The following is a 67,036-nucleotide window of genomic DNA, read 5'->3' as shown; positions in this document are numbered from 1 at the left end:
GAACTTGCGGAATCTTGAAGCACACGCATTATTTGAAAAGACAAAACTATAACGTTTTTAAAGAATGTGAGCCCGCAGCAGCTGATGTTCCCTGCCTGGAAATGAAGCTAAGTCAGAGTCCAGCAAAGCTTAGAAAGGGAGAAGCAGATCCCCGATGATATCACATGAATGCCTGTTTCCTGCTATTTCCAGTGAAGTTGCAGCACAGGAGAGCGCTCAGATTCTCCTTCTTGGCTGAAATCTGTTTGAGCCGTGTTGGCAAGTGTCTTGATTGTTACTTCCATCAAAGATGGCGATGTTTTGGGTTATTGTCTCTATTTCTCTTTTTTTTTTTCAGCTTTATTGAGGTCTAACTGACAAACACACTGTGTTTTGATGATCTTGCTTGTGTATTATTGTAGCTCCCGGTGCCCGCACAGTGCCTGGTGCAGTGGAATGAAAGAGGTCTCATCCCACCAATGAGGAACATGAGGCTGAAGGAGAAGGCCATTAACTTCACGCAGAGACGGAGATCTGGGGCTAGAACCCAAGTCTCCTGGCTGTCAGGCCAACTCACTTGACTCAGTCTTCATTGAGGGGTGCCTGGCAGCCTCAGTCCATAGAGCCTGCAATGCTTGATCTGGGGTTGTGAGTTCGAGCCCCATGTTGGGTGTGAGATTACTTAAAAAAAAAAAGCCAGCAAGTCTTCATTGAGCATCTTCTACCTGCCAGGCTCTGGACATGGTGTGTGAGATGGAGGGGAAGTAAGGATGTGGCCCCTTCCCCCACAGTCCGGAGGCCCCCCAGGCCCCCCCAACACACACAGGAACCTGTAAACCCCAGTGAGTCTCTAATGAATAGAGGATTGCAGTCAGGATTTGGGACCAGGAGGCCTCCCAGGTCCAGAAGACTGTGATCTGCCTCTGTCTTGTCGTACCCACACCGGGCTTTCCCGCCACCCACGGTCCCAAATGCCCACCAGCCCAGACAGGGCTGTCCTCACGGGGAACAGTGTCCACACAGGCCCTGCCCGAACCCATTCTCCCCAAACAGGTGCCTAGGCACTCACCATTAGCAATCCATTTGCCTGCTCTGCTGGGTTGGCGTTTACAACACTCCTAGCCAAAACCTTAGTCCACTGTCATTCATTATTCATTCGCCAGCCTTGTTTCTGGCACTGTGTTGTGGCACTTGGGCAGGGATAACAGGGTAAGATGGTACCGCTTTATATATGTATGTTTCATACAAAAAAACTTTTCAAAGAGATATTCCAAATGTGAAAGAAAGTTGACTAACCAACTTACAAAGACTCCATCAAGGCATTTCTCTGCGCCTAGTTCTCCCCAAATGTAAAATCAAGACAGTACCCACCTCAAATGATTGTCCTGAGAGCTGGTTGATCATGGGGACTATTTACAACAGCATTCCTAAGAGCACTGTTATAGGAGCAAAAGAATTGGAAACAACCTAAAAGCCAGCCCCTGAAGGACTAAACTGTGGTGAGCTTTCTGGCGAAATATGGAAGATTGGCCACGAGTGTTGTCCTCCCTTTCTTCCAAAACGGAAGTAAACAACAGGAGAGGAGTCAAAGATGGATACATCAACAAGGACCAAGAGACCAGAGAGACAGCAGTGGACAGGAGATTTCAACAGTGGCTGAAGGGGGGTGGTGGGCAAGCAAGGGCAGGGGGAGTCAGGACGTGACATCTGGAGATCCTGGAGGTCCTGGAGGTCACCGGATCCCCGGGTCAAGGCCTGGCTGAACCCAGGGGGTGGCTGAGAACCCAGATTCAAAGTGTTGAGACCCTTGGCGTTCCCTCAGCTCTTACACCTGAGTCATACACACCATCCCCCACATCCCGATTTTCAGGGAGGCTTTGGACTTGGGGACAGCAGGAGCACTAGACGTGAGGCTTGAGGCTACAAGCAGGAGCCCCCACCCTGCTCCAGATTCTGCTCCCTCCACATGCAGTGAGGGTGGGGATGGAGAATGGAGGATAGGCATCTCTCATAAAAACTGAACAGGCCCAGAGAAAGCCTGCCACCCATCAACATTTCGGAGTCGCTGTGAAAAGGCTTCCACTGTCCTACGGGAAAGCCAAGGGTCAATGAATGCTCCCCGCTACACATACACATCTTCCAATCAGCCTCTTGGTGGCTCCCTATTAAAGCCAAGGACCAGCAGACGTTTGAGGGAGGCCGGCAAAATGAGAAAGAGAATCCTCCCATATGTTAAAAAAAGCAATTAAAGGGGCGCCTGGGGGGCTCAGTTGTTAGGCGTCTGCCTTCAGCTCAGGTTGTGGTCCCAGGGTCCTGGGATCGAGCCCCGCATCGGGCTCCCTGCTCAGCGGGAAGCCTGCTTCTCCCTCTCCCACTCCCCCTGCTTGTGTTCCCTCTCTCGCTGTGTCTCTCTCTCTGTCAAATAAATAAATAAAATCTTAAAAAATAAATAAATAAATAAATAAAAAAATACACTGGAAGGGGGTCACCTGGGTGGCTCGGTCGGTTAAGTGTCCAACTCTTGATTTCGACTCAGGTCATGATCTCAGGGTTGTGAGATCGAGCCCAGATTTGGGCTCCATGCTGGGCGTAGAGCCTGCGTAAGATTCTGAGCCTCTCCCTCCACCCCTGCCCACACTCTCTCTCTTTCCCCCCCTCTCTCTCTCAAAAACAATAAAAATAAAAACAAACTGTAAGAGACAGAGATAGATACAGGGTGGGGGGGGGCACAAGAAAAAAATAGCCTATAATTGGAAAGCTAAAAAAAAAAAAGGAAGGGGCTTAATGCATATAGTCTGCGAGCATTTGTGTTTTTAAAAAGAAAAAAGAAGCATCTATGTCTTTTTATCTCCACACCAACCATTCTGGAGGATTTACAATCAGCTCAGAATGAGGGTTGGCTATGTTATCATTCTTTTGTACCTTTGAATTCTGATTTTTGATTGTGTTACCTATTACCGAGTTTAAAATCTAATACCGAATAATAAAAATATAATTATTATTGTCAGAGAGATGAGAGAAGAAATTGCATTTTGGGGAATGAAAAAAACAAATATCACAAAAACCTTTTTTTCCCCCCAAAAAAGGAGAGTACGAAAAACCTTCCAGGGCATAAAACAAAAAGACAGATGAGTTGGGGGGTGGCCAAGGGAACCTCAGCTTTATATCTAATGTTCTAATATTTTGCAAGGAGAATACAGTCACCTTAGTGTGTAATTAAAAAACGGAGCTCACGTGGAAATCCATGTGAAGCTCCTAGCTCGCGGAGGTAGGCTCCTGGGAGTTTCCTTTCCCTCCAGGAGCCCAGGGCTGGGCAGGCAGCCCCCAAGCCTTCCAGGACTGGAGGGCTCAGCCAGAGATCACAGAGGTCACAGGCCTTCATAGCTGATAGGGATAGAGGTGAGGCGAGCCCCTGGGTCCCTGTTCCAGGCAGCATTCCCGAGAGCGTGCCCCTTCTGCTCCTAATTAGAAGGCCTTGTCCTTACAAACACTGAGGGACACACAAGGTTTCTGAAATTAATTACTATGTGGTCAGGTTTGACTCATGCATGGAACGAGTTCATGAGCCAGTGTGGGAATGATCCGGCCCCATTCCACCCCAACGTCTAAATCCGCTGTCGTTTGAAGAGGAAAACATAAGAGAAAACGTTTATTCAAGTTTTTCTCCTGGGCCACCTACATCAGAGTCACCAGAGGTGCTTGTTAGAAATGAACTCGGGCCCCCTCCCACATCTTTTGAATGAGCCTTAGCAGCGGGGCCCAGAGATTTGGCCGCCGAACCCCGAAGCAGGCAAATGCAGAAGCCACCGTCTCAGTCTGCAAAGATATTACTCTATTTTTCTTTAGTTCAACTTCTATTTTGCGTCTTCATCCTACTGCTTGCAGAAAACATTCCCTTATCCATTTCCAGGTGAACTCCATCATCCCACGCCATCCCCTTCTCCTGCCTCCACCATTGATCTAAATTTGGGGAGTCCCTTAGCACCGTGGCATAGGGGGGCTGGCAGGGAGAGCCCTCTCTCTGAGATAAATCCTCCTGGGTCCCACCTCCATGGATCAGACATGCCCTCGTTTCTACCCTCCTGCTGCTGCCCCCAGGACCCAATAGCCATGTACCAGCTTTCCAAGCCACGCTCCGTGGCCAATTCCCCAAATGTGTTCTGGGTTCTGTCCCTTCCAAGTCCTCTGGACTTGGCCATTGGGGAAAATGAAGATCACTCCGAAAACAATGTCTAACATCTTGTCTGGTCCTCCACTAGCTGGTAGGTAGTGGGGTAGGTGGGGGTGGGGGCTCTGCCTGTTTGTAACTCCTTCCCCATCTTAGACCCAGACACTGCAGCTTTTGAACTTAAAAGCCTGGAATTTGGCCTCTTTGTTCTCTGGCTAGACAATAGAGTAGTCTCAGGGCCCAAAAGCAAAAGCTAGCACCGCACAGTGCCATCTGGGCCCCCAGACGAGAGCTCCCTTTTCACATAGGCTGAGCCACCCAGACATTCGGTGCCTGTGCACAAGAACCAGGGACGTGGCTGCCCCTCTGAGGGGGGAGGGAGCTGAGAGTATCTTATCTTAGATCTGCTGAGTCCCCACACCCAACACATGCTCCCTGTTCACTCACCTCCCCCAGACAGCTGGGAAATGACACCTCTGGTGGCAGAGCCAGTCCCCAGGCTTCTGCTGGGAGGGGTTGGGGCGCTGCATGGGGGAGGCTCTCACACCCTGGGAAGCCTGGGTGGGGGAGGGAAGAAGCTGGCTCCTATTTGTCTCAGACACCAAGGCCACCAGCCTCCCTCTGTTCCCCTTCCAGGGATGCGATGAGCACTCCTGGCCCAGGATCATGATCGCTCCCCCAAGACACCTCCTCCTTCACTTTTGAGGCTTGCCTTGACCCACCCCACAAGATAGGCAGCTCATCTGGTCCCATCTTGTCTCTGAAGTGCCAGGCCTGCTGGGGATGAGCGGACTGAGTGCGTGCAGCTGATGTTCAGAGGATCTAAGAGAGACCAGTCGGGGATGGAGGGGGGCATGGGTAATCTCCTTCTACCATGTTCCAGATCAAGCCATTTAACACGTATGCAGTGCCTACAAATGTAATATATGTGCGGCCCGGAGATAGGACAGGAACTGGCCAAGGTCACACCTATGAGGTTAATCCACATGTAAAGTAGTACCTTGCACCTGGGTCCTGCAGGGGCAGCCCCTGCCTACTGTCTTTCCCCTAAAGAAAAACAGAACAAACAAGCAGAAAGCCCCCAAAGCCCCTTTCCGTCGCAGCCTGGGATCAGAGGCTGAGCCCTCCTTCTGTTGCCTGGGAGCTGACCCAGCTCTGGTGGCCCCTCGGCCACCACGTGAAGCAGCCCCACGGGACAGCCTCGGGCCCTCCTCCGTCGGCCTTAACCTTGCCCTGTCTCAGTCAAGCACCCCCGGTCTGAGCCCCAGTCGTGAGGAGCGGCAGCTTACACACTTTAGTGATTTGCTTGGGGTGAGGGGTCTGCCTCTTCTCCCTTCCTTCACACCCCGCTCCTCAGCGGCCGGGGCCCCAGGGCTCCCCTGAGCCGCCCACCCGCCGGGCGGGTCGAGGGCACCAGCTCCCGCCGCTCTGCCCACTTCTTCAGCAGGGTCCCAGCTACCCGCATTGCCCCGGCGACCTGCACTTGCCCCTTCCCGCGCCCCCCCGCCCCCGGCCACTGCAAACGCTGCAGCTGGTCGCCGGCCTTGGGGCCCGCGCGCAGCCCGAGGCCTTGGGGGGGGGATGTGGGGTGCGGACTGGTTTACGGGTTTCGCGGGTGCGGGAGGACGTGGCCTGGGGCTCAGGGGCGCCGTCAGGGCCAGGGGCAGAGGCGTGGGGCGACTGTGAGGGCTGCGGCCCGACCGGGCGGGTCGGCGGAGGGTGCGGGGAGCCGCAGCGCCGGGTCTCGGGGCTCACCGAGCTGCGCCAGGCGCGGGGCCCCCGAGCTCCAGCACCCGGCCCGCCGCGCCCCGCCCCCACCGCCCCGCTCGCGACGCGCCGCCCGCCGCGCCCCGCCCCCGCCCGCAGTGCCCGGATGTGGGTGACGTGCGGCCGCCATCTTCCCGTCCCGGGCAGCCAGCGCCAGTCGGAGCCAGCGCGAGCCGCCGCCGCCGCCGTCCCTGTCGCCGCCGCCGCCGCTGCCGAGCCGCCCGCCCGCCTCCCCCGCCATGTGAGTCGGCCGCCCGCGCTCGCACTGGGCCCGCCTGCACCGGCCGCCGCCCTTGGGAGCCGGTCTGGGGAGCGCCCGGGGTTCGGCCGGCGCCCGTGACTGCGCGCGGGCGGCTGGAGAGCGCCGCGTCCCCGGGCTGGCCGCGCGGGCGGTGGCCGCGGGAGGGAGCGGGCCCCGCGTCCTCCCGCCCCTGGCCTCGCCGCCGCCTGTCATTTCGGGTCGACCCCGGACCTTGTCTTTGAGGTCGCCCTTATTTGACGGGCGGGGAAACTGAGGCCTGGAGGGGGGAGGGGGTCCGACTCAAGGTCACGCAGCTAAGCGGCGGCGGGGCCGGACGGAGTCCAGGGCTCCCATTGGGTGGCCTTCCTCCGGGGAAGGAGAAAGGGAGGGACGGATGGATGGACAGGAGGATGGGCGGAGCCCTGGCTGCGGGGCCGGTGGCTCCAGGCCTCGGGTCTTAATCCGACCCTGCCCCTCAGGTCGGCTACCGCTGCCACCGCCCCCCCTGCCGCCCCGGCTGGGGAGGGGGGCCCCCCTGCGCCCCCTCCAAACCTCACCAGTAACAGGAGACTGCAGCAGACCCAGGCCCAGGTGGATGAGGTGAGTGGGGGGGGGGGTGGCCGAGGCAGTGGGAAGGACCCTGGGGGTTGGCAAACCGGCGGGGGGGCCCATCGTGGGTTGGAGGTGATGAGCTTATGAGTTTGCGGACAAAGACGTACCCTGCCCCTTCCCTGTTCAGCTTGCATTTGGAACGGCCCTGGGGTGTTAGTCAGCCTTGATGGCCTGGGGTGGTTCAGTCCGGGCAGGTGTGGTCGGGTGATGGACAGGCTGCTTGAGGCTCAGTACATAGAGGGTGCTGCTCTGACGTCCGAGATGTCTGACTGTCAGCATGCCCCTGATGTGTGCTCCTTGCATGTCCTCAGGTGTGTTAGGCATGTTCTCTGTGTGTCCTTGGCATGTTAGCCTGGCAACATCGGGGTGCATGTTCCCTCTGTGGGTGCATGGTTGAGGAGTGCCCTCATTGAGGCGGCCTTGGCACACCCCCTGCCTCGTGGGCCCCTCCCCCAGGTGGTGGACATCATGAGGGTGAACGTGGACAAGGTCCTGGAGCGGGACCAGAAGCTGTCAGAGCTGGACGACCGTGCAGATGCACTCCAGGCAGGGGCCTCCCAGTTTGAAACAAGTGCAGCCAAGCTCAAGCGCAAATACTGGTGGAAAAACCTCAAGGTAAGGGTGGAGGCATGCAAGAGGGCTGGTGTGAGAACTAACTGATGGGTGAACGGGAGTGTCCTGGTCTGTGTCACTGACCCCCCCTCCCGCTCTCGCCCCCAGATGATGATCATCTTGGGAGTGATTTGCGCCATCATCCTCATCATCATCATCGGTGAGTAGGGCAGGAGTGGCTAGGGCCCTTTCTCTGGAGAGGTTTCCCCTTCTAGGTTTTGAAGGTCATTAACCTAGTTTTTACTATTCAGCAAAAAGCATATATAGCTGCCAATGCAGCTCTGATTCATCTAGAGCCCCAAACCTTGCTCTTCTTCAGCCTGCACTTTGCCTGGTTGTAGGCAACTTTTGTTAAGATTTTTGGAAACAGGAAAGCTGGTAGATCCCCACTGCTCCCTTGAGGATCCTTTTTGGGCCTAAACCTAGTCTGGGAACCCTGGAATTGGGAAGTGGGAGAGCAGGCAAGGCCCAGGGGCTTGAGACGTGGCTCGGAAGCCCAACACCCTACTATTTGAGAACTTGTGGGCCCAGAGAGCCCAGAGGATTAGGAGTCTGTGGCCCCAAGGCCACACCGTGGAGTTGTAGCGACTTCAGAACCTCCCAGTCCAGCCCGTTGCTTTACAGGTGGAGAACCCAAGGCTGAGAGGGCTGGGGCGTGGGGAGGACGGGAGCAGGGCCAGGCCTGACACACTGCTTTCTCTCTCTTCTTTCTCCCCTCTCTCTCTTCGTCCTTCTCTTTCCCTCTCTACAGTTTACTTCAGCTCTTAAACCCCTGAGGAGCCCGCCCTGCCCAGAGAAGGGCCTCTCCCCACCTCCCCCCCCATCCCCAGCCGCTCCTCCACCTCTCAGCCATATCTTCCAGCCCCCCTCCCCTGGATCCGTGTGTGTGTGTCCCCCCGTGTGTGTGCCCCCCTGTAAATAGCCAGCTGTTATTTATACATATATAATATTATATATATTTGGTCTGTTTGTAGTTTTATTACTAGAAGATTTTTCCGGTTGTCCTTAACACCCCTTCCTGAGGTTCCCATCTCTTCTCTCTTTTCCTCCTTCCCCTTCCCTCTCTTCCTGATCAGCCCTGAATCCCTTCATTTGCATCTGCTATGCAATAGTCCCTCTTCCTCTCTTCCTTCCCTTGGATTTAGCTGATCCTTCCTCCCACCCTGGCCTTCCCTGTACCTCCACTCCCTATTAAAAAAAAAAACACAAAAAAACCCACAAAAAGCAACTGTCCAGGCCTCCCACGGTGCATCTTCTTTGCATCTTTGGGAGGCCCTGAGACTGGCCCCACTTGGTCCTAAGAATCCCAAGGTCTTCTGGGAGCTTCCAGCATGTTAATTAGCATCCATTTACATACGGACATCCCTTTTGGTTTCCTCCTTTTTTGTTCCATTGCTCTTCATTCTTTAAACCCATGTTTCTTTTTTACTGAGGAGTTAGTCCCTATGGTCCTTGTATCAGTCTTTCATTTGCATGACATTACTTGCAGGTGGTGGGAGCCTGGGCTTTTGGGAAGCCAGGCTCTTCTGGCCCCCAGAATCACCCCCTCCTAGCCCCTCTAGTCTGGTTTGCCTTCCTACCCCCATTTTCCAAACCTCTTGTCCCCTCCTCCCCCTCCCCCCAGCTGGTGTGTAAGTGTCTTGGAGTTCAGTGTGTCATGATGGACCAATAGTTTTGCCACTTGGAGTCTCTCCCCACATTCCTGCTCCCCAGTTTTCATGTGGGGCACTCAACCGACATTCCCATGGGGTCTCCCTCCCTCCCATCCGCCTGATCTGCCTCCTCCTCCTCCCACCAGGAGAGTTTGGGGGTTGGCCACAATCTGACTCTTTTGGGGGAGATGGCTGCCAGTGTGTGGGGGGTCATCACTGCCTTGGGGAGGAGTGGGGCAGGGCAGAGAATCCCCCCAATTCCTGCCTGAAATCTGGCCCCACCCTTGCTGGGGTTTGGACCGAAAACTCCCCTCCCCGGTTTGTGGGGGTGTTGCTCCCATCACTGCCCAGCTCCTCTGACTGCCCCCCTGAATTCAGGGTGGGGGTACTAGTCACTGCCAATGTGTGTATGGGACTTGCTGGAAGATGGGGATTCTCACCCCTCTCCAGGGCAGTTGAGCCCAGAGTTGTCTCCTCCTTAGGTGAAGTGATAGAGGGTCTAATGTCTTTTTAAATGGCACAATTTTAGGAGTCTGAGGGTGCAGTCCCTAACCTGCTGGAGGGGACCCCCCAAACTCTTTCTTCCCCCCACACTCAAGGTTTCTGTGTGGAGGGGGAGCAGGGAGATCTAAGCTGTGGTGTGAAAGGGTAGGGAGAGATGCTGGGGGTGGGGGTGCTGTGTTCTAGACCCCCCCATATTATCCCAGTGTCCCCTGCCCCCCCTTCCCTCCCCCCATGCCCCCAATTCTGTGACGCATCCAGATTGTGAAAATGTACAATAAATGTGTAATGAGTAACCAGCTGGTGTGTGTTCTAAGACCTTTTCTTAACCAGTGGGAAGGGTATAGGATCTGCAGGTGAAACGGGAAAGTTGAGAAGGTACATTTGGAATGGACTGAGCTTTGCTGGAGGGCCTGACCTTGGGCAGAGCAAAGTGTGATTCCCAAAGTGGCCACGGGTGGGCGCCCGGCGCTGATAAGAGGAAGTGTTCTTGATCCCTGTGTCAGCCTGGTGAGCCTCGAGGCTTGGGCCTGGAGGCATGCTCCTGCTCTGTTGGATCCCTCTCCAACCCTTGATTTAATTCCCAGATGCTCCGCAGTCGCTCCCGTGGTCATTTACTCCTAGGCCTGAAGTAGATGGCCGACTTGTGCGAAACGTCTCTTCCCCCCTGGGTTCCTCTCGCAGTGGCAGCATCCCGAAGGGGTTAATAAATACAGAGCAGATGGGCTCAGGGAGACCCGGCCATAGACTGGCCTGCTAGGGCTGCACCCTGTTGTAGGGCTGGTGACTCGACCCCACGCTGAGGTCCCTTGGCCTCCCGGCCGGTGACGTCCCCAACATGGCACCTCTAGCACCCCCGACCCCAGGTGCTGCAGCAGTGAGTGGAGTGCTGGATGAGCCCTGGAAGCCCGACTTCCCGGGCCGCAGCAGGAGGTGAATCCTACGTAGTGTTTCCCGAACTGCCAAGGGTGCTTTTACAAAAGGGTACGCCGTCCTCATAATAATGTCCCCCATTTACCGAGGGCTCACTACGTGCCTCGCGCTTCATCTACTGAGGTTCCCGAACGCCCTCGGACCCGCCCTCTCTATCATCGTGTCGGGGGCCTGGGTTTAAATCTAGGGCCCCATTACTGACTGGAGTGTTAATCCAGACAAGATTATGTAACCTCTCCGGAGCCCAGTCTCTGCGGGGCGGAGTAGTAGTGAGACGGCCTCCCGGCTTGGGAGAAGCGCCTGGCTTGGTCCACAGAGAACCACCCGGAGGCAGCCGTCATCACCGTGATCATCATCGTCCTCGCGCGGCGCTGGGATCCGAAGACCGCTCCACCGTTAATGCCGGCCCCTTCCAGCTTCGCGGGGCTTTAGGGGCCCGGGGCCGGAGACTCAGTGCGGGGGGCGCTCTGGTCACGCCCAGGACAGCTTGCCCGGGTCTCGGCACAAAACTCCCCCAACCAACGCCACCGCCGCTCACATCTGCGCCTGCGTGCAGGTCACCCTCGCTGCGCCTGCGCAGACTCCGTAGTCTCTGGTAAGAGTGTCGTCAAGGAAAATCCCCAGCTTCCAGGTAAACAAGTTGCCGCGTGAGACCGCCGGCACGTGTCTTCTACAGCTCCGAGACCTCCCAGCCTATGAGAAACTCTGAAGGGCTGGACTGGCATTCGCGTCCCGGATTCGGGCCGGTCGGAGGCTCGTGCCACAGCCAATAAGAACCTCCGAAGTGGGTGGGGGCGTGACTTTCGGCCAGACTCCCAATCAACGTGCCGGGGCGGCCCCTCTCGCACGTGGAGCTGTCACTGCGGGTGGGCAGACTGACCAATGAGAAGATGACGGCGGCCGCCGGCGCCAATGGCGGCGGCGCGGGGGCCGGGCGGCCGCACGCGGCGAGGGGCATGGGTCGGGGTCCCCGGGCCAATAAGCTTGAGGGGCGTGGCCGCGCGACGGGTGGGCGGGCCTGGAGGAGCTCGTCCGGGCGCCGCCGTCCCGCTGGGGAAGAAGCTGTGGCCTGTGCGTGCGCGCCGAAGGTGAGTGTTCGCGGGTGGGCGGAGACCGGCGGAGACCCGTGTGCGCTTCTCCGGAGTGGTGTGTCCTGTCCCAGGCGGTGTTAATGGAGTGGGGCGGGGGGATCGTGCGAATGCAAGATCGCCGCGGTGGGAGCTTTGAGGGTCGTGGGAAATGGGACCCAGAGGGACGAGGGCGGGAGTCTCCGACATCTGACAGATTCCTCGCTGCCCTAGGTGCCTGGACCCCCACCCCCCTGATTGGCCCAAGGGTCCTGGGAGGGTGGGGCTTGGAAGTCGTCAGCTCCCCGAGGGAGCTGAGACCCCTGCTCCCGGGGCGGTGTGGGGACGCGGTCCCTGAGAGTGGGTGGGGGACATTCCAGTGCTTGGCTACTGTTTGGGTAGGCTCCTTAAGCACTTAAAAGATTCAGGTGTTCTGAGGCTGGAGGGAGGCCCTGATCGGGCAGGTGGGAGGGTACGAAAGGGTTGACATGGTGATTCGAGAAAGGGTGGTGAGATGATGTGTGTGACCCTGAGCCTGTCGCATCATGGCTCTGGATGTCTCTCTCGGGTGTAAAGGGGAGGGGTTGAGCCTCGGAGCCATCCCTGGGAGTAAAGGTGGAGTAGCCCCTGTCCGAGAGGGACCGAAGGGTTGTGCGGACTGTCTGTGCACGTGTCTTCCTGAGCCCCTGGATGCCAGGAGGCACCAACCTCTCGGTAGAGCTCTGCTCTCTGTACAGACACCCAGGCTTGTGGCAAAGTGACCGGGGGTACGGTGAAGAGTGAGCAGGTGGGGCCCCTAGGAAGCCCCTGGGGCTGGTGGCTGCTGGGGTGATCTCAAGGACTTTGTGAACGTGTGAAGACTGGGGCTGAGATGATTGGGGCGAGCGTGTGGGGAGTGCAGACTGGACGTCAGAGACCAGGCCCAGGGAGAGGAGGGGCTGGATGGATCTGTGTTCCGGGCACCAAACTTAGAATCGGCTGGATATTTGAGAGGCGCCCATCCTCCAGTGCTGGGAATCACCGCACAGGTGCCCGCCCGAACGGTAAGACGCCGGAATGACAAGCCATGATCAGCGCTCAGATTTGAACCCTGGGCTCCACTTGTTAAGAGCCAAGAACACATTGTGAGGCAACTTTAGTGACTTCTGAGCCTTAGTTGGTTCTGTGGAATTGGGGTAATACCCATCTCCCAGGGTTGTTCTGGGGATTAAATAAGATAATATATATATGTGGTGCTTAGCGCAATGCCTGGGTTATGGTTTAATGTTTTTTGTTTTGTTTTGCTTTTAGCTAAAAAAAAAAAATGGCTATAGGATCTCAAAACAACAGTGACAAGGAGTGCTGTGGTTGGGAACTGTTCTCACATTCTCAAGTGTTTCTGCAAGTTTCGGTGACTCCCTCCTCATTTCCCTCTTCCTGGGCCTTCTGGTCGTCAGGCACCAGCCCAAAACCTCATTCCACCCTTTCATTCCTCTCCCAGGATCCAGGCCCCGGGCTGTGCCACTTGCTCTGTCCCAGTTCGATTTTCTCATCCTACACCCATTCTTCTCCCTGCCCCTCCTCCATCTCTCTGCTGCCATAGTAACAGGAGATTCCAGCTCCGAGGGGGCCTCTGGGAAGGAGCAAAGGTGCGTGTTCTCTCGCAGAACCTGGGCCTCCAGCGTCCCCGCCCCAGCTCTTTGGGATTGGGCCAGCAGATGTGTACAGTTTGGGAGAAGGGGTAAGCCAGTGCCAGGAGCTGCAGGAACAAGCCGAGGGGAGGGCGGATGCGAATCTGGAGAAGAGAGCCAGGCGCGGTGGCGGGGGACCCCTTCCTCCTAATCCTCTCTCCAGGAATCCCTGGCTTTAGGACAGGACGGCTGTCTTTGGTTGGGGGAGGCGCCCAGTCTGGGTGCATGTCCTGGGCCACCAGCCAAGAGTACATGATGTTCCCAAGTGCGCTGGCCGCCGCCCTCTCCGGCTGGCCGCCTCCCAAACCGCTGCCTCTCCAGCCTCCCTGTCCCACATTCCCCGGCTGCCTTGCTCCGCCCTCTTCCTCCGCTTTGACGTCACCGCTCCCTCCCGCCCCCTCGCCTCCATTGACGGCAGCAGGGCCTGGTTACTGTGGGGACTGCGAGGCAGGACAGCCGGGGCCTTGAGAGCAGGTGGGCGCTGCAGGAGCGCTCGACCCCTTTGTCTATGCAAAGCACAGACCTAGAGGTGGGGGGTGAGAGAGCACGGACTGCCTGTGTCCGCGGAGATCACACCTAGACCCCAGAGGAGAACCCGGGAGGAAGAAAAACCCTGTTTCCAGAGGAGAGGGGTCTGAAAATGAGACAAGGGAAGGGGCCACAGTCTATGACTCGGGGGGCCATTTCCAAGGAGACGAGACTGAGAATCCAGGCTCCTGAATCCTTTGTTTCCTGTGTTTTCTTGCTTTGGCTTTTTTCTGGGTTATTTTATGACATCCCTGTGCCCCAGCTTTTCCACAGAGCCCTCCCCCCGGGCCCCTCCACGGGGAACACCATTGTTAAGGAAAGCTTAGGCCACGTGACAGTGAGGGAGTGCACCCACAGCTGATTATGTCAGCATCAGCTTGGGGGCCTCTTCACTCACCACCCACGTTATCGGGGAGCCCTGAGAGGAACTGCTCACAGCCCTCTTAGATGGAGGGGTCTGTGTCACTGCAGTTTCCCCCCAGCTCAGCCCGGCACTGTATTTCCCCCAATTAGGACTCAGGGTTCTGCTCCCCTCCCCTTTACAAAAAGCATAATTTCCAGCACCTTCTCCATGGCTGAGGCCCCTTCCCCTCCCTTATCTATCCTTGTTAACAACAAAATCACCGTATTTACTGATCACCCACGGTGTGTCAGGTTCTGTCCTGGGGACTGAGAAATGCAGTGAGGTGACAGATGAGGTCCTCGGCTTTCTCTTGTCCTAGGGCTGGGGATCTGAAGCCCTTGCCACCCCACCTGTCTCTCCAGGGTCCCACTTGGTCTCTTCCCTCAGCCACCCCCTAGGTTCCCCCTGTAGTCCTGGCTTCCTGGCCCCCACTTTTGGGGCGGCCCTAAGTGTGGGTGGCCGCATCCTCAGGAGCGAAGCAGCACTAGTCACCACGTAGGCTGCCCGGAGACATTTTCTCTGATTGGGTACAGAAGCACGTAGCATTGTTTCCCTCTACAGCCCTTATCGGCCCTGGCTGCCCCTTCTGTTGTCTGCATCCTCCCCTGCACTCCACCCCCTGTCACGCGGGGACCCTCAATTGCCATCCTCCTGGCTGTCCACAGGATTTGAAGTGTCAGAGGAAGGGACTGGATAAAATGGCTTTATTGTGATGACAAGGCTGGGGCGAGGAATCCAGGAGAGGCCAGGCTGGGTTTCTTTGTGTGTCCCCGTCCTCCCAAGGGACCAGCCGTCTCATCCAGCCTGGCCCACCCCCCAAGGGTCAGCATTCCTTTCCCCCACCTCTGGCAAGGCCAAGGCGTTCTGTTCTGTAGGGCTGACGGTCCAGGAAGTAGACCTCTCTTAAGCACCTACCGTGGCCCCGGCATTTTGCCCGAAGAAGGGCAGCTTATCTGCCCTCTCCGCCCTCCCATTATTCACTGTGCAAGGCATCCTGCGCCCGTTGGCTGCGTGGTGGTGTCTGGGGCCCTTCAGCCCAGCGCCAGCACCCAGGTCCACGTGCGCCCGTGTGTGTGACACAGCCCTGACCTCAGTAGGGGCCAGTAGCCAATCAGGGGCCGGCCCGGGATCCCCAGCCAATCGGGGGCGGGGCCTGCGGCTCCGCCGGCAGGAGGCCAATGAGGGGCAGTGCCTGGCGTTATGCAACCCGCCTCCTGGCCCCGCGAAGCTTCCACTCGGCTGAGGGCTGCAACGGCGGCGGGCCGGCGGCCGGAGGGCGCTCGCGCGGCCAGGTAGGCATCTCCAGGGCCACCCGGGGACCGGTCTCCCGCCCCAAGTCGGACCGCCGCCACTTCCAGCCTGAGGCGCCGCTCTGGGCCCTGGCGCTCTGACGGCACACCGATAATCCGCCTTCCTTGCCGCTGTCCACCCCCCCTCTGCCGTCGGGAACGTAGGTGTTGCTCGCAACCCTGCACCGGCTGTCCGTACTCCTGATCCGCTTACCTTACCTCCAGCCTTGACCTCTCCTCCCAGCTCCCCCGGCCCAACGCCCGACCCTCGGCAGGCAGGCCCCCGCCGCCTTTCTTGTCACTCGGGGGTCCCTGGTTTTGCCCCGGCACCAGGACCCCTTCGGGCTTTCCGCGCTCCCCGCGCTCCCCCCTCCAGTGCCTGGCCCCGCGCCGGCCGTGATGTAAGCCTGGTTCAGGCTGGAACATCCCGTTCCCGGCGCTAGTTCCTGCTGTTGGCCACAGCCTTCCTTTTTCTACTGGCGCTCAGAAAATGCTCCGGGGGCTGGGGGGGGGGGGGGTGGTTGGACGAGGAGTAGGGGAAGAACTATCCGCTGGCGGTTGTGTGTCCCTTGCTCACAGCTGAGTGTGTCCGCTTCGGATGGGGGTGGGGTGGGATCTAGAAAAGTAGAGGACTGAGGAAAGAGGATTCCCGAGTCCCTGACAATGGCAGGTGCCGGCTTGGCACCTGGGGGTCGGGAGAGGGTGCAGGGGCCGGAGAAGGACAGGCTGTGTCGTCTTGACCAGAATGACTGGGATCCAGGCGAGCGCCAGGCTGGGGAGCTTTTGCGCGGAGGGCGGTGGCGGTTGTGTTTTGCCCCGGGGAGCGAGGCCAGCCCCTGGAAACCCGATGGGCCGCCCTTCTTCATACGGCCACCGGGCCCTCCAGGGCCGGACGGTGTTTTAGAGGTGGGCGACCCGCGGCCGCGCCCGCCGGTGTGGGAGTGGGTCGATCCTCGGCTCCGTCGGGAAATGGGGGAGGGGTCGCCCTTCCCGGCCTCCTGTGGTCCCTCCAGCAACCGCTGAGCTCAGCTGCTGACGTCGGTTTCCCTGGCGACCGCGGCGGCGGCGGAAGCGCGTGGTGGGGCCGCGCATGTCCGTGCGCATGTGCAGCGGGGGTGGCACCGCCCCCGGATAAAATTAGCCTGAAGGCCTAAATATAGGCGGCGCCGGGCATACCCCCTGCTCCGCGGCCTTGGAGTCCCGGGCGGATTGGGGGCCTGGTGGGAATTTGGGGATGGGAAGCGCCCGGGCTCTGGTTCTCGTCTGCTCAGTCTCTGTTTTCCCAGGCCACGTTGGCAGGGGACGTGGAGGAAGGGCCAAGAGAGGCCCCTTCCCACCTGCAGCCCCTCTCCCGGGATAGGAAACAGAACTTGCCCAGGCTCGCTGTGGGAAGCCTGGGTCCTAGGGGCGTGGGGTCAGACAGGGGAGCTCTGAGTGAAGCCGGCCGGTGCTGTAAAGTTAACAGCTCACCCTTCTCCAAGGCCTCCTTCTTTGGTCTCTCCGTCCAGGTACTGCCCGTGATCGAACTTCTCAATCCTCAAAGGCTTGGATCTCCCACCTCACTCCCCCAAACCAGGCCGCCCGGCCCCTGTGTGCCCCCGTGGTGGCCTCTCCGCCTTCCGTGTTTTTCTCCTGCCCTCCCCATGGCTCAGACATGAGTGGCCCTCTAGAAGGGGCTGATGGGGGAGGGGACCCCGGGCCGGGGGAAACCTTTTGCCCGGGAGGAGCCCCATCCCCTGGGCCTCCGCAGCGCCGGTCTTGCCCCGGCCCCAGCCTGGCTGATGACACAGACGCCAACAGCAATGGCTCCAGCGGCAATGAATCTAATGGGCCCGAGTCCCGCGGCGCATCTCAGAGGAGCTCACACAGCTCTTCCTCCGGCAATGGCAAGGACTCAGCCCTGCTGGAGACCACCGAGAGCAGCAAGAGGTGCGTATGGATGTGTGGTGCGGGGTCCGGGAGTAGTCTTGGGAGCAGGCTTGGGAGCAGGACAGGCCCATGCTGCTGGCCGCTTTCTCATCTTGGGCCCGTTGCTTCTCCCCTAGCACGAACTCTCAGAGTCCGTCCCCACCCAGCAGTTCCATTGCCTACAGCCTCCTGAGTGCCAGCTCCGAACAGGACAACCCGTCTACCAGTGGCTGCAGGTTCGTGGGGTTGAGGGCCAGAGGACAAGGCTGGGGGGCCTGGGCCACGATCTGGGGCTCATGGCTCTACCCCCTCCCTCCCTGTGGGCCCTGCAGCAGCGAACAGTCAGCCCGGGCGAGGACCCAGAAGGAGCTCATGACGGCTCTGCGGGAGCTCAAGCTTCGGCTGCCGCCCGAGCGCCGGGGCAAGGGCCGCTCTGGGACCCTGGCCACGCTCCAGTACGCTCTGGCCTGTGTCAAGCAGGTGCAGGGTGAGTGGTGCTTCCGGGGACGGCCCGGCCGGTCCTGGGCTGCGGCGGTGGGGCAGGCTCCTCCCCAGACGCCTCACCGCCTTCACCCTGCAGCCAACCAGGAGTACTACCAGCAGTGGAGCCTGGAGGAGGGCGAGCCTTGTGCCATGGACATGTCCACCTACACCCTGGAGGAGCTGGAGCACATCACGTCCGAGTATACGCTGCGCAACCAGGTCAGCCGCAGCCCGGCCTCCTGGTCCCGAGGCAGCCCCGCCCCCCGCGCGCACGGCGCCCGATTCGACTTTTGTCCCCGCTTTCCCGCCTAGGATACCTTCTCCGTGGCTGTCTCCTTCCTGACAGGCCGCATCGTCTACATTTCGGAGCAGGCGGGTGTCCTCCTCCGCTGCAAACGGGATGTGTTCCGGGGGGCCCGCTTCTCAGAACTGCTGGCTCCCCAGGATGTGGGCGTCTTCTATGGTTCCACTGCCCCGTCTCGCCTGCCCACCTGGGGCGCTGGGACCTCAGCAGGTGAGGTCCCCAAGCAGTCCCCGGAAGCTGCTGCTGTGAGGGACCAGGGGACCCCAGCTTTTCCTCGCCGGGTTCTTTTTAGCCCAGGGTGGGGTGGGGGGGCTGTTCTTAGTGCCTTTCTGGTCTGTTCTAGGTTCAGGCCTCAAGGACTTCACCCAGGAGAAGTCTGTCTTCTGCCGTATCAGGTAGGTGGGGGAAGTGGGAGCAGACCCCCTCCTACCTTCCACTCTCCTGCCTCTTTGCTGTGTGGGTTGTGACCTTGAGGTGCAGGGTGGGTGGCTCTCTACCCAGTCACTAATGCCTCTTCCTCTCCCTTGCTAGAGGAGGTCCTGACCGGGATTCAGGGCCTCGGTACCAGCCATTCCGCCTCACGCCATACGTGACCAAGATCCGGGTCTCAGATGGGGCCCCGGCACAGCCATGCTGCCTGCTCATCGCAGAGCGCATCCACTCGGGTTACGAAGGTTTGTAGGCATCGGGCCTGGCCTGGCAGGGGGTAGGAGGAAGGGTGATTTCTCTAGGCTAGGGGAGAGGCAGGACGAGAGTCTGGGAGGCATATCTCAGCCCTTAAGAATTTTGGAACAGAGAAGGTATGGTAAGGATGAAGGTTTGAGGGGCGCCTGGGTGGCTCAGTCGTTAGGCGTCTGCCTTTGGCTCAGGTCGTGGTCCCAGGGTCCTGGGATCGAGCCCCACATTGGGCTCTCTGCTCGGCGGAAAGCCTGCTTCTCCCTCTCCCACTCCCCCTGCTCATGTACCCTCTCTCGCTGTCTCTCTTTGTCAAATAAATAAATAAAATCTTTAAAGACAAAACAAAACAAAACAAAAAGGATGAAGGTTTGAGCCCATTTTTAGAGGGAGTATTGAATAAGCACCCTGAACTAGGAGTGGGGAAAGGAGACTGCTTTGATTCTCAGTTTCATGCTTGGTGTGGGGTAGGAGAATGGTCCAGACCATCTCTGTAGGCTAGACGGCCCTGGGCAGAGCCGTGGGGAGGATTGCCAGCCCACTTGGGCCCGAGATGGTGTGTGTCGGGGGCAGGCAGAGAAGCTGGACCATTCTGGATAAAACCCAATGGCCAAAAAAAACCCCCCCAAAAACAAAAAACCAATGGCCACACTTGCTGTGCTCAGCTCCCCGGATCCCCCCCGACAAGAGGATCTTCACCACTCGGCACACACCCAGCTGCCTCTTCCAGGATGTGGACGAAAGGTGAGCTCAGGACCTGGAGGGAAAACGGGGGTGGCTGGGGCCGAGGCCTTGGCTACTCTGATGCCACCTCCCTTTTCAGGGCCGCCCCGCTGCTGGGCTACCTCCCCCAGGACCTCCTGGGGGCCCCAGTGCTCCTGTTCCTGCATCCTGAGGACCGACCCCTCATGCTGGCCATCCACAAGAAGAGTGAGTCCTCTTTCTCCTGCTCTCCCTTCCTGGCTGTCCACGGGGCTTCTCCATGGCTGTGCTTGTGGTCGTGTCTCTCGGGGCCTTGGTCTCTTGGGTCCTCGGGGCGTGGCCCTCTGCTTTCCCCGGCTCTCCCTCCTGCTGACCCCCCCTCGTTTCCCGCTCCCTCAGTCCTGCAGCTGGCGGGCCAGCCCTTTGACCACTCCCCTATCCGCTTCTGTGCCCGGAATGGCGAGTATGTCACCATGGACACCAGCTGGGCCGGCTTCGTGCATCCTTGGAGCCGCAAGGTGGCCTTTGTCTTGGGCCGCCACAAAGTCCGCACGTAAGTGGGCCCTGCCCCAGAGCTGGCCGTGTGGGCTGGGTCTGTGCGGCAGGGGGCGGGTCTCAGCTTCCCCTTCCCCACCCCGCAGGGCACCCCTGAACGAGGACGTGTTCACCCCGCCGGCCCCCAGCCCAGCTCTGTCTCTGGACTCGGACATCCAGGAGCTCTCGGAGCAGATCCACCGGCTGCTGTTACAGGTGACTGTGGAGGGGTGGGGCTTGGCGAGGAGGCAGGGCTGGGAGCAGGGCTGAGACATCTAACCCCTTCTCCTCCTGCCTCAGCCCGTGCACAGCCCCAGTCCCACAGGGCTCTGTGGAGTGGGCGCCGTCGCTTCCCCGGGCCCTCTCCTCAGCCCTGGCTCCTCCAGTGACAGCAACGGGGGTGATGCCGAGGGGCCTGGGCCTCCTGCGCCGGTGAGTGTCCGTCTTCCGCTTCGCCCCCTAGGCCGGCATTCCCCTGGTGCTGTCAGAATCAGCTTGGGCAGGTGCCTTTTCCTTCTCCTCCCGCTCTCACTGTGCCCTGCACGCCTGCCCGCTGGGCACCTGTCGTTGCTCTGCGCCCTGGGCCTCTGACACTGGTCACACGCCCCCAGTGCTGGCCTGTTCTGTCCCACAGGTGACGTTCCAGCAGATCTGTAAGGACGTGCATCTGGTGAAGCATCAGGGGCAGCAGGTTTTCATTGAGTCCCGCGCCCGGCCTCCACCCCGGCCCCGCCTCCCTGGTCAGTGGGTGAGGGTGCGGGTGAGGAATGAGACCTGGGGGCCCCATGACTTTCGCCCCAACCCAGAGGAGCTCGTCTCTCCCTTTTCTCTCCTTGGCCCAGCTACAGGCACATTCAAGGCCAAGACCCTTTCCTGCCAGTCCCCAGACCCAGAACTGGAAGTGGTCCCTGCTCCCGCCCAGGCCCCACTCACCTTGACCCCGGATGAGGCTGAGAGGAAAGAAGCCTCCAGTTGTTCCTACCAGCAGATCAACTGCCTGGACAGCATCCTCAGGTAAGGCCACCCGGGAACCGTCTCCCACTTGGGCCCCGGCCCCACCCCACCCCAGGCCCTGCCCTCATGTCCTCTGGTCCCCCGCCAGGTACCTGGAGAGCTGCAACATCCCCAGCACGACCAAGCGGAAGTGTGCCTCTTCCTCCTGCACCACATCCTCGGCCTCGGACGAGGACAAGCAGAGGACGGGTCCGGTCCCTTTGGGGGCCAAGAAAGGTAAAGACCCGGCGGGTCCCGTCCTGGCCCACTGGCCCCGTCTCCACACTTCTGCCTTTGGGGCCCCCACCTTACTCTGCCCTGTTCCCCTCCAGGCCTTCTGATTTGCAGACTCCTGGCAGGCCCCCCACCCCCACCCCAGGGACCTCCCGGTGGTAACTGGCGCCGTCTCTCCGCACAGATCCATCGGTGGTGCTGCGCGGGGAGGGGGCCGGCCCTCAGAAGGAGCCAGTGGTGGCAGGCACCCTGAGCCCGCTCGCCTTGGCCAATAAGGCAGAGAGCGTGGTGTCCGTCACCAGCCAATGTAGCTTCAGCTCTACCATCGTCCATGTGGGAGACAAGAAGCCCCCGGAGTCGGGTACGGGCGCGCAGTGAGGGGGTTCCACTCGGTGCCGCAGCCACGGCTCCCTCCCCCTGCCTTTTCCTTCCCGGTCTGGCCCCTGGGGGAGAGAAAGAGGCCCCCATCCTAGCTCGGGGCTGTTGCCTCTTGCTGTCCATCCCTCCAGCCTCTGGCGCCTTGTTTTTCCTGTTCTTCCTGTCAGCGCACACACAGAGCCTTGGGGGGGGAGGGGTTCAAGCCCCAGGTGCGGACCACAGAGTGTCGGAAAACCCCCCCAAAGGGGCTTTGGGCATTGTCCTGGAGAGTGTGTGAGGGGAGGGCGACGACTGAGCTTGCCTTCCCAGGACAGTCCTAGGGGGTCATCCTGGGGTACTGTCGCTGGAGAGGACTCAGTATCCTCTCTCACCCGGGGGATGGAAGAGGGCCCAGAACCAGGTCTCAGAGGGGAGGAGGCCTGGAGATGCACCCGGGGCCCAGGCTGGGCTGCTGGAGGGGCAGGGTGTGGTGTGGCTGTGGGAACCCCTGAGGGGATCCCAGTGACCCCCCCAACCCCCCTGTCTCCCCTTTCTCAGACATCATCATGATGGAGGACCTGCCTGGCCTGGCTCCAGGCCCAGCCGCCAGCCCAGCCCCCAGCCCCACGGTAGCCCCCGACCCCGCCCCAGACGCCTACCGCCCGGTGGGCCTGACCAAGGCCGTGCTGTCCCTGCACACACAGAAGGAGGAGCAGGCCTTCCTCAGCCGCTTCCGAGACCTCAGCCGACTGCGGGCGCTCGACGGCTCCTCCCCGGCCCCCTTGGCCCCTGGCGAGCGAGGTAGCCACCCGGGACACCCCTGAACTTTGTCCTCTGCCCAGTCCAGGACCAGACTGTCCGGGGAGGGGGTTGGGGGCAGGGGGTGCTCGAGGGAGAGGTTCCTGCTGCAGGGAGCCAGGCTGGGGCGGCCTCCACCACCAGGGCCGTGCGTAGGGACGGGCCCCTGGCTAGACTCTCCCCAGTAGGCCAGGGTTCCGGGCTGCAGCCAGAGGAGGGCAGCCTGGGGGGCTGGCACTGAGACAGGCAGGCGGAGGTGCTCGGTTCCAGGTAAGCTGTTTGAAGCCCAGCTTGGGGGCTGGGGCTCAAGTACGGCCACTTCCGACCGAGATGTCGCCGGTTAAGAGACCCGTATAGACTCCTGGCCGAACAGGGGCCAGGCGAGCCGGGACAACTCCCGCTGGGGTCGGGGCTTCAAGGGCAGGATGTCTGCCCTCCAGGTGCCTGAGAGAGGCTCCCTGCAGGACGCAGGACTCAGGACTGGGCTCTCCCACCCACCTCGTCGCTCGAGCTAGGCCGAGCGCGGCCTCGACCTGCAGGAGGAGCACCCAGGCTGTGGGAGTCTGGTGGAGGGACCGGAGCCGCCTGCCCGCTCGTCCTCGGACCCACCCTGCTTCCTCCCATCGGCCACCGTGCCCCCGCCTTCTGTGCGCCCCCAGCTCCGCCCCACTTGTAACTTTACCTGTCCTGGCTCCTTGTGCAATAAACCCCCCTGGCCCTGCCTCCTGTGATTCTTCCCTGAAGGTTCTCTCTCCTCCCAAGAGGCCCCCCTTGATCTGGGCAGCCCGGAGGCCCAGTTCTCTCCAGGGTCTTCTCCTGCCCTGTCCTGGGTCAGAGTGGCAGGGCAGCGTGGGGGGTGGGGCAGGGACGCTCACCCCCAGGTTGAGGCCCTCGCTAACCCTCGTCTCTCCCCACAGGCTGCCACCACGGCCCCGCACCCCCCGGTCGCCGACACCACTGCCGATCCAAAGCCAAGCGCTCCCGCCACCACCAGACCCCCCGGGCCGAAGCCCCCTGCTATGGCTCCCACCCATCGCCTGTGTCACCCTCGGCCCCCTGGCCCCCCCCACCAGCCACTACTCCCTTCCCAGCTGTGGTCCAGTCCTACCCTCTCCCAATGTTCTCCCCGCGAGGAGGCCCGCAGCCTCTCCCCTCTGCCCCCACAGCTGGGCCCCCTGCAGCTTTCCCTGCCCCGCTGGTGACCCCCATGGTAGCCTTGGTGCTCCCTAACTATCTGTTCCCCGCCCCACCCAGCTATTCCTATGGGGTAGCCCAGACCCCCGCCGAAGGGCCTCCTACCCCCGCCTCCCACTCCCCTTCTCCGTCCCTGACCCCCCCGCCCCCCCGCCCTCCCCGCGGGCCGGACTCTCCGCTCTTCAACTCGCGATGCAGCTCCCCGCTCCAGCTGAATCTGCTGCAGCTTGAGGAGCCCCCCCCGTGTTGAAGGGGGTGCTGTTGCAGGGGGCGCTGGGAGCAGTGCTGGGCCCCCGCCTCCCAGTGAGGAGGCCGCTGAGCCAGAGGCCAGATTGGTGAGCACGGACCCCCTGCATCCTCTTAGCAGCCCCCACGCAGCCCCCCTTCCCCTTGCTGCTCTTCCTGCTCACGCTCCTCCCCGCCCCGTGCCCTCCGGAAGATGGTGTCGTGGGGTGGGGGGCCCCAGGTGAGTTTCTGAATGAGGCAGAAACCCGCCGCCTCATCCGTGGAGTGGGGACAATCCTGTCTGTCTGACAGGTGGGGAGGACACATCCCCAGAACTTCGGGGAGCGCATCGGCCTCCTGGGACAGGCCTGGCGTCCCGCCCCTCCTCTTCTCCCCTCTCTTGTCCCGGCCCCCACTGTCGTGGAGTGGGGACAGAGTCCACTGGGGTTGGGTGGGTCCCCCCAGCCAGTGGAAGCAGTTGACGCGAAGCCTGGCTGTTGATCCCTTCATCCCGCCCTGTTCCCCTTGCCCCCCGCAGGTGGAGGTGACGGAGTCCTCCAACCAGGACGCGCTGTCGGGCTCCAGTGACCTGCTGGAGTTGCTCCTCCAGGAGGACTCTCGGTCCGGCACGGGCTCCGCCGCCTCGGGCTCGCTGGGCTCCGGGTCCGGTTCAGGCTCCCATGAGGGAGGCAGCACTTCAGCCAGCATCACACGTGAGTGCCCCCCACCCCCGGGCCCCCCAGGGTACGACCCTGACAGGGCACGTTGGGAGGCCAGCCCCCCCACCCCCCGCCCTTAGATGAGCAGCCTGGGCCCAGTGGGCTGCAGACATGGCCTTGAGGGAGGGCGTGGGAGGCCCTGGGGGGGCAGCAGCCTGACTCTGGGGCCCCCTGGTCCCTGCCTCGCAGGCAGCAGTCAGAGCAGCCACACGAGCAAGTACTTCGGCAGCATCGACTCTTCGGAGGCCGAAGCCGGGGCTGCCCAGGCCGGGGCTGAGCCCGGGGACCAGGTCATTAAGTATGTGCTCCAGGACCCCATCTGGCTGCTCATGGCCAATGCCGACCAGCGCGTCATGATGACCTACCAAGTGCCGTCCAGGTGAGCAGGTTCGGAGGCCCCCGCTGCCCCCCCGTCGGAGGGAGGTGTGCTGGTCCACCCGCACTTCCCACTGAGCTTGGGGTTTTCTTTTCGGGGTGGGGGGGCTGGCTCTGCCCTGGCACAGCCAGGCCGGGCACAAGCTTTCCTGGTCTCGGAAGCCCCGAACGCCCAGAGCCCTGGTTGAGAGGAGGAGTGGGAGGCCGTGGGTGGGGAGGACAGTAGCTGCTGGGCTCTGGCCCCGGCTCCCAGCCTCTGCCGTCGGAACCCCTTCCCCGGGCAGGGACATGGCCTCTGTGCTGAAGCAGGACCGGGAGCGGCTCCGGGCCATGCAGAAGCAGCAGCCTCGGTTCTCAGAGGACCAGCGCAGGGAACTGGGTGCCGTGCATTCCTGGGTCCGGAAGGGTCAGCTGCCTCGGGCCCTCGATGTGATGGTGAGAGACGTCTGGGCCCGGAGGGAGAAGAGAGGATCGGGGCGGGGGCGGGGGGGAGCTGATCCCCTCCTTGTCCTTGGGTGGCTCATTCTGAAGGATGGTGGTTGCACGGTTTGCTGGTGGGTTGGATAGCATTTAACCCCACGAGTCTTTGTAGACACCTTCTGGGCCGATCCTCTGTGACGGACATTGGGACCGTGTCCCAGTGGGGTCTAGATACAGGGTACGGTACACTTTCCAATCTCGTTGGCCCGCGTGCATCTGTGTGGACGAGTATTTCTTTGGGAGGATATTTTGGGAAGTAATCCTGGGGGGTGGGGGGAGACACAGGGGAGCTGGGGTGGCAGGTTAGCAGGGAGAACCTCGCCTGACTCGTCCCCTTTCTCCCTCCAAGGCCTGTGTGGATTGCGGTAGTAGCACCCAAGACCCCGGCCACCCGGATGACCCCCTCTTCTCGGAACTGGATGGACTGGGACTGGAGCCTATGGAGGAGGGCGGAGGCGAGGGTGGGGGCGGGGGTGCTGAAGGTGAGGGCGGAGAAGAGGCCCAGGCTCAAGCTGGGGCCAGGGTCTCCAGCTCTCAGGACCTGGCCATGGAGGAGGAGGAACAAGGTGGGAGCTCACCCAGTCCAGCCTTACCCGCAACAGAAAATGGCACCAGCTAGACCACATTTGGGGGCCCCCTCCGGCAGTGCATGAGAAGCTTCCTTCTCCCGTGTTCCACCTCTCAGAACTCAGATGTGGCTGGACCAACCAATAGGAAACTGCCCCAGCTTCTCCCACTTAGGGGGCGGGGCCCCCATCAGCAGCCCAGGATCCAGGGGCTGCCTCCTGCTTCTGAGGGTAGAGACGGGGCGGGGGGATTCGTCAGCCCAGCCCAGAGAAGCCGCGTCTCCCACCTCTGGTGAGGAGCTCTTCCTTCCCTTGGAGAAGGTTGCTGACAAGCTGCTCAAGTGGTCTCTCCAAGTCCCGGCTGAGCCCGAGTCCCGGTCCCTGAGGGTTGGGGCTGCACTTATTTATTGGGGGAGACAGCCCCTTCTCCCACCTCCTCCCTAGAGGGGAGGGGGAGGGCCAGCGGTCCAAACCCCTAGCTGCTCCGGGGTGGGGGAGGTTGGTGGACCATGGAGTCCCTGGTGCTGCCCCTCAGGTGGGACCCAGGTGTTCTCAGCTGTACCCTCTACCGATGGCATTTGTGTTTTTGATATTGTGTCTGTTGTTATTTTTTAATACAAAGAGAAGAGAAAAAAAAAACACCCAGGACTTTGTGGACTGAAATGTGTTGGTTGGGGGTAGGGAGCTCGTTGTGGGGAGGTGCGGCCCCGCTTCCAGGGAGGCTGTAGTGAGCGTGAGGACCACTCCCCTGGCGCCCCCCAGCCGTCTGCTCCGCACACCCTTTCCGGCGGAAGGGCCTTGCCGGGCCCGTAAAATCTCCACCTACCGCGGACGGGGGGGCCCTGTCACCTGGCGTCAGCGGGGTGTGTCGTGGGAAGCAGGGCGGGGGGCGGCCGGAGAGCCGGCCCAGCCTGCGGGGGCCCCGAAGCCGGTGAGGGTGTTCAGCTGCTCCGTCACTGTGTCCCCACGCAGGAGAGGGCCCAGTCCAGGGGGGCTGCGGGACGTGAGGTCAAGCACCCATTCATGGTCGAGCTGGGCCCCCGAGGTGTGGGAGACGGGAGGGGCGGAGCGTTAACCCTCCGGCTCGGGACCTGGGAAGGGAGGGGAAAGCCTTGGAACCGAGGTGGCGGAGGACCCGCGGCGACCGCTGTCTTGCGGTTCTCGCTTACTGACTCCCCCGAGTGGCTGATATACCTCCAGACGCAACGCTCCTTCTGCCGGCGCCGTGGCTTAGCTGGTTAAAGCGCCTGTCTAGTAAACAGGAGATCCTGGGTTCGAATCCCAGCGGTGCCTGGGCCCCTAAAAGGTGGTATATTATTGCTGCAAGGGCAACGCGCTTCCAACCTTCCCCAAGGCTCTTCGTGTGGCACCTTCCGGAAGATTCTTATTCTTCCCCAGCCAATCCCACCTGGAGCTTCCGCTCCCGCGCACTTTTAGTGGAAATTCGGAGGCTCACTCGCGCTTCGCTTTCACGAACCGGGGTGACGCGGGCATCCCTTGCGCTCGAGGACGTGGGACCCTGGGCTGGGGCTCGGGCTCATTTTGTCGTGGGCGGGGAGGGAGAGCGGGAGGGCTGCGGCTTCCGTAGGGCCGCGACCCGCACCCCCCCCACCGGCCGAGGCGCACGCGCACACACGTCCCGAGGCGGAGGGGCGGGGCCGGCGGGAGGCGGGCCCGTTGATAGGCAGCTATAGTTGCGCAGGCCCCAAGCCGCACGCGGCTGTGATGGCCGAGTGGTTAAGGCGTTGGACTCGAAATCCAATGGGGTCTCCCCGCGCAGGTTCGAATCCTGCTCACAGCGTGTGTACTTTTGGGAACGCGCGTTACTGCCCTTGGAGAGAGAGAAAGCCATTTGTTTTCCTAGCGCTTCCTTCCCTTGGAGAAGATACCGCATTTCTTCTGGGGGCCTCCGCCACCCGCGACCAGCCCGCGAGCGCTCCCTTGCGGGCCTTACGCTCAGACCTGCGCCTCCTCCCATGGGTGTGTCCTGTAAAAGTCACTTAACTACTAATTTGAATTGTTCACGTCCCCAAACCCGGGTGGCTTCTCAGGGCTCTTCGACAGTCGTCTTACATCCCCCTTATCCCTCCCCCCTGCAAGTCTCCCATACGACTGTTTCATCCCTTTTGTCACCCCGAACCACGAGTCCCTTCTTCCTCCCTCGGCCTTCCTGGTTCACTGAGAAAATAAGGCTTTCTGGAGAGATTTCCCTATCGATATCCGCAATCGCACCTGCCTACCTACCTGACTGCCTACCTGTCTGTGGTTACATGCTCTTCCTTTCTCTCAGTGGTGTAGACGAACCTTCCACCTAACCAAGGCCAACCCCTGCACTTACTAGATCTCCCATTCCCCTGGCCCACAAGGGCTCAAGGACCCTGCTCTCCTTCCTGCACCATCAGTTTTCCTCTCTAGCTGGATCACTCCCACCAGCCTGCACACATACTGAAACGTATTCCAATTTGGAACAAGCAGGACAACAAAAACGACCCTGACACCACACACCCCCCCCTTCAGCTCCCACTCCGTCTCTCTGTTCCCCTCTTCTGCAAAACATGTTATCATATACCTACTCTCCCCCAATTCCATTTTCCCGTCTCCTTTGAACCCTCTCTAATCAAGTGCCCACCCTCCCCCCACCCCATTCTTCAAGGTGCTCTTGTTAACAGGTTACCAAAGGACAGTGCATTGCTAAATCCATTGATCACTACTTATGGATGCTTACCCTCCCCTTAGAAACGCTCTCTTCACTTGCCCTCTGGGACACCCTAACTCTTCTGATATTCCTTCTACATCATTAGCAGCTCATGCACAGACTCCTTTGCTGGTTGATCACCTTCTGGATCTCTGAATGTCAAAGTGTTTCCACCTCTCAGTTTTCCAACCTCTTCTCTCTCTATCTATACTCACTCCTTAGTGATCTCTTTAAATATCAACTAATAATACATAAATACATCCAAAATGTTCATCTCCAGCTCCACAACTCTTTCCTGAATTATAGATGCATATATACTATTATCTACTTATCATTTCTGCTTGGATATCTAATATCGTTTCCATTTGTGATATCTAATCACAAACAAAATGGCCAAACCAACTCCTGGCTTCCCCCCGAAATGAGCTTCACCTGTAGATCTTCTATCTCAGGAAAGGACAATTCCATTTCTTCAGTTGGTCAGACTAAAAACCTTAGGATCATCCCTGATTCTCTCTCTCACACACACGCAGTCAGGAATTTTTTATTTAAAACATGTTAAAAACCTGGCTACTTATCACCATGTCACCACTACACCCTGGTCCAAGCCACCCACATCTCTCACTGAGATTATTACAACAGCCCCTAGATTATTTCCTTGCTTCCTTTCTTTTCCTTGTTCCTTTGCAGTCTACTCTGAACACATTAGGCATAGTGATCCTTTCAAAACATAAATCAGAATCTGTCATTCCTCTCTTCAAAATCTTCCATGGGATAGCAATATGAATTCATGGTTTTTAACTAGTGACATATAAACATACATACATAAACATAAACAAGCATACATATATACATATATATTTCCTAGCTCTTTCCACTGAGAAAGCCTAGAAGGAATGATACACAAATAGCAATAAGCACACAAGTGACCAGATCTTGGTTACTAAATACCATTCTCCTCTAAAATGAACCACGGCCGGGGCGCCTGGGTGGCTCAGTCGGTTAAGCGTCTGCCTTTGGCTCAGGTCATGATCCCAGGGTCCTGGGATCGAGCCCTGCTTCTCCCTCTCCCACTCTCCCTGCATGTGTTCCCTCTCTCGCTGTGTCTCTGTCAAGTAAATAAATAAAATCTTAAAAAAAAAAAAAAAATGAACCAGGGCTCCTAGGAAAAAAGGCTGATTCCAGGGCTTCAGTTAGGGAATTATAAGATGCTCTTGGAACACTTTGTTGCACAGCAAAGTACTGTTCAAAGAATTTGGGGTACCTATAAAAAAAAAGACATAACAGCTAGGGGTTACAGCTAAAGGAACTCCCGTTGGCTAAATCTGGGACAGAATCGAGCATTAAAATAAGGAGTGATTGTGATGGATTATAATTCCTTAAATCAGTTAAGACTCCAAAGTTCGTATCAGTATAAATAAATAAAATGGGAAGGAAGGGGATGGCTCTTTTTACAGTAAACTGCCAACTAATAAATATAGAGTTAGAAATCATCAATGAATACTCAAGTAGAGGGTGAACCTTAATGGGGCCGTAAGTAGCGAAGAGTCTCAAAGTATCTTCCCACAAATTACATTAATTACTCCTCGGGAGGGGGCCAATAATAACGTTCCGGTGGACAGCCCTGGCCAACACCATCTAACCACGTGACCGAAGACAGTATTATTATTGAGGCAAACTGACCTGTGTCTTCCTACGTGACAACACGGAAGGCCGAGAAGGACCTGGTGTCACTTCCGTGGTGATGTCCCTGCCAAAAAGACATAATCTGAATAACTTGATTCTAACCGTGAAGAAACATCCGACAAGCCAAACAGAAGGACCCTCTACAGAATAACAGTCCTGAACTCTTCAAAACCGAGAAGGTCAACAGCGAAGATTCTTGCAGATTAAATGAGACTGAAAGGACCTAGGAGTGAGACAAAACCACGTGATCCTGGACTGGCTCTTGAATCAGGACAAAAGAGCTATAAGGACATCCCTGAAACACTTTAGGAAATTTGAATATGGACTGGAGAATTAAATAATGGTATTATATTAATTTTGATATTGATAACTGTACTATAGTGTTAAAAGTGCTAGAAACAGAACAAAACAAAAAAAGCTAGTTGTGGGGGTGGGGGGTGGAAGAGCCCTCCAATGGGCTCTCATCTCCTTCAGAAATGGGTGAATCCTGACAAAGTCCATGAAACCTTCTAGAAGGTCCTGGGTGATCAGGCCCTGCCCCCCCTTTATCTCTCTGATCTCAACTCTGGCCGTGCCAACCTCGTCCGGTGCCGCCATCCCCTCCTTGACAAGCCAGGCATGTTGTCCCTCAAGACTTTTCCTGCCTGGTGTCTGCCTGGAGAGCTCTTCCCCGAGGCACTCCTGTGTAGCTCTCACCTCTTAAATTTCACCTTCTCAGTGAGTCCTTCTCTGATCATACCCTCGGAAATTACAATTCCCACTCTCCGCTCCTTTGCTGGCTTTTCTCCAAAGCACATAACCACCACCTGACAAATACGTTTTGCATAATGTTCCTGTGACTGTTTCCCCTACAAGACCGCCTGGCCAGTGAGGGTGGGGATTATCCTGTTTTGTTTTGGGTTTTTTGGGGTCTTCTATCCTGATTCATCCTTTGCCCCCCCCCCAGGGGGCGGCCTGGTCCTCCTACTTCCCAACTCCCAAGCCCCCAAGACCCAACCCTCCAGGAACTCCCCCTACCCAGGACCCAGGGGGTCCCAGGAAGCCAGCCTCCCCTTTGAAGAACAAAGAGGGAGGAGCTGAGCCTTGGAACCCAGGCCTGGGGAGACGTCCCAGCGGGGGAGGGGAAGCTCGGGACACTCCACCAGCTGTGCTGTCTCAGTTCCTGGCCGTGCCTCCCGCCTCCTTAGGGGCCCAGCGCGTGTGGGACACGAGCTCCCCTCCCCCAAGCCCAGATGCGGTCGCTGTTGAGATGGCGGTGGCCAGGAAGAGGCCCAGACACCCATACACACACCATATGCACGGGACCCGCACCCAGGCCCACACTGACAGGGGCCTGCAGGCCGCACAGAGACCCCCCACCCCAAACCCTCAGAAACACTGGGCATCCGCCTGGAGGGTGGTCTCTCAGCCTCATATCTGCACAGGAAACCCTGCTGGAGAAAATCGTGCAGCCAGGACAACTGGCCTCAGGTTTTGGGGGCTTGATGTGTCTATAATTTGGGAGGGGGGCTTTTAAAGAAAATCATACAAAGGTGGGCTTTGTAGAGAGATCACAACTCACAAATTGGAAACGCTGACTGATGCCACCCATGTCACCAAGTCCAGAAAAATACAACTTCTTTGCATGAATGAGCAGCCTGCACATCTCTGATACTTCCTACAGACTAGCTACCGGTTCTGTTTCCAAGCTGGCTTCTCCTCCACCATCCACGTCCTTATAGTGACAAGAGCCACTGGACCCATTCGTGTGGCCTGTGCCCGCCCTGGCTTTGCTCCTTCATGGCACAAGGCCTGGTGACGGACACAGGTGATAGCAGCTTCCTGGAACTCATTCCCACACCAGGGTAGCCAGGCTAACCCGTTATACGTGGAAGTCATTGGGAACCACCTCAACATATCCCACGAAACCGTACATTGTATGTCTCTCCAGCTCCCCTTTCCCGGAACTGGATCCCAAAGTGGCAGCAGCCACTCCAACCCCAGAGGGAAAGAGTGACAGGCTGGCAAAGTGGGAAGAGACAGCGGTCTTCACCGTTTACAGTTGAAATATCTTACTTTTGCCAATCTTATAGAAGCACATGGCCATGTGAACACATTTGCTAGCCGCCACCCCCCAGGAGTCTGTGCAAGCGAGGGGGTCCTGAAGCATAAACTGAATTAGCTTTGTGGTGAATTGCCCTCTGCACTTGAAACTTTTGATCCCACGTCTCAAATGGACTCTCAACCTGCCTAGAAATCCTACTCCTCTAGCCCACGGGGCTTTTCCTACTCTCCAAAATGAACATTTCACACCTTCTTTCTCCTCAAACGACCTGAGCTCTCTCCCTTCCAGCAGTGAGCTGGACTCTTTCTTCTTTGAGGAAATGAGAGCAACCAGGAGAACCTGGCTCATTCTCCCTGCACCCCAACTGACCCGCACCCTCTGTCTCCCCCCATCTGCCTGTGGGTGAGGAGCCTTCCCTACTACCTGAGGCTGATTTCTCTGCCTGGCACAGGAGTCTACTGCCCAGCTCCCACCCTCCTCCCTGCCTCCCTCCCTGGGCTGCTCCCTTCAGCCTCCAGGATGGTCCGTGCCCCTATGTGCCACACACTGTTCTGCTCACCGTTCATGGCAGAACTTGCTGGAGATGTCTACAGCTGCTGTCTGCATGCCTTCCCTCCCATTCTTCCATCAACCCACCCTAACGGGACTGCGCTCAGGCGCCCCTCTGCCCAGGTCATCGGTGATGTCCAAGATGCTAAGCTGATGGTCGCTTCGCTCTCTTGTCCTTACTTGACCTCCCAGGAGCTTAGCTAGAACCAGTGGCTCCCTCCTTCATAGACTCGCTGTTATCCTGATTTCCCAAATTCTTTGTCCCAGGGACACTGGCCCTCTTTTTCAAGCTCCCACTCCTTTGGCTTTTCTGCTACCTTCCGGATCACTCTAGATTCCTTTGCCAATTCCTGCTCCTCGGCCCAGCCTCTAAGTCTTGGGGGAGCCCCAGGGCTCCTTGCTCAGCCCCTCTCTTCTCTCTCCACACTCTCTCCCTGGGTGCTCTAGTCTCATAGCATTAAAGCCATCTATCTCCCAGGGACGCCCCCACACTTACCCTCCACCTCTGACCCCCAACTTCATACATCCCATAGACGCTTGGATGTCTAAGGGGATCTCAACTAATCTGACTAGAGCGTAATGTTTGGTCTGTCTCTCCAAACTTTTCCCAAAGCTCCACTCCCCTGGCGTTTGCCATCTCAGTAAAAGGCACCATCATCCAGCCAGTTACTTAAGCCCAACACCAAGAAGTAACCCATTCACTTCTGTCTCCGCTGCCTCCACCTGATACAGGCCACCATCAATGTCTTGCCTAGAAGGCTGCTCCAGCAACCCAAATGATGTCCCACACAGCAGCCAAAGTGGTCATTTAAAAGAGAAGTCAGTGACCATGACTTTCCCGGTTAAAACCCTCCACTTGCTTCCCCTCCAAAGTCCTTGCCGAGCTTGCAAAGCCCTGTGTGATGGGGCCATGCCCGCCTCTCCCTCTTATCTCTGCTGCACCCCAAATCCTCGGTCCCAGGGACATTGGCCCTCTTTCTCTAGCTCCCACCAGCAAAGTCCATTCCTGCCTCAGAGCCTTTGCACTTGCCGCGCCTGTCACCTGCTTTCAGCGGGCTCTGCTGGGCTGAAATATCACCTCTTCCTAGAGGATGTCTCTGACCACCCAGAGTAAAGAAAGCAGGACTTCACTCTCAAGCCGTTGTCCCGGCCGGTTGCCCGCCCCCCACCCCCACCAGCCTAATAACCGTGTTATATTATTTTCTGCTTTCTTAGTTATTTTCTGTACTCCCCTCCCCCCATAATGTAGCTTCAGCAGAGCCCAGACCCAGTGCACCCTGAGTGCCTACCCATACTTGGCACCCAAGAGTATCGACTGAGTGAGTAACACTCGCAGACAGACAGATGCCCAGATTGTCGCACAGTTCCCTGCTGGGAGCCACGGCCGCGGCTGCGAGTAGCGAAGAGAGCATTCCGCGTCCTGACACAATCCAGAGACAGGAAACCCCCAGATGAAACAGACTGAAACAGACCCGAGGCAGAAAGCGGAGGCCGAGCAGGCCCAGGGCGAGCTCCGGAGAGCGACCCAGACTCAGCGAACCACAGACCCGGGCCCGCAGGAGGCCGGGCAGCGGCGGAGCCCAGCGGGCAGCGGCGCGGCGTGGCGGGAGGGGTGGGGGTGGGGGTCGCCCCCGCCCCCAGGCCCCCCCCTCCCCGGCTCACAAGTGGCCGCGGCAGCTGGCGAGGGCGCCCGGCCGCCCGCCGGCCCGACGCGTGCGGGATCAAAGCGGCCGGGAAGGGACGGGCGGGGAGGTGGCGGGGGGCTCGGAGGTGTGAGCGAGCTTCCCAGGGGCTGGCAGGAGCGTGGGAGCGCAGAGTGCCGGGAGGCGACAGAGACCCGGAGAGACCGCGAGAGATCAGAGACCCAGGCGCGCCGGAGACAAGCCGCGCGGGCCGGAGAGGCCCGGAGCTAGAGACGCACGGACGCAGCTGCAGACCCAACGAGACCGCGCGGACGCTGCTAAGACACCTGGAGAGATAGAGCCCCCGAGGGGGCCGCGGGGGGCACAGGAAGACGGCGGCACCAAAAGGCCGGGACCCACGGACTTAGAAAAAGCAGGCGTGCTTCAGAGAGAACAGAAACTAGGAGAGAGCGAGCGAGGAAGAGAAAGGGCCAGAAGAGCCCGGGACTTGCGGCGCGTAGGGCGGAAAGGCCCCGCCCCTCCCCCGCGGAGGGTGGGAGGACCCCCGGGGCAGGGATCCGAGCAGCGTGTCCTTTCTCAGGGTCACGCCTGCGGAGGTGCGGGGCCGGGGGGGCGGAGGGAGGGGTGTGGAAGGCAGCAGGACCCCCGGGCTGGGAGGACGGGAGTGGGAGGACCTTGAGAATCCGGATCTGGATCCAGAGCCTGCAACTCTGCCATAGGGTAAAAAAGTTGAGTATTAATATTTGCTAAGAATGTCAAACAGAGATGCTTCTTAGACATTTCATCAGACTTCTCCCCTATTTGGGGACAAGAAAAAATAAAAATGAAAAAAAGACTGGGCAGTGCATTGGCCGGGAATCGAACCCGGGCCTCCCGCGTGGCAGGCGAGAATTCTACCACTGAACCACCAATGCAGGCGACATTTGCTCCTTAGTGGCCCTGCCTGAGCTGTAAGAGGTGGAGGCGGCCGTGGTCAGGCAGAAGGTGTAGGCCAGGGGCTCGGCGAAGGAGCGGCCCCGAGTAGCTGACGTGGGTGGAGCGCCAGACCATCCTTCCTCCCGCTCGGATCCGGCCACCCGGCCATAAAGTCGCCCCATATGGCCAGGGGCGGCCCCACACCCGGGTGCGAACAGCCCGAGGCCCCGAGCCTCGCGTGCAGGTGAGAAAAACTCAGCCCGAGCGCAGGTTCCCAAGGAGGGGGGCGAGGGGGGCTGCTGGGGCCACACATCTGCGCTCCCATTTGGCCCAGGTAGGGGGAGGTGGGATGTGCTGGCGGCCCTGATCCCAAATGGGAGCGCCCTCCCCAAGGTCTGTGTGTCTCCGGGCTCGGGCTTTGGCAAGGCAGACTCCGTGAAACAAAACAAAACAAAACCCCAAGGTGTGGAGAGGCCCTGGGAGGGCTCGGAGAGCCTCGTCGGCCTCTGACTGCGCAGCTTATCTTCCGACTCGGTCTGCAACCTTGTCTTTCCGTGTCCTTGTCCCCGGCGGTCTGGCTGTCCCGTGAAATCTCTGATTTTGTCTTCTCAGACACTTTATCTGGAAGCCTCCGAGTGTTCACGCACCATTCTGCAGAGGGTCATGTTCTTGGTTTGAGGTGGGTGTTGATCCCTTTTTGTATCTCTTTCTTGTCCCTTTACGAAAACTGCCTGTTCCCTGCTCCCCGATGGGCTGGAGGGGTCCCCAGGAGCAAGCAGCGGGAGCACGACTTATGTCAGGTGTCCTGGAAACCATACGCCGGAACCTCCTATAATTAGTTTTGAATCAAATACTTCTAAGTGGGAAGGTTTCTCCACCCCCTGCCCATGCTTCAAAGCCTTGCTTCCTCTTCCTTGAGGGTCCCGCTCCTCCCCAGGCCAGCCATCGGTCAGTATGACCCTCTCCCCAGCACCTGCTTCACTCTGCTCTATAATAGCTACTTGATAACACACGTCTTTCCCCCTCGCTCCTGTAAGGGTAAGCTGGGCCTGTAGTGCTTATGTGTGTATGAACGACCCAAGCCCAGACCAGTGTGCGTAGTGCTCGGGGAATGGATTAAGATTCACTAAGATCTCACAGAGCGGCTCCTTCACCCCAGGTGAATTAGACAGATTCACCCAGCACACTCAGGTCACTCCCTTACCCAATTTGGAGGTGGATTTTGGGGAAAGGCGTATAAGATCCAGTCTGGAGGCTGAGGGATGCTATCTTTTATTTCAGAGTCGGTGGGGGAACGGAGAGCTCCCAAGAAAGCTGCGAATGGTGGTTGGCGGGGAGGACTCTGAACTTCATTCCTGAGTCCTGTCCCAAATCACCTCAACTCCCTCTCCCCCTAATAACCTCCTCCCTTCAGCTGGGTTCCACCTCATTATACAGCCTTAGGGGACTTAAACCAGCCAGTGCTGCATTGGCCCCTCATTTCCCACACTCCCAGGCCAGTTCCACTCCTTCCCCTCCCCCTTGCGCTCCTCCCCTTTCCGGGAGCCTCGTGCCCCGGGCCGCGCCGGGCGGGATCCGGGTGCCGAAGGGGGCGGGTCCGGGTCCTACACCCCCCCCCCCCAACCCAGGAGCCTGCGGGATATAAGGCGCCAGGCGGGCAGGGGCTCGGTCCACACCAGGGTCCGGAGGAGCGATGGTCACTCGGGATCGAGCCGACAATAGGGACGGCCCCAAGGTGAGAGGCGGGAGGGGAGGGAGCGGAGGTCCTTGGTCCGGTCAGGGGACCGGGTCCCTGAGACCCTGGGGGAAGGGAAGAGCCTGGAGGCGCAGGGTTGGAAGGGGGAGAGGTGCGTGGGGGACCCAAGGAGCCAGGAGGTGGAAAGGAAGCTGCAAAGTATGAAGAAGGGGACAGGGTCAGGGCAGGAGCTGCGTGGGCGGCAGAAGTAGAGGTCTTGGGTTTGGGTAATGGGATGTGGCACCTTGCGGCTTGGAGGGCGTGGGAGGGGGCACGAATTTGAGTGAAATAAGCAAGGGGAGCACAGAGCTAAGGGAGGCGGGTGGAAACTAAGAGCGGAGAGGCTAGGCACTTGCTCCCCGCGCTCGGTGAGCCAGAGCTGGCCCAGGGCAGCCTCATAGAGAAGGCCCGGAATGCATTGGTTCCAGAGGCCCGAGACCGGGTGGAAGCTTTTAGAACCAGTAGAGTAATGTGACTGCATAGACGGGTTAGAGGGAGAAGAGGAGGCGCGGTGGCGCTGGGTATCTCCCTTTCTGCACTCAGGGCCGCCGACTCAGAGCCCGGCACCTTGCGGGCCACGTGTCTGGGCGCAAAGAGGGCCCCCAAAGTTCTCCACTGAGACAGAGAGACTGCACGAGACGGAGACGTAGAAAGAAAAGAGGAGGAGGAGAAGGAGAGACACAGAGAGGGGAGGAGGGAGGACAAGACTGAGAGAGGAGAATGCAGAAGACCCGGGAGAGAGAGGAGGCGAGCTACAGACATTGACCCTAGGGGCGTTGGGAGCGGGAGCGGAGAGGGACCCAGTGGGCCCGGCCCTAGGCCCTCGTTGGGGGTGTCCGGGAAGGGGTGGGGCGGGACTATCCCAGCGGCTGGATCAGAACGCCCGCGCGGCCGCGCTGAGTCTCGGTCCGGTCGGCCCGCTCTCCCTTTCCTGCTGGTCGCAGATGCTGAAGCCGCTGGTGGAGAAGCGGCGCCGGGACCGCATCAACCGCAGCCTGGAAGAGCTGAGGCTGCTGCTGCTGGAGCGGACCCGGGACCAGGTCAGTCCTTCCACCGCCCCCGGAGCGTCCCCAGCATCCCGTCCTCGCGACCCGGGGCCTCCTACTGGGGTGGGGACACACGCTGCACTGGCGAGCCGGGCGCCAAGGCCTCCTGACCCGAGTCCCGCCCTTGGAAACCCATCCCAGAGCCCCCTCTCGCTCTCAGAACGCGATCTTCATGGCCACCCCTCGGGTCTGTAAGTTTCACACCCGGCTCCGTAAATTTCACTCCCAGGGTCGGTTAGTGTTCAACCTCTAGGTGTGTAAACGCTCGCTCCTCCTCCCCCATACCCCCTCAAAACAGCCTGCAGGGTGGTTCATTTCAGTCCCTGGGTTTGCCGTTTCAAACCCCCTCCTCACCCTGTGGGTTGGTTTCATCCCCTCGGGTTGGACGGTGTAGTCTCAAGGTTTCCCAGGACCGTCCTTGGTCATCGCCACTCCGCATTCGGTCGCGCGCTCCGCGGGCAGCGCGCACACGCGATCGGGGGCACCCCCAGCTCCCGCATCCGCCCTCCCTTCTTCCCCCTGCCACTTCCCCCTCTCTCCCCACCCCTCTCTGTCTTTGCGCCCTCCCCCTCCCGTCTGTAGAACCTCCGCAACCCGAAGCTGGAGAAAGCAGAGATACTGGAGTTCGCCGTGGGCTACTTGAGGGAGCGAAGCCGGGTGGAGCCCCCGGGTACAGCGCGGGGGTGGGGCAGCGGAGGGCGGGAGGTGGGATTCACGGAGGCCCGGGGCCGGGGTAGATGGGGCGGACCCTGCGATGGACGGTGGGCTTGGGGAGTGGTAGGCTCTGCTCCGAGGCGAGGTTAATAACACCCGCGCGTGTCTGTCTCTGTGTCTCCCTCATTTTCTCCCTCTGTCCGTCCATCTGGCTTCTTGTCTCTGTCTGTGCGTCTGTCGGGCCTCGGTATCTCTGCGCCCCGCCCCTTCCCTCACCCCTGCTGGGCCCCTGCCCTGCCCGCCGGTGCTCCCGCCGGCCGCACCCGCCGCCGCGGCTCCAGGGGTTCCCCGGTCCCCAGCCCAGGACGCCGAGGCGCTCGCCAGCTGCTACTTGTCCGGCTTCCGCGAGTGCCTGCTTCGCCTGGCGGCCTTCGCGCACGACGCCAGCCCGGCCGCCCGCGCCCAGCTCTTCTCCGCGCTGCACGGCTACCTGCGCCCCAAGCCGCCCCGGCCGGAACCGGTAGATGCGAGGCCCCAAGCGCCGCGCCCACCGCTGGACCCCGCCGCCCCGGCGCCCGGCCCCGCGCTGCACCAGCGCCCCCCAGTGCACCAGGGCCCCCGTAGCCCGCGCTGCGCCTGGTCCCCGTCCCCCTGCTCGCCCCGCGCCGGGGATTCCGGCGCGCAGGCGCCCCTCACCGGACTGCTGCCGCCGCCGCCGCCGCCGCTGCCGCCGCCGCCGCCGCATAGACAAGACGGGGCGCCCAAGGCCCCGCCGCCCCCGCCGCCCGCTTTCTGGAGACCTTGGCCCTGAGCTTTGGGGGGTGGGGCGGGGGCGGGGGCTGGGGGTGAGGTAGAGACTCCAGCCCGAGGGCAGCAGAGGGACCCGGGCGTCGGGGCTAGCAGGTGTTGGGGAGGGCGGCGGGGCGCGCGGGCGCAGCGCGCGGGTGAGATGTGGTCTATATTAGAGTATCTATATAAATATATATTTCCCTGGTTCCTGTCCCTTTTCCCTGCCCCCCCCTCCCCCACCTTGCGTCTAGGATTGTACCCTCTCTGCCCCCGGCCCAGCCCCAGTCCCTTCCCGAGTCCTTAGTGCATGGAATAAAGTGGTTATTAAATCCCCGTGTGTCCCCGAGCCAGGGGCCTGCCTTTATGTCGGCGTCCACGCCCACTTTCCTTCTGTCTCCCTTTCCTTCTGTCTCCCGCCCCTCCCAGTCCTGCTCTCCATGGCCCAAGCCCCGGGGCAGACAGGTAAGTAAAGAAGAGAGCAGAGCGGAGACTGAGGTTGAAGCTGAAACCAGGTGGAAAACACTGAAATAGGGTAGGGGGAGAAGGGATGGGAACCTTTAAGGAAAAGCCGGATAAAGAGGAAGGGAAAAAAAAAAAAATTGAAATAAAATCGACTCTGGTGGGATTCGAACCCACAACCTTTGAATCGCTCTTTCGTCACTAGAAGTCCAATGCGCTATCCATTGCGCCACAGAGCCACCTGGCGGGCGGCGGCGTCTGATGGCTTACGGGTACTAGCATGCGCAAGGGGCGGGGAGGGAGAGGGGTGTGAGGGAATTGGGCGGGGCGGGCCAGGAGCGCGTGGTTGGGACCTCGCAGGCCTGCCGGGGAGAGGTAGCGGGCCAAAGGCACGAGAGCCAGGTGGGAGTGCGGGCGCGCACGGGTGGAAGAGACCGGGAGAGAGAGCAACCGAGCAGGAGCGAGCGAGTACAGAGCTCCGGCTGCCCGCTTGGGGGATGCTTCCAGCCCAGGCGCACCCCACTCCCAGATGTGGCCCCACCCACGAAAATAAACTTGTTTGCGTTGCAAATATCGGTGTGTCTCTATTTCCTCCGCCCTGTCTGTTTCGCCGTCCGCTGCCCCTAGGTCTGGGGTTTCCAAAGAAGGCCCGCTGACTTAGCAGAGTCATCGCGAGCCTGTCTCGCCCCTCTAGTCTCTTAGGAGGACTACGGGGAGGCTTCGTTTCCACGCAGGTAGCGTGGCCGAGCGGTCTAAGGCGCTGGATTTAGGCTCCAGTCTCTTCGGAGGCGTGGGTTCGAATCCCACCGCTGCCAAAATGGAGTTTTTCTGGTGGTTTGTGCACCCTAGAACTCATAAACCCCCCCCCCCTCTGGGACGTATGCGTGTTGTTTTTACAAGGACTGCTTGCAGCGATGGCACCATCCCCTCCCTGCTATTCGGGACAGCCTGGGTGGTGGCAGCCAGAACCTGGCGGGAACCGCCAGAGAGACTTTCGATTCTTCTGAACTGATGTCCGCAGTAAGGTGTCCTGAAATTGCGTTCTCTCTCAAAACTAGCGCAACTTGCTCTATCTTTTAAGTGCTGACCGTGTGTTTTGATGGTGTGCCGGCGGCTCCGATGACCCGGTCTGGGAAGCCCAAAGGACAGCGTCTTCGTTTGCTTTCCTTCTCAGACCCTCTCGGGGGACGAGAAACGCTCATGCACGAAGCTGAGAAATAACGGTACGAGTTGAGGCAAAACTTAAGGTTCCACCGAGATTTGAACTCGGATCGCTGGATTCAGAGTCCAGAGTGCTAACCATTACACCATGGAACCCACTCCTGGGAGCCTTTTTCTGGGAGTGTACATAATACTGAAGTTCTTGCCCCTCCCATTCTACCATTCGCAGAAAAGAAAACAAAAACATCTACCTGAAGCGGTGGGCGCCTCTACGGAGCTCCTGAGATACGAACTGCGATGCGCTGTGACGTGTAAAATACACACCATACTTAGAAGACACGGCACTTACTGAAAAGAAGATTGTTAAAATTTCATTAATAATTTAAAAATATTGGGTACGGGTTGAGATAAGATTTCATGGGGTTAAATAAAATATGTTATTAAAATTAATATCACCTGGTTCTGTTTACTCTTTAATGTGCCTACCAGAACACTGAAATTCGCAGGAAACATCTCTACTTTCCCTCCACTCTCACTCGTTCTACTTTCTGAAAACTAAAAACCCTATCAGTTCTTTTTTAAAGTCATGTAACAGCACTTTTGTTATTCTTTTTTTTTTCTTGCTTTTGTTTAAAGGAATACAGATATTACGCATACTCAAGAAGAGATACATACTCCTAAAAAAAAAAAAAGAAAAAACGCAGACGCCCGAACAGGGACTTGAACCCTGGACCCTCAGATTAAAAGTCTGATGCTCTACCGACTGAGCTATCCGGGCTCTTGCAACGATGTTGCGCTACTGCCTATAAGAGCTGTTCGCCCGCGGAAGTCCAGGCTCCCGGAAGCCGAGAGTGAGTGCGCGCGCGAGCGCAGCGCCCCGGGCGCGCACCAGGAGCGAGCAGGGGCGGCCTCGCGGCTGCCGCTGCGCTCTGCCAGCCTCGCTCGAGCACCGTCCCGGCCGGGGTCGGGTCGCTGGGACCGGAGCGCCGCCGAGGCTGGGCCGCTGCGGTGCCGGGACTGGCCGCGCGGGGCCGCTGCCGGCTGCGGGCCTCCCCGGCGGAGCGGTTTGTCCGCGGCCCGGGTGACCCAGATCCCCGGCACCCCCGCACTTGGCCCCGGCCTTGCAGGCCGCGGGCGGGCCCGGAGCGGAACGAAGGCCACGCGGGGCCTTCAGGCGTGAGCCCCGGGTCCACGTTGGTCCGCTGGCCGGCCCCATCCCGAGGGAGGGACCGAGATCGGACGTGCCGCGGAGCGGGGAGCCAGGGGACCGGGCGCGGGGACGGTGGTGCGCAGTGGGGAGCGGCAGGAGAGTTGTGCCTGACTCCTCTGCAGGGGCGACTCGCCTGCGTGTGGCCGCGGTCACGTGTGATTTATGTCGAGGATGGCTCACTTGCGAAGACTGATTCACATGGATGACTCACAAGTAGGGAATGCGGGTGCCCCGTGCCCAGGCCTGGCTGAGAGGGGGAAGGGGTCTCGGGGCAAGTTGGGGAGTGGGCGGACCAGGGCCCCAGGGGCTCAGCGGCCCCTAACCGGGAGCAGGGCAGTGTCCCAGTCACACAGGTGTCACCTGCTCCTCGTCTCCCTCTCAGCGCCTGGTCCCTCCCTTCCCAGTGGGACGCGGGCTCCTGATAGCCATCTGGGTGAGCCCTGTCCTGCCAGCCAGAGAGACCGGCTGTGCCAGAGGCAAGCAAACAACTATTAGGGTGGGGAGAGGCAGCCCGCAGTGAGCCGGGACAGAGCCCGGGAGCTTCTCGGGAGAGAGGCGGGCGAGCCCCCGAGCATCCCAGAGAGAGCGGGGCCTTCCCTGGGAGGCCTACCTGCCCGGGCCGAGCCCCCACTCAGGAGCTCCGCAGGCCGACAGCTCAGCCCCGCCCGCGCCCGGCCCCCCTGCGCCCAGGCGGGCTGCTGCTGTGGCCCTCTTTCCTTCCCGCCATGGCCGTGTACCGCGTGTGTGTGACCACGGGTCCCTACCTGAGGGCCGGCACGCTGGACAACATCTCTGTCACTCTGGTGGGCACTTGTGGTGAGAGCCCCAAGCAGCTGCTGGATCGCTTGGGCAGGGACTTCGCCCCTGGATCTGTAAGTACGGAGGAGAGGGAGGAGGGACCCCTGAGGGCCTGGGGACCCTGAAGGAGGGGAGGGTCATTCCCCCAGGTCATTCCTCCGACCCTGCAGAACTCAGGGAGCCGGCCCTGACCTCCTCACCATCCCATTCTGGTCTCTGTCTTTCCTGGGGAGAGGATACTTTCTACCCAGGCAGGGCTGTGAAGAAGGAGCCGCGGGGCTGGGGGTCAGGAGAATTCCACCGGCTTCCTAGCTCCTCTCATAATTGAAGGTGGGCTTTGGGCAAGTCACTTGCCCTCTGTGAGTCGGGTTTTTCCTCTTCTCTGGAGGGGATCCTCTTGCCTCCGCCAGGCCCTGCGATTGTTTGCTGGTGGCCTACACAAGGGTGTGGGAGCCAAGGAGGCTGGTGAGATCCAGAATCCACTCTGCTCACTCACCGTGCCTCTGGGAGCTGTGGCGGCTCCTGCTTGGATGGAGGGGTGCCTTTTCCTAATTCATACAAAGGCCCCGCGTGGGTTAGCAGCTCCCAGCTTTATATGCCAGAACAGGTGTAGGCATAGAGGTTCCTCGCCAGGTGTAAGGATGCCCCCGCCTTCCTCGCCTCTCACCTGCTTGCTTTTCGGTCCCCTCAGGTGCAGAAGTACAAGGTGCACTGCTCAGCGGAGCTGGGCGAGGTCTTGCTGCTGCGTCTACACAAGGAGCGCTACGCTTTCTTCCCCAAGGACTCTTGGTACTGCAGCTGCATCTGCGTCACGGCCCCCGATGGCACCCGTTCCCACTTCCCCTGCTATCAGTGGATTGAGGGCTACTGCACCCTAGAGCTGCGGCCAGGAGCAGGTGGGCCAGAGGCTGGGGCCTGGCCCGGGTTGCAGAAGGCATCTGTTGGGGTTGGGGTGGGGTCTCACGGGGCCCAGGCCGCAGGGAACGGGGGTGGGGTTAGGGTAACTGGAACTCAGAGCTTTCGGCCCACTCCCTCTGCACTCCCCCAGAGTGAATTTCTCCTGCGCCCAGAGCGGACTTGAGCTGTAAGCCGAATAACTGGGTGTCGGCAGGTGCAGCAGCTGAGAATTTAGCTGGAAAGGCCCAGCTGACAACTACTAGTGGCTTTTCTGGTGTGGACGAAGTCCCTGTGACGTGCTGTTAGGATTCCCTCTTGCATCTGGGGGGCCTTTCAAGGATGCCGAGCTCGAGCTCCTTCAGCCTCTGGACCCCCACCCACGTCTCCTGAGCCGTCTGATCCCAAGAGGCATGACAAGGGCTGGTCCGAGTGACATGAGTCTTAGGGGTGAGAGGTGATATCTCAGCCCCCTAGTGAGTTCTTCAGAGACCCCCCCATCATCCTAGCATTTCCATCTGTCCACCACTTCCCAAAATATACTCATTCATCAGTCATTTGTCAAGTGCACGTTATGAACACAGTGTGGGCACCACACCGGGTGCCAGGAATACACAAAATTACTACAATGTAATTTCTGCCCCCAAAGAGTCCTGGGAAGGAGACAAAAGTACAATTAGGACGATCGTTACAATTTGGGGGTGAGGTTGTCTTGAGTCCCTTCTGCTGATGAATGCACGAAGAACATGGGGTATCCTTGTCAACTGAGGGATTAGGTTCAAGGGTTAGGGCATTCAGGCAAGCTTCACCTTTTGAAAAGAGATGTATATGATGAGTACTTTTCATTCCCCACAGCAAAAACTATTTGTCAGGACTCCCTTCCCCTTCTTCTGGACCACAGGAAACGGGAACTCCAGGGCCGACAGGAATGTTACCGGTGAGGATGGCTTAATTTGACTTCTTCCCCCACCTTTATGCCGACCTCAGCCTCAATCAGACTGTCACGAAATCTGACCTCAGATCCAACCTTGGGGGCTCGGCTCCAATCAGGACCCTTATGTAACCCTAACTTCCATCTGAGGTTGACCCCAAGTCTAGATCCAGAACGCGAGTACCGACAATTGTCCCAAGAGCATCAGTGTATCCACACTCAACCCCTCCCCCAGCTGCCCTTGATGGTTTTTTTTACCCTAAGTTTGACTAGCCACCCCTGACCTCTCTCCCTCCGGAAGCTGGAAAGTTTACGCCCCCGGCTTTCCCGGCATGATAGCCGTCAGCAGCTTTGAGGAGATGGAGACAGACAAGAAGTTTGCCTTGACCAAGATGGTGCCTCGGGCAGACCCAGGGGACAGGTGAGGGGGGTGACCCCGAGGGTCTGGCAGGGAGGTGGCTTCAGGTTGGGTGGGAGGCCGGAGGCAGGGGAGGATCCAGGGAAGGATCCAGGGAAGGAATGAAGGGGAGTGGGCTTTAAGTCTGTCTGACTGGTGTCCGTCTTTCTGCCTCCCCCGCCGCCCTCCACAGCAGTGGGAATCGGTACCTGCCTGGCTTCCCCATGAAGATTGACTTCCCGTCCCTGATGCACCTGGAACCCAACATTCGCTACTCAGCCACCAAGACGGCGTCCCTGCTCTTCAACGCCATCCCTGCGTAAGGCCACTGCCCTCCCCGCACTCCTGTCACTCTCCCATCTGCCCCCACCCTGCCAGGCATATCCACACCTCTGTTCCCGGTCTCCCCCTCTCTGTCCCCTGTCTCCGCCCTCTGTCCCTGGTCTTCCCCTCTCTGTCCCCGGTCTCCCCCCTCTGTCCCTGTCTCCCCCTGTCTGTCCCCGGTCTCCCCCTCTCTGGCCCCAGTCTCCCCCTTCTCTCTCCATTCTCTGTCTGCCCATCATCTCCTCTTGCTCCTTTGCCATCCCTTTTCTTTCCAGTTCTCAAATCTATGCAATGAACCGAGCACCTTCTCGGTGTAGAGTTTGGTGCTGTCTTGAGTAAGACAAGGAGGCCTGGCCCTAAAGCTTTAAGGAAGTGAAGTCAGACCACCTCATGTTCAGATTCCAGAACCAACACCTTCCAATTGTGTGACCTTGATCTTCACATAGTCTCTAAACAGCTTCCTCATTTGTAAAATGACAGTAAAACCCATGCCTACATCATAGGTCTGGGGGAGAGGAAGCGAGATGACACCCAGTGCAAAACAATCTCTCAGTGGATGTGACCACGTGTTAGGATGTCGTCTTCCACCATGAGGAGCTCAGTGTCCCTAGGGAGAGGTGTGGCATAGTTAATTAGGAACCGAGGGGCCATTAGCAGCTCGAGTCCACAGCTGAGGCTCTGAGTGTGACTGATGGAGGGGGTACTGTCGACGCTCATGACCAGAGTCAGCCAGGGTGAGCAGGGGCCAGCAGGTGGCTCCCGGGAAGGCAGGTGGGACTGAAGCAGGCTTTGGGCCATGGAGAGGAGAGGTGAGCAGAGAGGGGGTGGGTCCTGGGCAAAGCCAGGTTCGTTTGGGGAGGACGGAGAGGCTCGGCTGGCCATCTGTGCAGGGGCTGCATTAGAAGGCACAGAGGAGTCCGGGCCAAGGGGCTGGATCCTCATCCTCGGGGCTTCTGTGCCCAACTGAATCTTTGGGAGAAGGGCTAGTGGGAGAGGGGCAGAGGTGGGGTGAGCGGGGAGCTGGGGAGTGTCCTGGCTGGAGCGCAAGGTGGTCGCAGGTGGCTTGGGCCTCAGGGCAAGGACCCGTGAGAGGCCCTGGCAGGGCTGAGGGACCAGGGTCGCCTGAGCTGGTCCCCAGATGGGCATGTGGGTCTAAACAAAGGAAGGCCCGGAAGACCCTAGGACAGGGCTCGATCCCAGGACCCCCAGATCATGACCTGAGCCGAAGGCAGAGGCTTCATCAACTGAGCCTCCCAGGCGCCCCTCCTTGCTCTCTGCTTTAACACAGAGCTCCCGCCCGGTGTTTCGCCTCTTTGGGGCCTTATGGGGCAGGTATCCGGCAAATGCTGTGGACCGAGGGGCGGGCAGCTCAGGCGACACTCAGGAAATTGTCCCCGGGCTTGTGAGGTCATGGTGCCCACACCCTTTGGGGCACCCGAGCATGCTTGCACAGCCTCCCTCACCCACCACTTGCCACAAACCCACCTGGTAGGCGTTGCGGTCCCTTCCATTTAACTTGGTGCAGCCAGTGAGTGGTTATTATGAACCGGTATGTCCGGGCATCCAGGGCCAGTCCTGGCCCTAAGGGGCCCATAGTGTTGTGTGTAATAAAGGGAGTAAGGAGGACACTGGATTTACCGTGTAACGCAGGGAGGGAGGAGCTTTTTGTGGGAGATACACAGCAGGTGTGTGTTTGCGGGGTGTCAGGCCGTGCCCCCTGGTGGACGGTGTGTCTTAGGTAGGTTTGATAGTAGGTGGAGATGTCGGATGCAGCTCTCCACGAGACGCACAGCTTCAGAAACTTCAAACAGTACAGACACCCACAAAGTGAAAAGTGCACGGTGGCCCCAGGCTGCCGCCCCCCCCCCTTTTACCAGTCTGGTGTACAAAGTACACCTCCGGTTACGTGTGGCGAGAAGGCTGTGGTTGGTCAGGACGGGCTGGTGGCAGACGTCCCAGCCAGACAGGGGCCGGCGAAGGTCCGTGATTAGATGGAAGCTTGGAGAAAGGCCAAGGCACCAGTGGAGATTGGCCGTGTGCACCAGTGGGCGCGCCCATATGGAGTCACCCTTACAGAGCTGGTCACTAGACTTTTCTAACGGGCACACTGTCAGGCACCTCTGCTCTGGACGTTGGCCTGGTCAGCTCCCTCCAGGCCTCTAGGCTGGGGGCACAGTGCCGCGGGGCAGCCCCAGGCCCCAGCCTCGCTTCCCCTCCCCCTCAGGTCCTTGGGCATGAAGCTCCGCGGGCTGCTGGACCGCAAGGGCTCCTGGAAGAAGCTGGACGACATCCGGAATATCTTCTGGTGCCACAAGACGGTGATTTCAGGTGCGCAGAGCCTGGCGGATGTCTGTCCCCCACCCAACTCCGTGCCCCGAACCCTCCGCCCCATCCTGGGAAGAGGCCCCTTTTCAGCCCTCTCAGGGAGACCGTGGGACCCCCGAGAGAGGGGCTTCTGGTTTCATGGGTGGCCACCGCACAGATTCCCCTTAGGAGCTCACGCCACCTCCCCTTTCTCTGGGAGGGGACAGGGATAGGGGAGTGAGGACAGAGAGATACCCTGCTTGCCTGGGAGACGGTCAGGGCTGGATCTCGGGAAGCAGTTTCCGGACCAAGCCGCCCCCTCTCTTGCCCCCTAGAGTACGTGATGGAGCACTGGTGCGAGGACCCCTTCTTCGGGTACCAGTACCTGAACGGCGTCAATCCCGTCATGCTCCACTGCCTCTCCAGCTTGCCTAGCAAGCTGCCCATCACCAATGACATGGTGGCCCCTTTGCTGGGACCCGACACCTGCCTGCAGATGGAACTAGAGGTTGGCGAGGTGCCATTATGGACAAGGGATGGGCGTGGAGGGCAGGGATGGGACGGCTGGGGCTGCAGCCAGCCTTGCACCTTTGAATTGGAGCAGATGGGGTTGAGGGCCGGCTGGGGCTGGGCATGGCTGGAAGCCTGAGGTGAGGCTTGGTGGATGGTAGGAGGGAGCAGGACAGCATGGAAGAGAAGGCCCTGCCCGTGTTCTGGGGCCTCCAAGATCCCCAGTGCTGAGGCCCAAAGAAAGCGATTTTAGGACAGGTGGAAGGCAGTGCCGCCGCATGCAAGGGGGACAGTCACGGAGACTAGGAGGTCCGAGGGCGTGGGAGAAGATGGTGATCAGTCTCTCTGGGGCAGCCAAGCCCTCAGGCATCCTCCAGAAGGCTGGAGATGGGGCGGTCAGTTCTCAGTGTGTGGTCATTTTCCTGTTGTTGAATATACTGACAGGGTCACTGAGTTGAGAGAGCAGGAAGGACCAGGTATGGGGGGGCCGGGGAGAGGACGCCAGCTTATCCAGGTGGGAGGTGGCGCACCAGGGACTCAGCTGGGCCTCATTCCGGACATTCTGGGGAGGGTGGGGTACCTCACTCTGGCCAGAAGGGCAGGCACCAAGCATTACTGAGGCCCCGGCTGCGGTGGGAGTGGGCGGGGAACAGAGAGGGCAGCGCAGCGCGGGTCGGAGGGCGCTGTGAGTCTGTGTGCCTTCCGCAGAGGGGCAACATCTTCCTAGCCGACTACTGGATCCTGGCGGAGGCCCCGGTCCACTGCCTCAACGACCGCCCCCAGTACGTGGCCGCCCCACTCTGCCTGCTGTGGCTCAACCCGCAGGGGGCGCTGGTGCCCCTGGCCATCCAGGTGAGACCTGGGGCGGGATTCCGGGGGCGGCACACTAGCCGTTTTGAGACTCATCCCCTTATTATTCTTGGGCGCAGCTCAGCCAGACCCCCGGGCCGGACAGCCCCATCTTTCTGCCCACTGACTCTTACTGGGACTGGCTGCTGGCCAAGACGTGGGTGCGCAACTCCGAGTTCCTGGTGCACGAGAACAACACACACTTTCTGTGCACGCATTTGCTGTGCGAGGCCTTCGCCATGGCCACGCTGCGTCAGCTGCCGCTCTGCCATCCTATCTACAAGGTCTGTGTGGCCCCCGGGCGGGGGCCAGAGGAGGGGGGGGCAGCTCGGCCTGCTCCCCTGACCCTCGGCTCCTGGGCCCTCATCCCGCCCGCAGCTCCTGCTCCCGCACACTCGCTACACGCTGCAGGTGAACACCATCGCGCGGGCCACGCTGCTCAACCCCGAGGGCCTTGTGGACAAGGTGCGGCCTCCGGCCCCCGCCCGCCCCCTCGCTGAAGCCCCGCCCCCAAGCCTCTTCAGCCTCCAATCCCACTTCACCGTCCCTGCCAGACCCATCCCTCAAGCCCCGCCTCTCCCTACCGATTCCCCCAGTTGCCCCGCCCACAAGCCCGGGCCCCGCCCCCTCGGGCCCGGTTTCCGAAGTCTCCCGCAGGCGGGCAGGGCAGCACTCCCAGATCGCATCCCCTGGCCGACCCTGCGCCGGCGTCACTGCTTTCTTTCAGTTACCAAATACCTAGGGAGTTCCTCCCATGCACGTAGTAGGGCCGCAACCTCGGCAGCCCGCGTCAGTCCCTGCGGGGGTTTGACCCGTGGTCTTGGACTCCTTGATTAACTGGAACATCCCCGCGGCTGAGTCACTGGCCTCGTCCCGTCCCCAAGCCGAGCTGTGTTATGTTCTCAGGTCACCTCGGTCGGGAGGCAAGGCCTCCTCTACCTCATGAGCACCGCTCTGGCCCACTTCACCTACACCGATTTCTGCCTTCCGGACAGCGTGCGGGCCCGCGGCGTCCTGGCCATCCCCAACTACCATTACCGGGACGACGGCCTGAGGATCTGGGCGGCCATTGAGAGGTGCGGGGTGCGGGCCCAGGACCCTGCAACCAGTCTGGCCCCACCAGGGCCTCCTGGCCCAGGGTCAGTGTGGACCCCTGTTCTCATGCAGGCTGGGGAGCTTGGGGCTGGGGGTCGCAGGTGCTTCAGGCCCTACCAGGGAGCACCCCCAGGGTGAGAGTTAGGATTGGGGTCCTCAATGAAATGACAGGTAGCCGCAGGCTGGGAAGGGGCTGGGCTGTACGCAGGGGAGGAAGGAGAGGACAGGGTGTCCAGAGGAATGGGGGGGGGTGGCAGGTGCAACAGTGAGGTGTGGGCTAGGGCCCCCAGGCTCTCCTCAGTGCACTCCCCACCCCCAGACCCCTGGGTGGGAAGGAGGCTCAGAGCACCCATGACTCAGGAGTGGCCAAACCTGGGCCCTCGGGTTCCCTCTGGATCTGGAGGTTCCCACTGGACCGTGGTGGGCTCTCGGTGGACACTGGCTGTCTGGCTCTCCCCAGCCTGAGTGGCACTGGGCCTTGGATTTTTGGCCAGGCCCGAGCCCCAGGCCACCCCCGTGGCACGAGCATCTCTTTCCTGCAGCTTTGTCTCCGAAATCGTGGGCTACTATTATCCCAGCGAAGCATCTGTGCAGCAGGACTCGGAGCTGCAGGCTTGGGTCGGCGAGATTTTTGCTTGGGCGTTCCTGGGCCGGGAAAGCTCAGGTATCCCATCCCCCAACCACAAGCTCCCAATGCCCTGGTATTCCCTCTGGCCTCACCTGTTCCTTAGTTCTTGTCTATGGACAAGCCTTTGAGGTACATCCTATTATTAGCCCTGCTGAACAGATGAGGAACAGGCACAGAGAAAGCTTTGCAGGTGGTGGCCAGAGGCGGGATCCAGAGCCGGCTCTCACGGTCTCCAGAGTCCTTGCCTGCAGCCACTACACTGTGACCCTCTGGTTCTTCCTGGACTTTGACTTGAGCCTGTCCATCCACCGCTGCTTGCTGAGCTCTGTGGGTGTGTCCCATCATGTGGTAGGAGCATCTCCAGCCTCAAAGGTTGAGGGTTCTGGAACCTTCTCTCATACTTCTTCGTGCTTGGCCCACCAGGTGGCCCCTCTAGCCACCAACCTCTCTCATTTCTTTTGGCCTCATGGAGAGACGTGGTCCTGCTGCCGCCTGGTTCTTCCTTATTAATACCTGTCACCTGGCACTAACGTCCCCCCTTCTGACACTGCCCGAGAGGATTTTGAGACCCATGGACCCCAGTGGCCCCCTCTTCCTCCTCCTTTGCTTAACTTCAGCAGACCACCCTCCCTTCCTTAAAGTCTTCCCTTAGCCCCAGGGAGGAAACATCCTCTGAGCCTCCCACTTCCTCCCGGGCCTCTGCCATGTCCCTGTCCCAGCCGTTGGCTTGTCCTGCCTGGGTCTCTGTCTCCTCTCTACCCTCCCGTGATGGACTGATCCTTTCTCCTGTTTCTCCTCTGAAGCTGATTCCAGACTTGGAAATGCCCCTGCCCCCCATTCCCTGAAGAACTTTCCATTTTCGCTGCTGTCTCATTGTCACCCTTGAGACCAGCACACAAAAACTACCAGCTACAGGTTCTGAGACTTTTTTTTTTCTTTAGACAACAAATTTTAAACATACAGAAAAGTAGAGAGTATAACGTAATGCACACCCATTCACCCACTGCCCAGAATCCACAAGCATTCATTTGATTAATGTGTTGCTTTTATTTATTGCTGAAGTCTTTTAAATTACATCTATTTCATATTTTACTCCCAATCAATATGCAACTCAAAAAAACCCCCATTTTTCTACACAATCACAATACTGTCATCACGCTTGACAAAATTGACAATAAACTCCAATGTGGCGCATGTAGAGGGAGAAGCAGACTCCCCGCTGAGCAGGGCGCCTGATGTGGGGCTCGATCCCAGGACCCCGGGATCATTACTTGACCTGAAGGGCTCGATCCCAGGACCCCAGGATCATTACCTGAGCTGAAGGCAGATGCTTCACCGACTGAGCCACCCAGGAGCCCCTCTTTTGGATCTTTAAAGGATGACCAGTCCCCTGCTTTGCAAGCCCACTGTTAATCCTGGGCTGACCTGATCCTGACTGCTTCCTCCCCCAAGGGCAGTTTTTTTTTTTTTTCCTCTTTGGGGTTGTTTCTTATTTAAGACCTGGGGCGGCAGGGGGTCTAATTACTGTTGGCTGATTCTCCTATCTCACTTTATTCAAACTGTCTCTGACTCAGTACATCAGAGCAATCTTCAGACGGACAACCATCTCTGACACTGCACACTTATTGCAGATTCCTGGTTTAAGACAAGGCACACTCATTCATTAACTTCAGTCAGTGTGACTTTTGCTTCCATATTTCACGGGGAACAAATTAACAATGGGAACTACAGAAAAATCCCCACAGAGGGCCTGACTTCTTTTGCCTTTTAATCTCGGCCCTTCCAGGTTAGACTATCTACCCCGAAGGGAACATCCCAGAAAATTCCCACAGGCTCCCAAGTCAGACGCCCAGTCCTTCCTCCAACCCTCTGCATCCTCACTGCAAACTCTGAAGCCGTCTTTGGCTCCCACTCTGTCTTCCTGTTTCCCTATATCCAGTTGGGTGGCCAATTCCTCTTGTCGCCATCATGTCCCACTGTCACCACCCAGTCCCGGTCCTCATACTGTGGCAGCTTCTTCTCTACCAGCCTCACCGTTCCCAGCTTCTTGCTGCCTGCCCGTCAGGTTGTGGGGCCGCCACCCTGATAATCCTCCGGAGTTGTGCCCAGAAACCCTGTGGCCTGGCACATGCTTCGGCCTCACCTCCAATAAGTACCCTCTCTGCCCCTTTGGCCTTGCTGATGCCTCATTCCTTCCCGATCTGCCTTCTTACCTTCTTAGGCATTCACTCCAGTCAACCAATAATTACCGGGCTCTTAATATTAAGTATTGTTCCAGCGGCCGGGGTTTAGCAGCGAACATGACGGATGAAACTCCTGGCCTTCACGGAGCTTCCCATTCTAGCGGGGAGATTCGGAGAATCACCAGACAAATATGTCAGGGGGTGGGCTAGGGGCGCTCAGGAAAAGGAAACAGCACGTTGAGGTAGGGGGGTTATTTCAGCTTGGCTGTCCGGGAAGGCCTCTCGGAGGAGGTGACGTTTGAGTAGAGAGCTAGTTCTGCGGATAACTGGTTTTAGCAAGGGGGTGATGTGATCGGATTTCTGATTCTAAGGTCTCAGCAGCTCTGGCCTGCAGGGACAAGGGTGGAAGCAGGTGGGTTCATACAGGAAGTATTTGCCGATATGCGCGGCACGAGATAAAAAGAGGAAAGAGCACACAGACTGTGGTCTGAGCGACTGGATAAAGCGACCAGAATGGGACCACCGTAGGAGGGACAGATCTGGAGAGTGAGTGGGGGAGGGGGCCAAGCGTCAGGGTTTGCAGGGGTGACGTCTGAGAGGCCGTGTAGACACCCACCTTGGAGTGTCAGGTGGCAGCCACAGAGTTATGCCCTCGGCTGCATCTAGAATTCAGGGGCCAGGTGGAGCGGGAGGTGTGAATTTGGGAGTCATCGGCCAGTGGGAAGAGGTTAAATCCATCGATTTGGACGAGAGCAATGATGTACAGAGAGGGGAGGACCCAGGGCTGAGCCTGAAAATGCCTTCTTCCTCTGTCATCTTTTTCCCATTCAGAGCTCACCCACCCTTGTCTTCCTGCAGGGAAGTCTCCCCTAAGCGCCTCAGCCCCAGGGTCGTCTCTGCGCTGCCTGTGCTCTCCTCAGAGAGCCAAGCCCTGGTCTTGGAGCCCCCTTCTGCTTCCATCACTGCGAACTTATGAGTAACACACTCTGGTCACCTGCCTTTGTCACTAAGCCCGGCTGTGGACGATCTGCCACTGGGTGCTTGGACAAATCTTGGTGAACTGGGTAGAATTAAATCATTAAGGGCTGGGGCGCCTGGGTGGCTCAGTCTGTTGGGCATCCGGATCTTGGTTTTGGCTCGGGTCCTGATCTCGGTGTTCCTGGGATTGAGCCCCGCGTCAGGCTCTGTGCTGGGCCGGATGATTCTCTCTCTCCCTCTCCCTCCCTCTCTGCCCCTACCCCCATTCTCATTCTCTCAAATAAATAAATAAATCTTAAAAAAAAATCATTAAGTGCTATCAGGGGTTGCAGATAGAAGTGGGGGGAAGATCCAACTTGGCTGTCAACTTGAACTTGGGTCCTCTCTAGTGAGCTCTGCTGGCTGGGCATTTTCTGGTCTGATCCCAGTGGCCAGCTCCTATCCTGACCCCCTTCAGAGACCGCAAACCTTGGTGATGACCGTCCCTAACCTCAGCCCAGCCCTAATCTTAGTGAAAAGACAGTGGTGGCCAAATGCTCAGCCCTCTCATCCTCACTCTCCCCTTGCGGTGAGCCCCAGCCCTGAGCTGCCCCCAGGAATCCGGTCCTCTCCCTCCACACCCTTTTCCCTTCCTCCCACACCCAGGCTTCCCACGCCAGCTGTGCACTCCAGGAGAGCTGGTGAAGTTCCTCACTGCAATCATCTTCAACTGCTCCGCCCAGCATGCCGCTGTCAACAGTGGGCAGGTGAGGTGGCAGGGGGCAGGCCTGGGGGCACTGGGCTATGCAAGGTTGGGCTCAGCACTGGACGTGAGGCCAGAGTTGGGGTTGAGAGCATGGGTGGGTCAGAGTTGAGGTGGGTTTACGCTGGGGCTGAGGTTGGGTGGTGACTGGGTGGAGTGAAGGAGTGAAGGGCCAGTGTTGGATGAGGACTGGGGTGGAGCGGGGTTCAGGATTGTAATGGTGACTCCAGCTAGTGTTTTGTAGGGAGTAAAACCTATAGGGCCTGTCATGGTGAGGACCCAGCCAAGGGGAGTATCAGGCTGTGCTGGGTGGCATGCCAGCCCTTTGACTAGGGCCCTTTTTGGGTTCTGCTCCTTCCTTGGTGATTCACTCCACCTAGTCCTGGAACATTGGGTGGGGAGTGACAAGGGGTGAGCCTCCCACCCCACTTCTGGAACTTTCTACCCTATACCCCTCCCTCTCTTCTCTTTCCACCATCCCTTCATTTCTCAACTGCAAGTACTGGGATGGTAGGGGCAGGATCAGAGATGATGAAGGAGCTGGTTCTCCCACTCTGGCCAGCTGACTCAACTGGGGTGGGGTCTCTACAGCATGACTTTGGGGCCTGGATGCCCAATACCCCGTCATCCATGAGGCAGCCCCCACCCCAGACCAAGGGGACCACCACCCTGAAGAGTTACCTAGACACCCTCCCAGAAGTGAATGTCACCTGTAACAACCTTCTCCTCTTCTGGTTGGTCAGCCAGGAGCCCAAAGACCAGGTGTGTATGGGGTGTAGGGTGGGGTGGGGGTGGGGGTTTACAGGGCCTAGGCAGTGGCAGTGGTGGTAGCTGTTCCAGGGGGACTTGGGGACTGAGTGCTGCCATTTATGCCCACTGCTGAGCTTGTCTTGGGGTCCTCAGTGTCTTTAGGAATTGATAATTGATCCCCAAAGACATACATCGAAGCAAATACCAGTTTAGTGGCTGGGGCAAAATGTCTATCAAATTCACCAGTTTACCAATCCACCCATCCATCCATCCACCCACCCATCCACCCATCTGTCCATCCATCCATCCATCCATCCATTCATCCATCCACTTATTCATCCATCAACCATTCATCCATTAACTGCTCATCCATTCATCTAAACATTCAACACACATTATTTTGGATAGTTCCCACATGTCAAGATGGCCCTGGGCACATAAAGCTGAATGAGACCTTCCTGCCTTCAGGAATCCTATGGTCTAGTTGAGGAGACACACAGGGACATGAAAAAGCCCATCACAGTGTTGTAGGAATCATTTATGTACAAACACATACTTCATGAGCATTTGCAATGTGCCAGACATTGGGGGGCAGATATGAACCCTATCCTCATGAGCTTAGTCTCGTAATAGAGGTGAGAATGGGGACTTGTGGAACCTGACCGAGTCTGGGTGAACCGAGGAAGGCTTCTTGGAGGAAGTGACATCAAAGCTGAAACCTGTAGGACAAGTAGGAGCTCGGCAGACAAAGGAAGAGCAGGGTTAGTTTCTAGACAAGAAGAAGGACACAACCAAGTGAAACAAAGTGAAGATGAGTCCGTTGGTGTGTTGGTAGGATTGTAAATGTTTCAGTGAGGGCACAGTGTTCATTCAGAGGAGGATGGGGAGCCACTGAAGAGCTTTAAGCCCCGGAGTGACATGGCTGAATTTGTGTTTTAACAAGGGCGCGTGGATGGTTGGGAGGGGCAATTCTAGGCAGCAACAGGCGAGGAGGCTGTCAGGTCAGCTTGGCCAGGGGAACAGCCCCTTAATCCCTGATTACCAATATTTTCATTCACCTGTGGGGTCATCAATCCCACCTCTGCCCTCCTGGTCTTGTTCACAAGCCCTCTGACGTCACAGGAATGTCCTCATTTCTCATGCTTGACTCCGTTTGGTGCAGGTGCATGTTATCTTCCTAACAAGTTTTAATGACCATCTCAAGGCCTGGGAATGCCAGGAACTCATCCCTGGATCCTGCTCCTTTCTGGTCCCGTTTCCCAAGGACTTGGAGACGTTATTATTATTATTTTTTCATTATAAAGCAAAACCCTCTGGGGTTCTTTTTGTCTACTCACAGAATACTCTATTACTATTCCCAATACTCTCATTCAATACTTCTAGCCACTGAATGTGTGTGGGACCAGTGGGGTGTCAGATAATTTAACTCAGTTCTGACACTCTCCTTGCAGAAAATGGCAGGTCCTACGGGTTCAGACTCAGTCCCAAAAGACTGCCATGCCCCCCCGATGCCAACCTCAAGCCCAGGTTGTCACCTGGGCTTCTGACCCACCAGCTAAAAATCAGAGGTTTCTACAACACCCACCCCCCACCCCCCCACCCCCGCCACCCCAGGTTTGGTCATTTGCTGAACTGAACTCAGGGAAAACAGTTTACTTATTAGATTACTGGTTTATTTATTATAAAAGGACATAACTCAGAAACAGCCAGAGATGCGCTAGGCAAGGTGTCTGGGAGGGGCTGCAGGGCTGACTTGCTCTCTCTGGCTGCCCTGCTCTCCCCATACCTCCACATGTTCACCAGCCTGGAAGCTCTCCAAACCCCTGCTGCTAGGGTTTTTCTGTCTCATTATTACCTAAGTGTGATTAATTGAATCATTGGCCACTGAGGATTAAGTCAACCTCCAGCCCCTCTCTCTTCCCCAGAGATTCGGGGCTGGAACTGCAAGTTCCAACCCTCTAATCACGTGGTTGGCTCTCCTGGCAACCACCCCTTAGGAGCTTTCCAGAAGTCACCGCATGAACTGTAAACTCAGGTGTGGTTGAAAGGGCCTTATGATAACAAGACACCTTTAACACTCTAACGCTTACAAAATTATAAGGGTTTCAGGAGCTCTGTGCCAGGAAAGGGAGGAAGCCCAAATGTATAGTCCTTACTGTAAATCGCAATATCACAGTGGTGAGGGATGATAGGCAAGAGGATGAAGGTGGAGGGCTCCCTCCTAGAAGCCAGTGGTGGGGTCTACCTTAGAAAATTATTAACAACAGTAGCTATAGCTTCTTGGGGATCTATCATGTCTCAGTCATTAAATCAGATACCTTATGTATGCTATTTTAAAATACAAGTAGGTAGGGATCTTTATTTAAAATGCTTAATACAGTGCCTGGCATATAAGTGTTCAAGAGATGGTAGTTCCGTTTTTTTTTTTTAAGATTTAAAAAAAAAATTGTAAGTAATCTCTACCCCCCACGTGGGGCTCAAACTCACAACCCCGAGATCAAGAGTCACACGTTCCACCAATGGAACTGGCCAGGCACCCCAAATGGTAGTTGCATTTTACAGGAGAGAAAACTAAAGCAAGTTGGTTCAGAGACACTAAGCAAGTTGCCCAAGGTCACAGAGCTAGTACATAGGCTTTGAATCCAGCCTGTCCTGTTCCTGTGTTCTGCTTTTTGGACAGCTACACTATAGTTTTAGAAATTAGATGTCAATCTGGTAAATAAGACATAAAACTGATTCTTTGAAAAGACCAATAAAATAAAGAAACCAGAGACAATCCCAATCAAGAGAGACGAGAGAGCATCAATGTACAACATTTGGTAGGAGTGGAAAGGCAAACAGCCAATAATTGAGAAGGTTGAAGAAATTACAAGAAAGCACGACTTGCAGTTTTATGCAAACACATTTGGAAATCAAGGTGAAAGAGATGATTTTCTAGGGAAACAATAAAGAAAAATTGACACCCGAAGAGATGAAAACCACACATGAATGGAAAGGGTGTAAAAGATCTGATCCTCCTCCTTGCAAAGGGAGATTCTACTAAACCTTCAAGGACCAAGTCATTCCTAAATCACTCAAACTGCTCGAAAGTATAGAAAAAAAGTGGACACTCCCCAAATCATGTTACTGGGAACCTCGATTCCAGCACTTGGCCAAGGTGATGCTCTTAAGAAAGGAAGTGGGTCTCCAGGAGAAAGTTCTAGTCCCAGATCCGCACTTGCCCTGGTGTGACCCTGGATATGTAATCAGGCCTCTCCAAGCCTCAGTTTCTTTATCTGTGAAGTGTGAATGATAAGAACACCTGTCTTACAGGATTGTTGTGCCGTCATAATAGTTCATGTCAAGTGCTTGCAACGTGTCAGCTGTAATTAAGAAAATGAAATTATAAATGTGTTCCACTTAGGTACAACAATCTTAAAAATACATCATTAGCCAATGAAGGCCAATACTGCATAGTAAGACAATAATACGCTGTGCTGAGGTCTAGTTTATTCTAGGAATGAGAGGAATGAGAGGTGGGTTCACCCTGATGAAATCTAACAATGTAATTTATTACATCAATAAAGCAACACCATATAATCATCTCAATATGTGAAAAAAGCGTTTGCTAAGTGGGGACAGTCATTACTAATGAAAACTCAGTGTAAAATGAAACTCCCATACCACGTTTTATTTTTAAAGATTCTATTTATTTGTTAGAGAGAGAGCACAGAAGCAGGGGGAGTGGGAGAGGGAGAAGCAGGCTCCCCGCTGAGCAGGGAGCCCAATTCAGGGCTCGAACTCATGATCTGAGTCAGATCATGATCTGAGCCGAAACCAAGAGCTGGACATTTTAACTGACTGAGCCACCCAGGCACCCCAAGACCAAGAATTTTGAAGCATCAGGATTATTGGCAACAGTTGGATCGTATGCAGGTTATACTAGACAGGAGGCGCAGGATGGTTAGGAGGCTAGGCCCCCGGAACTGAGGAGCTGAGCTGCTTCTGTGGACTGATCACCGAGAGAGGGACCATCCTGTCCTGCCACAGGACGGCACCCACTAGAAGCTCACTGTGATGCTTGCCGATTGTGGTTGGCCGGGCTCCAAAGCGAGCCTGTGCGTGGTGATGGTGTTGGGTGGATTGGCGAGATGCCTTCAGAACTAGTTGTCATCTTCAGGGGTTAGATTTTGTGAGATGGTGGAGTGACAGGTGTATCCTGGGTCCTATTTGCTGGAGCGTGTTTATGTTGATTTCATAACATGTTGGGTTGATTTGTGTTATGAACGTGCTTGTACTCCTTCGGTTCACAGCGCAGCGGACCAGGCATTTAAAATGCACCTTTTTTTTTTTTTTAAAGATTTTATTTATTCATTTATTTGAGTGAGAGAGAGAGAGAGCACATGAGAGGGGGGAGGGTCAGAGGGAGAAGCAGACTCCCTGCTGAGCAGGGAGCCCGATGTGGGACTCGATCCCGGGACTCCAGGATCATGACCTGAGCCGAAGGCAGTCGCTTAACCAACTGAGCCACCCAGGCGCCCTAAAATGGACCTTTAAAAAGATGTTCTGGTCCAATGCATCCACTTTCAGGTGCAGAAACCGTCTCCAATCGAGAGTATCAGGCAGAGGGCTACCAGCAGAGGGAGCACTAACCTCGGGCTAACCATTCCAGCCCCCACACTCCCTGGGTTGTGGGTGTGTGGGGGCCCCCCCTGCTCTGGGCAGGCTCCCTGGAGTGGGGAGTGGTGGTTTGGAGGGCTCGCATTTGCAGTAACTGTGGCTGAGTCAAGCCCTTGGAGTTACCCTGACTCTGTGTTGGTCATCCCATCCTGACCGTCGTCCTGACCGCCTCCCGGTTTTCTCCCAGCGGCCCCTGGGCACCTACCCGGATGAGCACTTCACGGAGGAGGCCCCTCGGCGGAGCATCGCCGCCTTCCAGAACCGCCTGGCCCAGATTTCACGGGAGATCCGGGAGCGGAACCAGGGTCTGGAGCTGCCCTACACCTACCTGGACCCTCCCCTCATCGAGAACAGCGTCTCCATTTGACCCCCTCCTCCTACTGCCCTGGAAAAAGGCTCCAGCTCGAGAACATGAGGAGGGACGGCATGTCAGGGCCCCCTCTGTTCCCACTCAGCTGGAGCCTTCTCTGCAGCTGGGGACTTTCCCCCCCCAGGGTGGCTCTAGCCTCCTACGGGGGGGCCCTGAGGGGTGGGGGACCCGATCAGCAGCATCCAGGGTGAGAAGCCGCGGCCTAACATCGAACGCACAGCAGGTCCTTCGAGAGGAAGGGACCCCATCACCCCTTTCTCTACTTGGGCAGCCTCCTAATTTCCCTCTCCTGTGAAAACCTACCTCCTCCCATTGGGAACCCCACAGGGACTCTGAGCTCCCCTTTCCCATCCTCCCCTGTCCCCAAACTCTTCCTCTTACCTTGTTGCTTTGTTTCCACTTTCCTCCAAGCCTAGGACCAACCAGTCTAACTTCCCTCTTTGGAAGAGCCTGGAAAATGGGCAAGAAAAGATGTGTGGCCTGGGTCTGCCCCATGGTCCCCGTTGACATCAGCATCTTTAAAGGGAGGGTTAGGATTACAGCCCAGCTTCCCTGGACCTCTAGCTGCAGGCCTCGGAGAGCTTGGGTGTGTGGGGGTACCCTCCCCAGCCCTTGTCCTGTCTCCTCCCTCCTGTTTTCCTGTCCTTGAGCCCAATGAATGCAATAAAATCCAACATATTTGGCTCCCATTTCATTTTTGGTTTGGGGTGTGTGTATGTGCACGCGTGTGTGTAGGTGGCTGGGGTGGCAGGGGATGGGAGAAGGAGCGAGCAATAGGGAGTCCCTGGATCATCTGCTCTGGAGACAGGGAGCCTCCCAACTCAACTCACCACCTAGCCAGGCCCCACCTTCCTGCCTTCACCCCCCAGAGTGTGTCACCCATCAGGAGATGAAGGAATAGCCAGACTCAAGGGGCTGATAGAAAAAAAGCAGGCGCTTTGCAAAGAACCCAGCTTCTGGGTGTGGGAGTTACTGGTGCTGCCCCTGGGATCCTGTTACTCTTCTGGATACAGGGAAGACTCAGTCTCCGGGCCTCTGGTGGATGCGAGGAGTCAGGCTGAGCTCTGGCCAACCAGCTCTGTGCGGAAGGGATGCGGGAGGCAGGTCCTCTCCAGGCTGGGGCAGTTAGTCGCTGGTGCGAGCCCCTCCAGAGTTCCCCGTCTCCCTGCCTCTGCTGTTCTGGAAGCCCACGTGGAGACACCATAGCCATCAGCTCCTGTCTCGGAGGGACCAGCACGTAGCCCCCTGCTGACCTGGGCTCGACTGGAGCTGAGGGAGAAATACACTTTCCTTGGGTCCCACCACTGGGATTTTGGGATGGTTTGTCGTTGCAGGATTACCAACACAGATAGTAATCTGGGGAGTCTGATGTTCTCCCTTGCAGCCCCAAAGCCTTTAGAAGTAGAGATATGGTGCGCCTGGATGGCTCAGTTGGTGAAGTGTCTGCCTTCAGCTCAGGTCATGAATCTGGGGTCCTGGGATCGGGCTCCCTGCTCAGCGGGGAGTCTGCTTCTCCCTCTTCCTCTGCCCCCCCCCCCTCAAATAAATAAATAATCCCCCCCCAAAAAAGAAGAAGAACAAGATCAAAGGACTGAGAACTAGCCAGAGGCACCCCTGTGTGGCCGGGACTGTGGCAGAGGCTGGACAGTTGGGCCCCTTAGGACCGGGCTTTGACTTAGAACAGCAAGACCGGGATATAGAACACACACACATACACGCACATGCACACGCAGCCTGTCCCTCCAGACATGCCTTGGCCACCACAGAAGTTAGCATTAGAAGGCATGCCCATGCTAAAAATGGCCCCGAGCCAGAGAGGGAGGGATGGGGGTGGATCACTGGAATCAGCCAGCTTGGAGGGAGATTCACTGCGGAGACACACCGGCCGTGCATAGGATTCTGCTCCGGCTCTGGGCCCCTTCCAGGGACAGGACGTGGGGAAGGGGCTCGAGCCCCGTCCGATCGGGGGCTTCCTCCAGCCGGCACTCTGGACCCCTGGGTGCTTTCTGGTCTGGACGGAGACTGGCAGAGTAGGAAGAACACCAGCCTCTTTTCCCAGCTGGTATTGAGCAAGTGCGTCAGGTTCAGTGGCCCCAATGCGTCAGATACATAGGAGGGACACGAAGACCTGGAAAGTCCCTTCCAGCGTTGACATTCTAGGATCGGCTTGCCTCAAGGCTCCCGTGTCCCTAGACGCTGTTCGCTGTTGGGGAAGCAGCTGTGAACTCCCCTGGCACCACCCCTACTACCCGGGGAGACAGACAGCAAGCACATGAACAAATAGATCCTTGGAGACGGCTGCGGGTGGGGCTGGGGGATGCAACAGGGCGGTGTGTTGGCGGGACCGGGGGTGAGGTGACTTGAGGTCTGGTGGTCAGGGAAGGCCACTCCAGCTAGTTGAGACCAGGATCAGAACAAACCACTAGAAACAGCCCGGTGGGGAGGTGGGGGCTGGGGGGGGGGCGGTGTTACACACCATGTGTTCGAGGAACAGAGAGAGGGCCAGAGCTGCTGGGATAAGGCGACCGAGGGGTGGACGGAAGATGGTCACGCACAGTCCTGAGGTCCACAGTGCGTCCTTGGATTCAATTCTAAGGGCAACACCCAGAGCATAAGTGTTATGCTCTGGCAAGTTCTGAGCAGGACAGTGACCCCATTTGATTTTTTTCCTGTGTCCTGGGGGGTGGGGCCGCAGGGTTGCTCCCTGCCTTGCAGGGCTTGGGGTGGGGTAAGCAGGGTTGCCCAGGAGTGAGGACTCAGCTTCCTGTGTGGGTGGCCATTGCGGCCAACCCAGCGAGCTCGCATCCTTCCCAGGGACCTCCCCTGCTCTCCGGTCCACCCCTGGTCCAGGAGAACCAGTTTTTCAGCCCAGTGAGCACCTACCCAGAGGCACGCATCCACGTTTGGGCCGTAAGTGGGGAGCACCCCATCTTCATTCTCATGCCTAGTCCCATCCACATCCCCAGCCATGTTTGAGTCCCCACCGTCCTCATCTCCGTCTGTTTCCTTCAGGGACCTAATTCCCACTCCAGATTCTTGCCCTGATCAAACCCAGAGCCACCATTCCTGCTTTTTGGGGGGACAAACGGATTGGCTGAGGGGAGACCTATTGATCACAGGTTATGATTTGAGGAGGCAGCTTTTGGGGGATGGAGGTAGATCCCCACCATTTGGGGGTGACACCCAAACACTTCTACACCATCAGCTCCCTGCCCTGCTCCCCCCAATTCCCCCTTTCGCTTTACCTTGCAGGCCCCCTGCCTCCTCCCCACACCCCACTATGTGATTTTACCACTGGATCAGAAGGTTCAGGAGGGGCCTCTCACCCCCACTGACCCGGACTCTGTGTTCCAGAGGGGCCTGGAAATGCCACTTCCCAAACCCCTGAGCTTCAATCCCCAAGCCACCCTGCCCTGCTCTGCACCCGAGATTAGCAGCCCCCTGGGGGCACAGTCTCGAGGAAAGGGGAGTGGCTACAAGGTAGGAGGCTGGGAGAGCTTGCATGGAATCTGCATCTTATGCAAATTTGCACCATCAGGCTCCTAGCATCCCCCAAGAGTCATCTGGGTGGCTGAGCAGAGTCCAGGAGGGCAGGCCTGACCTGCCTAACAGCTCATGTCCTCAGCCCAGGGCAGCACCGTGCCACGCAGATGAGACAGCCCTGCCAATCCCCCACAGTCATACACAGGCATGACTACCCCCAGCCTTCTCCCCCATCCTGCACCCATCCCCTTAACCCATTCCTCTCCCCCACATCACCACCCTGGCGCCCTGCCCCCAGCCTGGCGCTTACCCCAGTCTAGCTCTCCTCTCCCCTTAATCAAGCCCCATCCCTGATGCACTTCCCAGCCCTGGCCTCGTCCTCATCCGACCAGCCCACCTGACCATTAAGAATCATGTTTTGAGAGTCTCCCAGGTGCCAGGTACTGTGCCAGGAGGTGGGGAGAAAACCCAACCAAATGATGGACAGTCTAATCTAGTGGGGAAGATGGGCATTAAAGATGTTAGCTGCAGTGCCGTGAGAACCATTAATAGTGAAATTTGGCCTTCCTTGATGAAGCCCTTATCAAGCTAAGATCAGAAGGAAGAGGAAACTTAACCAGGTCCAAGAGGTAGAGTGGGACAGCATGTGCAAAAGTCCTGTGGTTGGAAGGGGATTGACCTCACTTCCTTCATGCTTTTATTCAAAAGTCCCCCTGTCAAAGGGCACTTCCCTGACCCCTCTCTATCTAAAGTTTGCTCCTTTATACTTTATAATTTCTTTCCCTGCTTCTCTTCAGTACTTGATCACTAACAATATTTTATTTACTTCATTAGTAGGCGGTATTGTCTGTTTCCTCCGCTAGAAGGTAAGCTCTAGGAGGAAGGGCGGTGATTTGCTTTGGGATGAGACCTAGGAGACAGGCCACGGGAGGTATGTGAATGGATGAAGTCATTATCTGGAAGGTCAGAAAGAGCCACCGCCAGGCTTGAGCTGGGGTTGGACGGGGTGGGGGTGACAGGAGCACATTTGGGTCTTAAAAAGGTCATCTCACTCCCTACCTCCGACCACAGCCTTATCCCTAGGCTCAGCCTGAATTACAACCTCATCCCCATTCCTCACCCAATCCGGAACCTACTGGCATCTTCTCTCCATCTTAGAATCCCAGCCCTCTTTGGCCCTAACTTGGCCCCGGGCATTGTGTGACCTTCCCTCAGTGGTGACAGTAGGGTGAAAGCTCAGAGGTAACCTGGGCTGGCGCTTCCTGGTTGGCGGGAGCTGCTCCTGCCAGGCAGGAGCAAAGAGGGCAAGACAGAATGATTGTTTCCTTCTCTCCCACCTTCAGTAAGCTCTGTGAGTATTTCATTTCTTCTCCACATCTGTGGTGCCTAGAACAGTGCCTGAAACATATGTGCTCCATGAACATCTCCTGAAGAAACAAGGGCAAGAAGGAACGAATGATTTGGTTCCAGACAAACCCAATTCTATTGGAGCCCAACCTTGATCCCAATCCTCTTCCTAGAGCTTCATTGTTTTTTGAGGGGGATGGGGTGGGGTGAGGATACTGAGGGATATCATATAGTAAAATGCATCAAGTTCCTTCTGTAGCACCCAGATCAAGATACAGAAGGTTCTAGCTCTCCATGCGGCTCCCCACTTGCAGGTGCTCTTCAGCCCCTCATCATGGAGCTACCTGCTCTTCTGATTTCCGTACGAATTGCTTAGTTTCATCTGTTCTCAAACTTCGAATCAATGGAATGATAGAGCGTGTACTGTTTTCTGTCTGGCTTCTTTCATTCAATATAATCTTTGTGAGATTCGTCCACATCGCCCACCTTGTTGTTTGTGCTTTTTTTTTTTTTTTTTAATTGCTGGGTGGAATTCTGTTAGGATTATACCACAAGGTACATGTCCACCCCTTGGCTTATTTCTCGTGCCCCCAGCTTCACTGCAATTGTTATGTACTCTTGTATGCACCCCCGTCCCTCGGCTCGGCTCAGCTGATCCTGGTCTTGCAGGAAGCCACAGACATCCTCTCTCCCTCCCTGATCCTCTCTCCCTGGAGCCTCTCTGTGCCCTAGCACCCCGAGCTCAGCTTCAGCATCCAGTACTCTTCCTCTCAAGTGCTCTGGGCCCTGGGGCAGGAGGATGGGCCAGCCTTCCTGCAGTGGCCACAGCCTGCCCCATTGCCCAGAGAGGAATGGCCCTGCAGCCGGCCAGGCAGACAGAGAGTTTGCGCTGTGCCCCATCCCCTGGCCCCCACCCACTGTTGTGGGGGGTGACCTGCTGCCCCTGGATCGGCTCAGCAAGGGTGTCCAGTACTGCAGCCCATGGGGGCGGGCAGAAGGAAGGCACTTATTAGGCTGATAATGATCTGGGGGCCCCACCCAGCCCTGTCCCCCCATTTCCCTGGGGCCTGGGCTCAGGCTGGACTGGCTCCCCCGCCCTGAAGCCTCCTTCATCCAAAGCATGTTCCATCCACCCTCTCAGAAGCCAGCCCAGCACCCTGTCTGCTCTCCCTGCTGGCTACTGGAGGGCTGGCCGCCCAGATTCTGGCTCACCCGCCCGACTCGCCCCGCCCCAGCCTG

The 67,036-nt window shown here is 58.1% G+C and overlaps 4 protein-coding genes, 1 long non-coding RNA gene and 7 other non-coding genes across 14 annotated transcripts; 8 read left to right on the top strand and 4 right to left on the bottom strand.

The window, feature by feature from the left end:
- Positions 1–6,473: 6,473 nt before the first annotated feature.
- On the top strand, positions 6,474–9,831 carry VAMP2 (vesicle associated membrane protein 2; the record flags this gene model as incomplete). The annotated part of the gene is made up of 4 exons (XM_032431675.1): positions 6,474–6,755; positions 7,224–7,382; positions 7,488–7,539; positions 8,131–9,831. Coding segments are annotated over 4 exons (510 nt in total), but the record flags the coding sequence as incomplete, so codon positions are not given.
- Positions 9,832–15,262: 5,431 nt separating this feature from the next.
- On the top strand, positions 15,263–26,610 carry PER1 (period circadian regulator 1). Its single transcript, XM_032431960.1, is given in 24 exon segments — positions 15,263–15,425; positions 16,931–17,351; positions 17,468–17,566; positions 17,663–17,817; positions 17,911–18,032; positions 18,126–18,327; positions 18,461–18,512; positions 18,649–18,791; positions 19,458–19,536; positions 19,616–19,722; positions 19,894–20,047; positions 20,136–20,244; positions 20,329–20,460; positions 20,663–20,768; positions 20,871–21,042; positions 21,131–21,258; positions 21,440–21,616; positions 22,171–22,413; positions 23,328–23,839; positions 23,841–23,939; positions 24,368–24,542; positions 24,738–24,927; positions 25,208–25,358; positions 25,753–26,610. Coding segments are annotated over 23 exon segments (3,852 nt in total). The 5' UTR covers positions 15,263–15,425; positions 16,931–17,076; the 3' UTR covers positions 26,023–26,610.
- A 578-nt stretch (positions 26,611–27,188) lies between these two features.
- TRNAT-AGU lies at positions 27,189–27,262 on the top strand. Its single transcript has one exon. It is a non-coding gene; the product is annotated as a tRNA-Thr (tRNA).
- A 426-nt stretch (positions 27,263–27,688) lies between these two features.
- On the top strand, positions 27,689–27,770 carry TRNAS-CGA. Its single transcript has one exon. It is a non-coding gene; the product is annotated as a tRNA-Ser (tRNA).
- A 7,659-nt stretch (positions 27,771–35,429) lies between these two features.
- Positions 35,430–35,500, bottom strand: TRNAG-GCC. The gene has a single exon. It is a non-coding gene; the product is annotated as a tRNA-Gly (tRNA).
- A 35-nt stretch (positions 35,501–35,535) lies between these two features.
- LOC116649190 lies at positions 35,536–36,991 on the top strand. The gene is made up of 3 exons (XR_004302641.1): positions 35,536–35,745; positions 36,114–36,180; positions 36,783–36,991. It is a non-coding gene; the product is annotated as an uncharacterized LOC116649190 (long non-coding RNA).
- Positions 36,992–37,194: 203 nt separating this feature from the next.
- HES7 (hes family bHLH transcription factor 7) lies at positions 37,195–39,747 on the top strand. The gene is made up of 4 exons (XM_032432171.1): positions 37,195–37,236; positions 38,181–38,276; positions 38,865–38,952; positions 39,278–39,747. The coding sequence occupies exons 1-4, from the start codon at positions 37,195–37,197 to the stop codon at positions 39,745–39,747; spliced, it is 696 nt and encodes a 231-aa protein (XP_032288062.1).
- A 589-nt stretch (positions 39,748–40,336) lies between these two features.
- Positions 40,337–40,423, bottom strand: TRNAR-UCU. The gene is given in 2 exon segments: positions 40,337–40,372; positions 40,387–40,423. It is a non-coding gene; the product is annotated as a tRNA-Arg (tRNA).
- A 494-nt stretch (positions 40,424–40,917) lies between these two features.
- On the top strand, positions 40,918–40,999 carry TRNAL-UAG. The gene has a single exon. It is a non-coding gene; the product is annotated as a tRNA-Leu (tRNA).
- A 430-nt stretch (positions 41,000–41,429) lies between these two features.
- Positions 41,430–41,501, bottom strand: TRNAQ-CUG. Its single transcript has one exon. It is a non-coding gene; the product is annotated as a tRNA-Gln (tRNA).
- Positions 41,502–42,050: 549 nt separating this feature from the next.
- On the bottom strand, positions 42,051–42,123 carry TRNAK-UUU. The gene has a single exon. It is a non-coding gene; the product is annotated as a tRNA-Lys (tRNA).
- Positions 42,124–42,901: 778 nt separating this feature from the next.
- ALOXE3 (arachidonate lipoxygenase 3) lies at positions 42,902–61,650 on the top strand. 3 transcript variants are annotated; one of them, XM_032432114.1, is made up of 15 exons: positions 42,902–43,427; positions 44,045–44,249; positions 45,103–45,184; positions 45,480–45,599; positions 45,769–45,894; positions 48,124–48,227; positions 48,539–48,711; positions 49,422–49,565; positions 49,643–49,846; positions 49,941–50,027; positions 50,469–50,638; positions 51,200–51,321; positions 55,092–55,192; positions 55,780–55,950; positions 60,785–61,650. In XM_032432114.1, the coding sequence occupies exons 1-15, from the start codon at positions 43,281–43,283 to the stop codon at positions 60,962–60,964; spliced, it is 2,136 nt and encodes a 711-aa protein (XP_032288005.1). In that variant the 5' UTR covers positions 42,902–43,280; the 3' UTR covers positions 60,965–61,650. The 3 variants fall into 3 exon arrangements, with proteins under 3 accessions (XP_032288005.1, XP_032288006.1, XP_032288007.1); XM_032432115.1 differs by lacking the exon at positions 60,785–61,650 and having other exon boundaries at positions 55,689–55,870; XM_032432116.1 differs by lacking the exons at positions 42,902–43,427; positions 44,045–44,249 and adding an exon at positions 44,637–44,697.
- The last annotated feature ends 5,386 nt before the right edge of the window (positions 61,651–67,036 follow it).

The sequence above is a fragment of the Phoca vitulina genome, unplaced genomic scaffold, assembly GCF_004348235.1.
Source record: "Phoca vitulina isolate PV1807 unplaced genomic scaffold, GSC_HSeal_1.0 scaffold47, whole genome shotgun sequence".
In the NCBI taxonomy this organism is placed as follows: domain Eukaryota; kingdom Metazoa; phylum Chordata; class Mammalia; order Carnivora; family Phocidae; genus Phoca; species Phoca vitulina.
Note: the sequence above shows the minus strand (reverse complement) of the source record. Positions and strands in the feature narration are given on the sequence as shown.

Coding starts and splice junctions, on each gene's coding strand:
- HES7 (XM_032432171.1), top strand. CDS start 37,195: ATGGTCACTCGGGATCGAGCCGACAATAGGGACGGCCCCAAG. Junction 37,237..38,180: donor ACAATAGGGACGGCCCCAAG/GTGAGAGGCGGG, acceptor TGCTGGTCGCAG/ATGCTGAAGCCGCTGGTGGA. Junction 38,953..39,277: donor AAGCCGGGTGGAGCCCCCGG/GTACAGCGCGGG, acceptor CCGCGGCTCCAG/GGGTTCCCCGGTCCCCAGCC.
- ALOXE3 (XM_032432114.1), top strand. CDS start 43,281: ATGGCCGTGTACCGCGTGTGTGTGACCACGGGTCCCTACCTGAGGGCC. Junction 45,185..45,479: donor GGCCGACAGGAATGTTACCG/GTGAGGATGGCT, acceptor TCCCTCCGGAAG/CTGGAAAGTTTACGCCCCCG. Junction 50,028..50,468: donor CCGAGGGCCTTGTGGACAAG/GTGCGGCCTCCG, acceptor TTATGTTCTCAG/GTCACCTCGGTCGGGAGGCA.